We start from the raw sequence: 72,089 nt of genomic DNA on the forward strand, positions 1-72,089 counted from the left end.
TAGACTGGACCAACTAAACGCTAGGATGGACGACATTCAGGCAACTTTCCGGACGCCTAGGGTTGGTGCTTCCGGGGTCCCTAACACAATCGGTGTTAGTCAAGTTAGTCTCGATGACTGGATACCAGCGGCCCAGCCGCAATGAGCTAACTCATCTATTAGCACAAATTTGGGACGAGATGATAGTCCGGACAATCCCTTTCCTTTAACTGGTGTCAGTACAGAGGGGGAGGAAAGGACAGGATGCCCCGTTCCCTTTACTGTAGCAGTCACGAATCAAAGACCTACCCAACGAACGTACAATGGACCTGATGGGACTAATTCCTGTTTACCGGATTTAGAAGGTTGGCTTTTGGACACTGCTAATCTTTCTTTTGGTCAGCAAGGTACGCCAATTAGTACTGAGGTATTTAATACCAGAAGTACATGTTTAGCTGACAAGTTAAAATCATTTGACTCTAAACTACTTAAATTAAAAAAATTGCAATTGGAGTCTGCATACTTCAGACAATGTATTGCAGAGAAACTAATCCCTAAAGGGTTACGTAATAATTTTGTGCCATCTGCTTTAATTGTTGATCAAGCATTTTTTAATGATTTGGAATCTCTTTTTCAACAGCAAGGAATTCAGCTTCTAGAAATCATTGTTAAACATTATGTATTGCACATTGACTTGTTGATGGGTGAAATTAACAACTTAGACAATGATATCAAACTGGATTTGGACTTTGCCAGATATAAATTCGACTACGGTCGGATTTTATCTAGCATTGATACTTTATTGGTGAAGTTGAAAGCTGGTAAAAATAAAAAATTAGTGAGGGACAGGGAAGCTTATTCTAAAAATGTTGCATATCCTAAATTAAAGGGGCCTAATAATACATGTCCAGGCCACACCAGTGACAGTCAAGGTATAGAAGTGGAGGGAGACAGGGATGGTTTGGATGACATTATGGAAGAGAATAATGAAGGTTACACTAATACAGGACCACGACGGAGCAACCGAATAAAAGGTTTTGCTAGAAACAATGGCAGCTCTAGTAATTACCAACAGGGTTCTGGTACTAGTAACAAATCAGGTAACCAGCATTATGAAAAAAATTTTTTAGGCCAACGCAGAAACAAAACTTATATGAACAAGAGGAATAATTAAACTCAGTCACAAATACTAGTGACCCTCTTTTCTCTAAATTGGTTATTATACCATCTTGCCAAGATGAGCCACCCCGCCCACCCACTTCATTAGAATACCCTGTCATTCTTACAAATAAGAAAGGTGATTTTAAAATTTATAATTTTTCTGAAATTTTGCTTGACGAGCAACTAATAGAATTATTAGCTTTTGGCAATTCTTTTGTTCCAAGCAATATTGGAAGTATCTCTAAGGAAATTATAGAGTTAAAATCATATGTGAGGAAAATGAATTTAAAACTTGTTTTCAATCAACAAAATGAAACTGACAATCTGACCACTAATGGTGACAGTTTACCCAATATGAGGTTACCTAGTGGGTTTAACCCTCCACTACATAATATACTAGAATTATTTGAGAACATCTGCGAAATGGATTTTAGATTCCTTGCTGCTAATTGTAACAATAGGTTTAGTGCAGGGGACTTCAACATTTCTAAGGAACAACTGCTACTTCTTGAGGAGATATGTCGTTTACCTGTACGGTTACTAAAACCTGACAAGGGCGGTGGGCTTGTCTTATTTGACAATATAACATATAATGAGAAGATGGCCATGGTACTGGACACTGATGCGTATGTGAGATCATCCAGAAGTGAGGTCAGTGGTAGTATTCGAAGGATTAGGGGTTATTTTAGGGACCTGTTCTTGGCAGGAAAAATAGACATTAATTTGTATAATTACATCGATATAAATTGTCCGAAAATTCCTGTCATGTTCGGGATCCCTAAAATCCATAAAAGTATTAATAACCCCCCTATGAGAGCACTGATCGATGGTAGGTCCTCGATCATATATCCCTGTTCAAAACTTATCACAAACATACTAGACAAATACATGAAGGGGATCACTAGTATATGTAAAGATTCCTGGTCCTTCCTTGATAACATCAATGGCATCCTATATGATGATGATAACAACTTTTTAACCATTGATGTTATAGACCTGTACACCTCTATTCCACATCAGGAAGCGGTGGAGTGGACAGGGTCTATGCTCCAAGGTTTTGGGGCCTCTAAGTTGGAAGTTGACCTTGTAACGGAACTTTTGGATATTGTTTTAACATCTAATTACTTCATCTTTAATGGTGATTTCTTTCTTCAAAAATGTGGTGTAATCCTGGACGATATTTTTATTCTGTTCAGGGGCTCTGAACTAGAGGCCGCAGGTTTTGTTGGCACCATTAATTCAACTACTGAATTTTTAAAGTTCACATCAAAATTTTCAACTAGTGTTATTGATTATCTTGACGTTAAGTTAGAAAAGGACCTTGGTGGTCAACGACTAACGTCAACAGTGTTCAGAAAATCTACATACTGTAATGCATTTTTACACTTCTCCAGCTTTCACCCATATTAACAAAAAAGATCTATTGTTAAAGGACAACTGGTGAGGGCTGGAAGAATGTGTAGCACTATTGTTGATTTTGACAACGAATGTGAACTGTTAAGAGAAATGTTTAGCAACCGGGGGTACCCCGATCAATTGTTACGTGATTTGATTGGGGCGGCCACTAGAAAAAGGATTAGTGGCTTTTATAAGCCATTATTATACGAAAGGAATCCCACAAATAGTGACTCGATTGTTAACGGAACATCAATACGAAGTGATCTATACAGTAGTGAGGTAGGGACAGTTATACCTCTGTGTGAACAAGTTGATTACTCGTTGAGTTTTATTACTACATTCAGCAAAAACTCTAAGGGGATCTTGTCTATTATACGTAAAAACTGGCACCTTATATCCTCTAACTCTTGCTTGGTTGAAAAATTAGGTAGTAAACCAAGATTTATATTCAAGAGATCAAACAATCTTAAAGAACTCCTTCAGAGGGAGGTACCCCTAAGCTCATTTTACAAGAAAAAAGGCATGTTTAAATGTGGCTTTTGTAAATATTGTAATGAGGTTAGAGTAGGTGAGACATTTATGATCAGGGATAGGAAGTACCACATACGTTTCACTTTAAACTGTGAGAGTAAATCTATTATTTACATCGCCATGTGTAATTGCTGCCAGGCGTTTTACATCGGTAAAACGGATCGCCGTGTAAGGGACTGTATGTATGAACATCTTTACGCCATTAAAAACAAGTGCGACAATGCACTGGCAAAACATATAGGTTTAAACCCTGGTCACAGTTTCCAATTTATGGCCATTGACCATGTACCATTAAGGACTAGGGGAGGTCCCTTCTCATTGATTTTAGAAAACAGGGAGCTAGAATGGCAGTTACGCCTTGATGCATTTAGGGATCCAGGCTTGAACAGCAACTGTAACATAGCCCCTGTCTTAAAGCTAAAAAGTTACTTTAGGTAATTTATATTTAACCTACTGTCAGTGTCTTGTAGACATAGGGTAAATAATAGGGTAGACCCTTTAGTTTTTAGTGGGCGTACAGGAGCACATTGATTTATTAGAAGTTAAAACATCTATTATTAGGGATAGGGGGACATAGTAAGAAAGTCCTTTTATACTCTATAGAAGTGACCTGTTAATTATTGGTTCAACACTTTGTCATTTTGTTTTTTAATGACAGTATTATGTTGTATAACAGGTAATTTAACCCTCCTGCAAAGGTATTTATACATATACACACTGCAGGTATTCCCGGTAGTATAGTTGGCCCTATTAAATGTGAGACTTATTAATTTATAATTTATTATTTTTTATGTTAATTTTTATTTATCAGTATCTTTTAAAGTTTATTCTATACATGTGTTATATAAGGCTTGTACACTAGCTATTGTATTAACTAATATTGTGAACTGTAGCTTTATATTGCGTGTGATTACTGCCTTTTTAAAAGGTGATTGCTGCTCTGAGGAAATTTGAAGATGTCAATTCCTTTTTGTGCTGTTTTTAATGGAGTGTGTGTTTGAATTGTTCACTTTATCGCTGAAGAGGCTACGGATTGCCGTGGCGAAAACGTCTTGGTTTTAAAATAAACGCGTTAAGGTTTTTTCATCTTATTTTGTGTTTGGTTTTGCTGCCGACAAGGACCTCGCTTTGTGGATTTATTGGAAGAATTCTACACTTTACTGAAGACAACTGCATTGATGGAAATAAAAATCAAAGAACTACAAATTTATCCCTGGCCATTGGTACATAATCCTTGGAAGAAAGTTATATCTTTGTTGGACACTCTGCAATAATCAATATTGTATCTCTGATAACTGATCTGTTAATTCTATATTTAATAACATACAGTGTATATAATTGAAAGTCAGGCTATTGTAAATATTGTATATAGTTGTTTAAAATGATATTTAAAAATATGTAAATGTTATTTTAATTGAAAATAAAAAAAATATTAGAGAAAAAAAAAGAAATTGTTCCCTTTATTCTGGGTCTGTGTGATCTCAAAGATAGCATATATAGAGTTTAGAGTGTGAGACAAAACCCCTACATGAAGGTACAAAATGATTTGTAGTGTTTTATATTGTTTTTTATGTGTACTACTTTGAAGTATCATTGTTTGATGTTTCAGATTTTTCATTTCAGATGTTTTACATCTGGACTAAGGGAGATGTGATACTTCCTTACAGACCACCAGTACAGGTTTACTGCCCCCCCCCCCAGATTTTGATTGACAGTAACCTCCTGACGTATGCTGTGATCTATGCACAGAACCTCTCAATTGAGTAAAGAAACAAACATTATTTTTACAATTATGCAGGCTAGATTATTTATATAGTAAATGTTTGAATACAGCTATAGTTCAGTTTTGATTGATCAAAAACATTATTTTTTCACTTAATGTCATGAATTGTGTGCTGTTTTGATTTGTCTAGTAGAAAAGCATTATATCCATGATACATTATTAGTCCTGGCTTTTAATGTGAATACACAAACATTATTTGCAAAATTAAAGATGCTCAAAAACTGGTCCTCACATTCTCCCAACAATGCATTTATCTCATTGAAATAACTACTGTGCTACAGTTTAAGGCCTTTGGCTGCAAACACTAACTTTTGGTTCTGATATAAATGAAGAGAGCAAACATTAACACACTAATGTAGACAGCTCAAAAAGTAAGGATTAGCACTGACAGATGACTAGTGTTTGTTCAAAGCCCAGTTTGGTGGATTTGTTGCATTAATTTTCTTATCACAGGATGTTTAGTGTAACTTTAAAACAAATTGCAGTTGTCATGTGCATAGTATTCCAGTGTACACCATATGAAATACTGACCATGTAACACTACTGAGTCAGTGAACAGCAAAACTGATGATTCATGGTTTTGGTACAGACATGCATTGTTTTTTATGATAAAGCAAATCAAAATCTCTTTCCAGCATTGCTCCCTGGTTCATCAGGGTATCTGGTTAGTAACTTACACTTACCTACTGTACTCATACCTCTGAACCATCTAGATTTTCACAGAATGTCCAGATTTTTTACTCATATTTCTGGTCTGTTCCTCATAACATTTGTGATTTTCTGGATTTTTTCTGGCAAATCAGTGAGGATTGAATTCAATAAATAATGAAAGGCATTTGAGTTTCAGGCTTCATATCCTTCAAAAAATGCATGGTAACAGAACTTTTTTTCTAAGAACATTCCAAGTTTTTAAGAGCAATATTTAAAATTTGTTCCTAGTTTTGGGGCTTTGTCCCACCATTAGTTTTGGCTTTGTGCAGATTTTTGTGATAAGAGGTTGAGAGGTTTGACTGTGCTAATGCCAGGAATCACATAATTTAAAACAGGATTTTATAGTTACACCATATATAGTACTTATGAAGCACCATGTTCTCAGTCTAGAATATCCTTGCATCATTTTGGTGTCTTTGGTGATGCCTTAGGTTATAAGGTTATAGACATTTCAGACCTGTTTCCAGTGGAGTTCAGCCTCATGAATCAACACTGTAGTAGTATTTATTACATAAACTGTTAGTTTTGGACACATGTTCTTAGTGTCTGTCAGCAATTCCCATAAGAAGCTGCCAATATACTAATGAGTGTTGCCTTACTTTTCTTCTGTGACTCTTCATATATACAGCACTGGGCACCAGCCTTGTGACAACATGTTCTAATGAATCTCTGCCCATATCCTTCATTGATATAAAACACTAGTTTTTCATACACTTATCTGTTATGCATACTTATTTGCATTTGATCGCAAGGTGAATTTATACTATATACACTGATAATAATCAGAGACCCAGTTATAATCCTGCTTGTTATAACAAAGTATAAATGTAATCACCAACCTATAACAAGCTTATTGTAGTGTAGTTCATGTTTAAGATTCTTGTTATTAATGAGACTTTTGCTGTTACACCCAATGCTGTTAGCACAGAACTGCACTGGATGCCTTTTGACAGCTTTTTCAGCTGTAACATACTTCACTCAGCCACACAAGCCATAAAAGCGTGGCATAGCAAAGTGTAATACTGGCCTTTAATGGTGTTGTTTGATTAGATTTGCACTTTCCCTCTGGTTGCTGTTTAATGGGGCAGCACTGAAGTGTGTGACAGTTTTAAAGTTGCCACATATTTTGTGCTGCTACACTTGTTTTTAAATGTGTAATATAGTGATACAACTAAAACATATTTTACAAAGAATCACAACTGGATAGCTGAATATGCAGTAAATATTTATTAATGTATCCTCAAAGCAGATTCATGAAATACATCTCATGAATTTTGCTCTTGAGGTAAATTGCTTGAATGCATGTATCAAACTCATTAATAACTTGGTTATAGATAGGTTCATAGGTTCATAGATTAGTACTAGGCTAACTGCCCTTGTGAGCCATTTTAAGCCTAGCCAATTATCCCTTGTGAGACTCAAACCCTGCACCTTGCGTTTGTAAGCCAAGCACCTTAACCATTAGGCCACCCTCCCCCCTTTGATTGGTAACCCAGTCATAATCCTCATTATCACCTTAATAATTCATGTATGTATGGCATGATGACCCTTCTTGATCTGAGAGGATTAGAAGGTATAGATTGATGGTTGTGCTGTCTATCGTGTCTGAATGATTTAGTTTGAATGTTGTTTGTCTGGATGGTAGTTTACAGGGCTTCTAGAAAGAATGGTAGAGAGGAAATATCTATTACATTTGGGGAATATTGTGTCAGGCAACTGGGATTAGTTTAGGAAAAGGACATTTTTGATGCAGGTAGAATAAATGTTGATCTCTGATGTTTGACAGCGTTGCGTTGGTGGGCTTACAGTTGATAACAATGGGGAGACAGACTGCTTGGGCCAATGGGAGTCAAGAATTTAGGTGGATTAATTTATATAACATTGTAGCAACGTGGCCCTTTTAGTAAGTGGGAGTGGATTAGTGGTGCTAATTATGGGACAGTGATTCTGAAGTATGGAGTATGGATGAAAGTTTAATTAATCTATACATTTTATTAGAGATTTTTTTATCATAATATTATATTATGACAACTGGAAAGTGAAAATGGAGGGTCAGCATATTCTAACTTGGAAATGAGCACATTAGCACACTATTAGTGACAGAGCTACATGATCTGGAAGTAAGGACACATCAAATGAAAGGTTAGCATGAGCTGATTTAAAATGATTAATTACTATACTGCTATGGGTATGGAAATGAAGGTTACAACTGGGTCTCGGAGGATGTCCAAGTATCTGTAAGAGACTACTATTAAGATGGGATTACTATGCAGGACCTTTGCTTGCAAAGAAAGAGAACAGAATAGCCTTTGGGGGAAAATGAGGTGCTCTTTCACATGAGTCCAAAATCAAATATGAAAGAAGCTGTAAAGTAGGTACTTAATCATAGAGGTGTTCACCGAATATAAGTAGGAGGAAGTTTTATGCAGAAAAGATAATATTAAGATGAAAATGTTCTGATGGGAAAACATTACTAAATAAGTAAAAGAAAACAAGGCCTAAAACTGAACCTTCTGGGTACCACAGTGAAAAAAATCTGCATTAGAAGGGAAGTTTTTGGATTTGAAACAAATGCGTCATTTGGAGAGGTACTTAATCAACCATTATGAGGTTTTAGGTGAGCCACCAATATTTTCAAGGTTTTTTGCAAATGAGTATGACCAACAAGGTCAAAAGCCTCTTTTAGATCAATAAAGGCAATCAATGACCACAGCATCTAGCCTTTTTCCATATCTCTGAGAATATAGTCAGTCACTCAGAATGATGCAGTTGTAGCAATGTGAATCTGTGTAAATTCAAGAAAGGCAGGAGAAAATGTATTTTTCTTTGATACAAGAAGTACACTGATTTTCTCCAATTTAGGTTAAAAGGAAATGATTTGTTATGTATCTGAGTTGGTCTGGCAGAGATGGATTTGTGGGTTTAGTGAGAGGTACTATTACTACAAATTCATACCACCCAGAGGTTAATGCAGTGATTGGGCCAAGGTTAATAGGTGTAATTCTACAGAGTGTCTCAATGGTACTAGGTTGTAGATTAGTGTTTGTAAGAGTGAAGGAATGATAGACTAGGCTGAGGAAACAGTTACTACTGAAAGATAGAGAAAGCGGCATTTATAGCATTTTTGGAAATACTCATGCACCACCATTCAGAAAGCAACTCTAGGCAGTGTGTACTCTCACTGCAGACATTTCACATATCTGGAAATCATACCTTTTCAGTATTGGCTTTTCTGGTAAATGGTTCATCCTTCAATCAAAAAACAAATTGTGGGGATGAGCGAAGAGGGTCATGATTTAAGAATTGTAGCTGCGGTCTTTCATTAAGGGATCTTTTCAAAAAAATCAAGCTTGAAAAGTACACCCTGTGGCATACTTGGCATATAATTGGCTTTGTCCTTTGATAGTTAGAGGTAGTAAAGTGTTTTTGGTGTGAATTTGAAGGCTGAAGGTTTCTAGGGGTGGCTGTTGGATACATCCAGTGTTTGTGGGCATGAGTTAATAAAGAGTGGAGAGGTGTTTTACAAAAAGAAGCCTAGAGGTTCATACTGATCTGTATGGTTAAGGTAAGGCTTATAGTGAATTTGAAGATATGAGAAGAAGGAGTGAGACAGAAGCAGGTGTAGGGGTCAGGACTGAACAAGTTGGCTGAGAGAGAGAGAATTATTTAGTAGAGATAAAGACTGTGGTATTACTAAGGAAAACACTTTTATGTATATTTACCTGCGGTGGTGCAACAGTAGCGTTGTCGCCTCACAGCAAGAGGTTCTCCCGTTTGATTCTCGGCTGGAGCGCCTTCTGTGTGGAGTCTGCATGTCCTCCCCGCGGTCGAGTGGTGTTCAAAAGACATGCATGAATGGGCGTGCCTTCGTTGAAGGTTGGGTGTCGAGCTGGCACCCTGGCACCGTAAAAATCTACTGCCAATCATTAGCGGACCGGAGTTCTGCTGTGGTGACCCCTAACTGGGAAAATCCAAAAGAAGAAGAAGAAGAAGAAGAAGACAATAGACAAAATGTCATTAGAGGAGAATGAATAATAGACCAATTTATGATTACTAATTAGAAAGATAATATTTTTAAGCAAGGGATTTAATACATTTTCTGTCACCAAAGTGGATTTACAGTTTTTCACCAGTTGTTAAAGTAAAGATAGTAAAAGAATTAGTGGACACTTGTCACATCCTTCTTTATGTCACGTAGAAAGATAGAATACAAATTAATGAGTTATGTCAGGATGACCACTATATCTGTATTAGTAAGAAAGACAATCGTTTTGTGCAGGCAGGTTTGGGATTCATTTAGGAGAATCCCATCTACTACCACAGTAGTGGATTGCAAGAGTTCAACAACTATATCCTGATGATAAAATAATGATTGTGATTAAAGTTACATTTACCTGAGCATCCTTGCCACCACCAAGGAAGGCTTGTACAAATAAGGATATGTATTTGAAATGTGGGCTATAAAGCATCCATGGGAAAACTTGTGTTGATTTAGAATAATAAATATATATTTCAAATTTTGTATGTCTTGTATTACAAAATGCTTTACATAAAAGACATATACTGGAAAGGAAGACAAAAAAAGTCTTTGAAATTTATACTTCACAACTGAATAGAATGACTTGGGTAATAGGATGTGAATGTGCTGTAGCCATCAGGCCTAGGTTTGACTTTTATATCCTCTACTATGATAATATATAACTGCTAGCAAGTCATTTAAGTTCCAAGAGCTCTTAGATCTACACTAAAAAGATACCCCTGTCTACAGAATCTTATCATAGGATCATAGGATAATAGGAAGTTACTAGGCTATTGGCCCTGAGACCTTTATAAGCATAGCCAAGAATTTAGCTCATGCTTAGCCAAGTCAACACCCAGTGCCCCAGTCCAGCAGGGATACAGGTGGAATCTCAGGGGAGTATTTTCTGTTTCTCATCCAGTTGTCTAGGTTGCACTTAAAAAGGAATAATGACATAATCTGCTTGACATGGAGAGGGAGTCTCTTCCACAGATGGGGAGTGTCTGGTACATATATCTGTCCTGCCAACAAGTCCTATTGATGTAACAGACCAGGTTGAAGTCACATGTGTGGGTTACTTGGGTGGAGCTTGACTTGCAGATATGCAGCAGTCCCATCAAGGCGGTGTCTGAGATTGCTTTATATGGCAGACAGAGGTCACCTCTGAGGAGTCTGTTTGAAACTGAGAAGAGGGACAGGGCTTTTAGCCTGTCAGTGTAGGACAGATGTTTGAGGCTCTGGATTCTCCTGGTGAGGATTCTCTGTTGTTTCTCCAGCTTCTGCATGTGCTTTGCGCGGTACATGCCGAAAGGGGCATTGTACTCAATAATGGGCCTTATAAGGGAATAATATAGGGATATTATGACCTCCTTGTTCCTGGATGAGATACCCTTACTTATAAGGTGGGCCATGTAGAAAGCTTTCCGTACAATGGAAGCAACATGGTGGTCAAAAATCAGGTTGCTATCTACCTGGATGCCCAAATCCCTCACGACTGATTGTGTGCTTAGGATGTTATTAATGTGATAATTTGTGGGGATGTCACTCTCCCCAAAGGGGATGATGATGCATTTTTTGGTATTCAGCTTGAGGCCATGTTTCTGGCACTAGTCATTTGTTTGGAAGAGACCCTCTTGGAGGATGTCCACAACACAAGGGGAACTGATGACAGCGCCCAGATTGCAATCATCTGCAAACTTGGTCAGCCATAGCCCATTGGCTTTGGCCTGCACCTCAGAAAGTTATATTCCAAATAATAGAGGCCCCAAGACCTATCCCTGGGGTATGCCACTCATTACAGGTCTACTACTTGAGGTGGCTCCCCCTATTTTGACTTGGTGAGTTCCATCAATGAGCTAGTTTGCTACCATCTGTAACATAAAGATCGATGCCTAATTGAGAGAGTTTATCTATTTTTCCTGAATGGAAAATAGTGTCGAAGGCTTTGGCCAGGTCATGGTAGGCAGTGTGCACCATCTTCCCCTCGTCTATGGCTTTGGTGACTGTCTCAAAGAAGTTGACCAGGTTTAGCAGACATGACCTCCCCTTGACAAATTCAAACTGTGTCGGATAGAGTGTTTGGAGGTTGTCAATGTCCTTGTTAATGAGGTCCATGATAATCCATTCCATAGCCTTGCAGAGCATGCTAGTTAGGCTGATGGGCCTATAATTTCCCAGATTGGTGGATGCTCCACCTTTGCACAAAGGGATGGCAGTGGCAATCCGGCACTCAGCTGGGATGAAGCTGGTACTCAGGTTTTGGTTGAATAAGGCGCCTAATGGTGCTGCAAGTTCCTGCCTGTAGGATGCAGCCTGGGTCCCATGGAGGCTGTATTTTTTGCCTTTGAGAGGGCAGTGATGACCTGTTCCGTAGAGATAAGGGGAGGGTGGCAAGTACTGGGGATGTCTTGATTTACTGATGGGGGGGCAGTGGAGTAAAGTTTTCATTGAATCCGTCAGCCAGCAAGTTGGCTGTATCTATGGCATTTGTGTATGTGTTGTCCTTAACCACCAGTTCTGAGCAGATCTGGGTGCTACCTTTGAGACTTCGGACGTATGTGAAGAAGGCCTTATGATTGTCTCTAGCAGATGTGGCCAATTTGGACTCAAAGTTTGCTTTGGAGGATTTCACTAGTGCTCTTATTTGCTTGTTCAGGCTAAGGAGAGATTGCTTCCAATTGGTCACCTGCTCCTTCATGGTCCTGGACAGCAGTTTTTCCCTTTTGTTACAGAGTTTATTTATTGCAGATGTCCACCAGACAGGTTTACTCTTCCTTGCTGAGTATGATTTTGTCCTGTCAGGTATTCCTGAATCCATGCATCTATATAAATGCTCGTATAGTACTTTGGTGTAGATTTGGACATTGGTGCCAATTTCTGCAGAGGGGGAGGGCGCTGTGAAGCTGTTTATACCATCCCTCAGAGATTGTAATCAGCTTATGAGAAGTTTTTTTGTTTGACCCTTGCTAGAGGGGGGGTCGGGGGAGGTGGTAACTTCAAAAGTGACCACTTTATGGTCAGATCTTACCAGGGAGGATGGTAATGCAGGGATGCTGCAGTGGTTACTCATGTTGGTTAGTACCATGTCCAAGATATTATCACATCTTATGGGGGTATCAATTAGCTGTTCCAAGGCATTTGCATTAACAAAATTGAGGAATCTCTGGGCATTTGTGCTCTGGCATGAGTAGTTTTTCCAATCTATGTTTGGGTGGCTACAGTCACCCAGGATCAGGGTAAAGGGTTGAATCTTGATAGATTCAAAGAGGTCCAGATAGGCAGAGTGGGCATCTTGAGTCAAATTTGGGGCCTGTAGCTAGCTATGATTTGAATAGGGGTCTTGTCAATAGTTAACTGCACCTGGAGTGTCTCATGTGCGTCATACTGATGGACAAGCCTAGAGGTGTGTATGTCTTTAATATGTATTAAAAGTCCACCTCCTTTGGCTTTGCTGCTCACAGTTTGGAGTCTGAATGTATGATAGGATGAGTAACCCAGTAAGGGTGCTCTTTGCAGCTTTGAACCAGGTTTCTGTGACTGTGCAAATGTCAGAATCTTCCAGGGTTAAGAATGCTTGCAGTGAGTGTAGTTTCATGTTTAGACTCCTAGCATTTAGCAGCATGACCTTTAATTTGTGTTTTGTTGAAATTTTTATGTTGGTAGTTTTGACCTCATCACTTTTCCTAAAAAAGGCACTATAGGGGAGGCAAGGGCCTTTGCCAAAATCCTGAAGCCCAAGTGAGACAGATGCAGACCATCTCTGGCAAAGCATCATGGTCTGTTGATCATATTTTCCCAGGCTGTCATGTACTGGATCTCCCTGGAATGACATCAGAAACTAAGCCAATTGTTAAAGTCAATCATTTTCTGTTTGTACTGAGACATCATTCTGGGTGATGGTAGAATGTTGCTTAAGGCTAGGGACATACCTGCCTGGGGCACATATTCAGTGAGCTGAATCATGTCTCTCTTCATATAGTCCAGGGAGGTACATCTCAAGTCATTAACACCAACATGGACTATGATAGCAGTACCTGTTGTTGAGAGACTTGACTGCGTGTGTGATATGATGGATTTTGGCACCAGACAAACAACTAACCGTGACCTTCTCCTTATCCAGCCTGGTGAGAGACACATCTCTGTGTCTCACAATAGAGTCTCCTATGACTAATATGTTGGATTTATGGTTAAGCTTTAGTGGCTGTGAGACACAAGTGTGTGGGCTATGTGTGGTATGTGGTGTGGAGGGTTGTGGAGTTTGCATGTATTTTTGCCTCAGAGGTCTCCTTTGTTTGGGTATGGTTTTGTTGAGAACATCTGCATATATGGATGCATGTTGTGTGAGTATGGGTGGTGTTTGAGGTATAGTGATTGTGTTGACAACCTTCTCAGTGCTAGATATACTGGCTTGTGTGGGAGAGAGCACAGACTCTAGTTTCCAAATGTAATTGTATCTCTCTCACAAATTGTGTTATTAGGTGGTAGTAGTAGATGGTTGTTCATGTACATGAGGCAGCTGCCACACTGTCTCAGGATGCCCACATCAACCAGACTGGCAGGAGAAACTGTAGGAAATTGTCCATCCATATCTGTCAGAATCTGAGGGAGAGAGGCCAGGGAGAACTAAGGGGTAGACCTAGAGTCCAAGTGCTTAAACCAAAACTAAGAGGCTTAGAATAACACTTACAGTTTAAACAGGCCATAAACAAGCAGTAACAAATGCAACGGAAAAGATGCAATTAAATACTTTAGAAAACAAGCAGTAGAAAAAGAACGAAGAAGTAACAGAGGAGGAGGAGAAAGCACAAATACAGTAAAAGCAGGAAGCACAAATACAGTAAAAGCAGCTGAACAATTAATTTTTTTTAGTAAAGTGGAAAGGGAGAGAAGGAACAGAAGATAATTCAAGGTTAAGAAATTAAGGGGATTGGCCTACCCAAATGATGTCTCTGTATTAGGCAGAATGAGCTAATGAGACAGGACTGAGACGAGTGTCCCAGATCAAATTTATAGTGGGGGCGGGCACTGTAAAAAGCACCAAGTTTAAGAACACAACAACAACAGGGCAGAAGAGTGGGAAAAATATACTATATTCATGGTCATAAATAAATATAATAGACACCCACATGCAGCCAATAGCACGGACTGTGTTCTCATATTTTGCTGGAACACCACAAAGATAACTACTGTTAGTAAATCTCCTAGGGCCCTGTTTGACTGCACATACCCATTAACATGAGTTGTATAGAGCACTTTCATTTTATATTTACTCTGTATATGGACATAATTGCAGAGCAGTATCCAGCACTATGGCTGAATAACAGCATTCTAAGTAGGTGCTAAATTTCGGCACAGCTCTAACCAAAAAACATATGCTCTTCCAACTAACCATTTTAAGGCCATGCTCATCTAATGATTCATCTATTTCAAGCAAAAGGATGTTAACAGGACTGACACAAAAATGTTATATAACTTATGAGTAGCTGTGCTGTACCGTCCTTCAACATCAGCAGAGGACCACAGTTCCACAACGTATAACTACATATAGAAAAACATGACGCTATATATAAATAGTCACAAACAGTACTAGTGCCATAAGCAGCACATTTGCATTTAAAAATACAATTGATTCTTTCAAATCAAAAATGAAAGACTTTTTCAAGAAAGGATATGCATGTAGCTGTTACAAAGATATAGTTAAACATAAAAAATATAGACATTTAACAGAATACTGTCATGCATTGCAGATTATCATCATTATGTTTATGTAAATATGTATGCAAATAGTGTGATGGCATGTTATGTATTAATTTAGGCTGACTTTCCTTTAAATATGTCATTGTACCAGTAATATGTAGGTAAATGAGAATTTGTTTCTCTATAAACTTGTTCAACTTCAGCACCAGCACATGACTAGAAAAAAGCTTTCCTGTTACATATGGACATAAATTGCTTTACCTTTTAATTATGGTATTATGGCTTATAAGCTGTAAGCTAACATGAACTTGCTTATTTCACTTAAAATCACACACCTTCTATAACATGTTTCTCTGCTTGTACTCCTGGATCATATTTTATAGTCCAGTGCTCAACAAATGAGCCCAGCTTGTGGATGAAAAAAGTCAAATTTCCAGCACACCCATCCAGTAAATAAATAAAATAAAAACCCATTCTACATTCATAGGTACATTAAAGTATAGTTGCCTCCAGAAAGATTCTGTTTTTTATTGGGAATGAGTAATAAGCTTAAATGGATGAGATGGAAAAGGATGATTTCAGAAACCTAAAATACAGCAGATGCCAAAATGAATCAAATTATGTTTTCTTGTCCGCATGTCCTGTACAGAATAATGCACAGGAGCAGCGTTACACAGGTAAAATCTTCTCCTCCCTGATTATTTCTATGATGAGTAGAGCCATCCAGGTTTGCTCTAAAGAGCCTCGCTGTCACGGAAACTATTTGACTGCAAAATCCTTTTGCTCTCAGAAGTGGAAAAAGGTGCTCTTTTAGTCTCAGTAGGGTATACTGTCATTTTGAAGAGTTTGTTCTGGCATTTTTGGGCAGATGTTTAAGATTATGCACTACTAAACTATACTCTGCAGCAGTCCACAATTTGATTTAAGGCCTACATTTGCCTGCCAGATAAATCACTTAACTAGAAAAAGCTCCCAGGTCCCCAGTGAAAATGGACTGGGTGTCAAATGGGTTTACCCATTTAACATGTACATTATTTATAAGATGTATATACAGTTTAAGTGGATAAATACATTGTCAGTTGAGATAAACAGCATAGATTATGAAGAAAAGTATAATAAACAGTACAGTTTGAAGCTATTTGATAAATCAAGTAAACCATTCTTGACAAAAAATGAGTCTGGTAAATGCAGTTATTGCAGTTTTCAAGCTTAAAAAATATCCCTTTTGCTGGTTGCTTGCTGAAACTCCCTGGACCATAATTGCGATCTTTGAAATAGTAGGACTAAAATATGAATATGCAAACCATATACTAACTCCCTTTAAATAGTTTGACACATATTTTTACAAAATCCTCACTAAAGCACATTTAGTTCTGGTTCACATTTCATAGTTTGTAAGATAAGCATAACATTTTGATATATATATATATATATATATATATATATATATATATATATATATATATATATATATATATATATATATATAAAACGGATGCACAAAACAGGGGAATTACATAGTTATAAAATGCTTACATAATTTAGATTTATAAAGCTGGCAAGTGAAACAGATGAATTAAATGGATGCTACAAATAAATTTGGCAAAGCTCAAATGAGCAGATGGTTTAATGAGAGGAAAATGTGTCAAATGCAGGGACAGCGGATTACAATATTGAATGAAATAAGATCTCTTAGCAATGCAAAAAGATATAATTAATATGGAAGCTACTGTTTTACAACAAGAAAGCAATATCTGATGTTTGACTGACGTTATCTGCCTTTCTGGACTGCATCCCTCCTCTGCTTTGCAGTGTGTCACACTGGTCCCTAGAGAATCCTTTTAAAGAGATTGTCAATAAGTAATGAAGCCATAAACAGCATTTAATTTAGCAGGAATGTTGTCAGGTAAACAGAATCCTGCAGTGTGAATAGAAAAGCATACACTTGCTGTGCTGCATAGATAATTAGTAACCTCATTATAAATTCCAGTTGTTGGTTCTTAGCTGCAGTTGTGAAGTGATGCCAGTAAATTATGTTTCTATGTGTCCTGGCATCAGTCATTGTCGTTAACAGCAATTACTGCAAGAAATACATAATGGCATTCCATGAAACTGAAGTCCGTGACACTGAAGGGATACCATGTGAAATGTGTGCCTACTCAGACGGTGACTAACCAACTGAATAATAATACTGCCAGGATGACTTTCTATGTCACTGTCTGATATTAAGAGAGACATCAGGGCTTACATACAGCTTTTCTGTATTTTTTGCCATTGACATGAGTCTGAAATAGATCAGTGTAGAGTTTAAATGGTCCACTAGTGGCGTGCATCTTGGTTTTGCCATATTGATAGAATTTAACTTGTAAGTAATAAAGCATGTCCTTACACGCACTATTAGCCACTTAGTCTCACTTTGTTATAATGTAAACCTCTTTACAATCTAAGGGTATAAGCTGAAAAGTGTCCTCCAGAGGGGGCTGTAAAGTTTAAAGATAACACATGACTAGATAAATTGTCATGCTGAAAGTCATGAGATGTGTTTAGTCCTTCAAAGCGCAAACTTGGAATACAGCTAACACAAAACACACTCCCTATTTCTAGCCTTGTGATTTGTTGTTGGGGGAGCAACGTCTGCAGCATTCATCAGGCATGTTTTTTAACATTTCTTCTGCTGGGAAAGGATAAAGACAATGATGCTATAACTAAGAACAAAAACACTGTGGACTAGTCTTTGCAACATATTTCTGTTAGTAGCAAGCAGATGCCTCAGTCAAATATAACGAATAACAATGCAAAAAGCATGCTTTTGTCAATGATGAATGTTGACATGCAGTGAAAGTGAAACTGTAGAAATTGCGTTTAAGTATCTGTGGTCAAAGAGAAAGGATGAGTCAGTAATGAAACAGAAAAACACTTGACTGCACTCTCATACCCTATTCTACAATATGTGTCTGTGAGGAGATTTTAAATGGGGGGGGGGGTGACAGCCATTTGACAAAGTAGAGAAAACTAACTTTGTCAGAGCTATATTTCATCAGATGCTGTACATCCATGAGGTACCAGATGCAAAATTGCTTATGTCAGGCAAACCTTGTATGCATACTGAAATAACACAAATGCAGATATTAAAATATGACACTTTATTATACTACCTTTCTGCTCTCACTTATGCAGAACTTATCCATTCAAAAGTCAGTTGCAAGGACTGAAACCACACAGCTAAAAACTTTTTATTTCCACTGTCATTGATTCTTACTGTACTAACAAGATTGGAAAAATTAACAAACATCTTCAATGATAAGGTTCAGATGATGTCTTAACACTTTAATAAAGATGGAAGCGATTAACCATATTTTTACTGATTTCTTGTTTTTTGGTCCACTTTTTCATTTGACGGGTTGTTTTCTTTCTTGTTTGTTAATTTGTTTTGGTTTAGAGTTTTACTGATCTTGTGTTTTAAGATTGGAAAAATATAAAGATGAAAGACATGCAAACAGAAAACAGGTGAAAGCACTGAGTTGTCCCTTAAACTTTGTAACTTATAAAAACTTTTAGAATTTATAAAACAAATATTTTACAGTGGGCAATCTCATTCATCACTAATTCGCTATCTAATACCTTGAAAATGTATTTGATTTGCAGTACTGTTATATTATGATGAGAAAAACAGTTCTCTATTTAGATAGTGTGCACATAGAATCTTCAATGGGTCAGCTGTTTGGAGATGGCAAATGAAGAAGGAAAACATTTCTAGGGCAACAAAATACAAAATATATATATATTAATTTTCCTGCTATCTTTGATGGGCAGTTAAACTTCACTTTGATTTGGCCAGCACTGCAATTTAAATGTACTTTACATTGAGATGAGTATAATTGCACAGGGATTTATCAAAATTTTGTGGAAAACAATTCAAGACACTGTTGGTGAGGCAGTAGCAGAATCAATAAGAGGAATTTGGGTAACAGAAAATACACCCCTGGGATCACTTCATTGGCTCTGCTTGACAGAGGATCAGTTAATTAATCAATGGGGTGGCGAAAGCTAAAACACTCTGGCTAGGCTTATAAATGCCCTCGGGCAGATAGCCTAGTACCTGCCTATGAACCTATGAATTAAAGTAGCAAAGGCAAAAGTAGGACGTTGAAGAAGACATGGGGTTGTGAACATTAAAACAAATGAAAATTTTCAGTATATACATTAAACAAGCTGCAGGGGATTAGTCCATACTGAAAGAAGAAATAGAGAAGCACTAAAAAGACTGGGTAACCAGAGATAATGTATAAAAGCAGATGTCATCTAGCAGGCATTTCATGTAGATTTTTAGTTTAGAATGCTTAGACTGCAGTGGATTTTACGAATACTAATGCATACACTGATAGAGGGGTACCTGTTACAAATATTGTATAATAAAGATTGAAAGTAATTAGGAAAATATGATAAAAGTGGGTAGCAGTTTAGTGCATCTGAACAGAGAGAAACCAAGATGTGCCACAGGTGTAAGAAAACCTCTGATAGTAGGAATGTGTAAGCAATACAGCAATACCAGTCAGTTATACTGACTATTCTGATTCCCAGACAATTTACACAATGTTACCTTTTAACTTACTTACTTGTCTGTTAACTTTTATCTACTATTCAGCGAACTGTTAATCTTGTATATATTTTTGAAACTAATTGCCACTTATGTAATCACATTTATTCTCATTGCACATAGTCTCCTTTATGTTTTATGTTTATGTTTTATGTTTATGTTTATGCTATGATGGAGTTTTTCTCCCCTGACCTCTACTGAAATGGGCTCTTAATAGCACAGTGGACCATCCTGGTAAACAAAATGCAAATAAATAAATGAATAACAAAAATACATTTTGTTTCTTCTATAACTCTGCCACAAAGTAATTCCTTTCCACAGCCACATTTGTATGTAAATCAGGCAATGTAAGCAGTCTGTGCCTTAAACATATTCTGAAACAGATCATGGCTGAGGTTTTATGTTAAAATAACCCATCAATACTATTAACTGACGTTCCAGTGCTTGCTGATTATTAACTGATGTTCCAGTGCTTGCTGAAGGAGTAGACAATGTCCTTATTTATTTTTTGCATTTATATTGGACACTTAAGCCACACTTAAGCTTAACATGCAGTAATAAAGCTGCCTTGGTGACTGATGTCAGCACAGCTTTAAGAACTTCAAAGTGAATTTTTTTCTAATCTGTCAGAAACATTATTTTGTTGTTCATGGACTTTGCTCTTTACAATCCACATCTCTAAAGACAAGATGTCCTGTACATCAGTCAGCAAGGCTGAACAATGGACAACTGGTACTGGAGAGATGTATATGTTGAGGAGGACAGTACTGATAAACCCTAAGCTACCCCTTGGGAAATCAGTGTACTGACTTACCTGCTTACTACAATCCAACACAATGCGGGATCTTGAGTAAAAAACAACTGATAATAGTAACATGCCAAAAGACAAGACAAAGAGGAGTACTATGATACAAACAAGGAAAATTAATCAGAAAATACTAGAGGAAGAACAACAGCAGCTTTTTCATAGTATGAGAGATAAAGAAAAAATTCAAATCTCAAACAAATGCTGAAAGGTGCTCAAAGATCTATGTTTGATGTTGCTGAGAAAATTTAGAAAAGGTGTATAGATTATATAATATCATCAGACTTTAAAAATAAATCAGGCCAACAGCTGTTTCAACCTGCATTGCTATTAGGAACTGATGGCAATGAAAGAACAAGTAGAAACAACACTGAAAACTTTGGAACAAAGCAACAGACATTAACAGCTTTCTCATTCATGTATGACAGCAATCAGAGGCAGCCATTGTAATACTAACAAGGACATTTGAAGACAATATTGTGGCTGATTGGCTGAAAACGATCATTTGCCAATGTTGAAGAAAGATGATCAAACTGATCCCTGAAATTATGACACAGCAACTCTGATCACATATGCCATCAAGATTGTTCAATGCAAACTACAAAAATGCTTGGCAAGCAGGATTCAGGAAACAGACAGCAACAAAAGACATGCATGTGTGAGACTTATTCTTGAAAAGACAAAAAGAAATATTATAATGGTAAATATAAGTGTTTTATTTATTATAGAAAATATATCCTATCTGTAGCACCATCATGGCATTCAGGAAGACATTTTGGCTGCCTATTTTACCATTTTAATCTATAATGATTAGTTTGGGACATAGTTACTTGCTATTATTTCTAATTTCATGCCAGCAACAACATCTGCTCCTGGCATTAGGGTGGGACCCCCATGTTAGTGGGTGTTGGAGCAGCCCGCACATAAAACGTTGGTGTCTTTGTTTTCTAATGGTGTTAAGTAATTGACATTCGGAATAACTTTGCAGTAAACAAAGACACGATGTTATAAGTTGTACCCAATACATGAGTAGAAACATGTAGGTTGTGCCAGTAGTGTTGAGCAGACTGGAGAGAATTTGTGGGTAGTTTACTAATCACCAAAGGAGTCATAACAGGTTTGCTTTTGTGATTAGTTCTGTGTCGCTGATTTCAGTAGCCAGTGGTTAGTGCAGATGATGCTGTGGGATTTATTATGTGACTATCCACGGTTGTTTTTATTGACAAATACTTATATAATCATATATATATATATATATATATATATATATATATATATATATATACACACATATATATATATATATATATATATATATATATATATATATATATATCTATGGATCCATATCAGATCCACGAAACCACACTTCCCTGACAACTAAATCACCGGGACTACATCCCTGATACCACACATCCCCGAAACGTTAAGTATAAGTATTACGTAATGGAATGTATTCCTGTTTCTGCAATACAACTAAAAAACAAAAAGTAACATGTGTAAAGTAGGGGGGCAAGCCCCCCTGCACCCCCCATGTGGGGGGCTGCAGCCCCTACACCCCCCTACTTAAATATACCAACTCCAAGATCACACCACATTGCAGAAATGGGAATACATCCCGTTCCGCACTACTCACCATTGTCAGTGATCTCCTCCATTGCCGATGTGGTCTCAGTGGTTTTGTTGATCTGGCAGGTTCCCATATATATATATATATATATATATATATATATATATATATATATATATATGAGCCCATAAAGTGGAATCCTGAGAAGAGTGAAAGATCGGAAGCGCAAAATTCAAAACCTCGAATACTGGAGGTTTTGAATTTTGCGCTTCTGAGGTTTTGCTGTGGTTATGGATTTAGGTAAGTGTGTGTGTGTTAAGGGTTTTGGGTAGGGGCTGTGGTGTATGTCAGTGTTTTTTTGTTGCTGTGATGTGTGTGTGTGAGGAGAATGTAGCTTGTGTGGTGGTGTTTTGTGTGTGTTTGTATGTAGTGTGACCTCGGAGTGAGAATATTTAAGTAGGAGGGTGTGGGGGTGCAGGGGGGCTTGCCTCCCTGCTTTTATGTAGTAGAGAGTTTGTGTTTGTGTGTGGGGAGGAAGGTTTGTGTGTGTGTGTGTGTGTGTGTGTGTGTGTGTGTGTGTGTGTGTGTGTGTGTGTGTGTGTGTGTGTGTGTGTGTGTGTGTGTGTGTGTGTGTGTGTGTGTGTGTGTTGGGTGGAGTAGAAGCGCAAAATTCAAAATCTCTGGTGTGTGAGATTTTGAATTTCACGGTTCTGAGTTTTTGTGGTTTTAAATTAAAACTTTATAGCTTCGAAGTACTGAATTTTGACATTTCAGTATTTTGAGGATATAAAGTGAATCTCTCTCTCTCTCTCTCTATATATATATATATATATATATATATATATATATATATATATATATATATATGACCACTTATCTGTGTACACATGTGTTATATATTTGTACACACACACACACACACACACACACACACACACACACACACACACACACACACACACACATACATGCATATATGGATCCACAATGAAATATCTAACCACAAATGCATTGAACACTAACCCTAAACAACATAAAATAAGAAACAAGCAAAAAAATACAATAATTTTGATCTCTATATCCAAAACCATAGTCCTACATTCCTCTCCAAGGTGTCCTAATAGTGGTAATTGTCACATAATTATTTGAAGCTGTTGTGTTAGGGTTAAAGTTAGCACATATTAGGTGCCCAAAGCAAATTCTGCCTGTTTATATCCAACTTCTGCTGATTCTCCTCTGTGTTTCCACTCAGAATTATTTCTGGATTCTTTATTTCTGGTTGATTTGAGTACCACATGGTGAAGAGAGACTGATAATTAGTTTGGGACTTAAGGACTGCCACGTATCTTTATCCAGTCTCAAACTATAAAGAATAAAAAACACCAGAACACATTAGAAATAAAATGTACCTCTGACTTGCCCGACAACCAGTTCAACCTCTGAGTTTGCATATCTTTAAGTCCAGTCCTGATACACATACAAGAGATCAATGGAAACTGCATGAAAAGTAAAATCAAGGCAAAGTATCTCCATATATACAGAAATGTAAGATTTTAAAATGAGAAACACAATCACTATTTTAATGTTGTAGTACTGACATGCCCACAAATTCTGTATCAAACTGAATTCCAAAGATGGACCATCCTCTATAAAGAGAAAACTTCCACAAAAGATGCACATGATTGCTGAGTATAGTGGTCACATTCGCTTCCAATGAGGTTTGAGATCATATCCTGATAAGTGCACGTCTATGTGTATTTTTAAATAAGAATGATTTAAACCAACTACTCCTGAACTATGTTATACACATATTAAATATAATCTGTACCTTGATGTGTAGTATTGTTCCTATAAAGCAGGGAATCTACTAAAAATGTATATGTATAACACATACTGAATAAGAATGCCAACTATTATAAGAAACATGATTTAAATCATATATGTTTCATTACAACTATTTATTTTTACTAATGATGAATTTCTTGGTGTTTCATATAACTGTCATAGGAAATTATTAAAAAAATTACATTTTAAAAGTATTTTTTCATGTGGTGTTGCCCCCAGTACATTTGTTGTGGTGGTATTGTCCCATACCCTTAAACTCTATATATTTCCCTTTTCTTCACGTTGAAGTAATCTCAGACACGGTATGTTCATAGATTAGGAATATACGGATGAAACCTCACACTCAAGACTTTCCTGGGGAGGGGGGGGTAAGATTTGCTGTATCACATACTTTATGTTAAACTGTAATGGTGCAATGAGCAGTGAGAATTATATGGCCAGTAAGGTGTATTTGGAATAGTCAATTGCAGTAAGTCAGTGAAAACACATTTTATTAACCTGTTGTAAAATATTTATAGTCAACAATAACACAGAAATGCTTAATCTGCTCTCAAATTTCCAATTACTTTCTTTTAATGGCACTGCTTTCAAGATATTAAGCTTCCCATGTGGCTTCTTCTGGTTAAGAGTGGTTGCTGTTAAGTGCCAACATGCACATTGAAGAAAATATACATGCTTTCACTGTCCTTTAAATATATTTTTGAGAGCAGTTTGGGACTGTCTGTTCTTACACAGATCTGTTTCCTTGTCCTTTGTCTAGGTTTTTTAGGAATCACCAACTTTTATTTAATTCTACATTTGTTTGCTTGCTTGTTTTCCTAATTCTTTTTCCGTAGCAAATACATGGAGTTATATATTTGTATTATTAGCATAAACACATAACAGTGGTGTTCAGAAAGGATGAAAGGAGTAGCAGTTTGTTTTATGCAATAGTTTACAGATGCAAGACAATATGCAGTTACTGCTAAGAATCATCTGCACAGATGTTAAGTGGTTTAATAATTTGTATAATGAGGGCTTAACACGTGAATTTAATAAATGCACCCTTGACATTGGGCCATACTCGTCTTGCTGTACATGCTAAATTATGTATTAATGCAGTTATGTGAGTGGCAAGTAATGACTACTTCAGAACTGATCTGTCATAAAAAATTCTATAATTAAACAAGACATTTAAGTCTATTTACATTAAAGGGGAATAGTGGCTTATTTAAGTTCCTTATTTATTACATTTTATATCTTCTTACTGTGTCCTATACAGTGTACTGGCATTAAATCAGATAGGTTTAAAATTCCAGAAAACTTAACCAATAATAAAATAAAGAACTAAAAATCACAGATTTGCACACCTTTCTAAATCTGCATCTTCTTATATATATATTTTCAAACCACGTAAATCCAAGTGTCTCGTTGAACAGCATCCTGGGAACACTGAGTTAAAAGAAATGCTTTATTTACAAATTACTGAATTAATATATTTAATGTTTATATATATATATATATATATATATATATATATATATATATATATATATATATATATTCTGCAAGGTAGCCATTGATCCATCTTTGTTTATGTTAGTATCAAGTATAGCAGAATAATACCTCCCAAGAAATATCAGAAGGGCATCCTGTGATGTATTTTTTACCAAGTAAATTGGATGCTGCTACTACATAGTTATCAGCCATGGCTGACATCTAAAAGCAAATAATAAAAGAATATGTAGAATGGCAGTATGATATGACACAAACAGTATGTAGTGTGACTATCCCCCGGATTCATGAAGCCCGGCGCAAGGCCGGTGTAAGGCTTGCGCCGGCCGTGCAGCGTATAACTGGCGTAGCAGCACCACATGCATAGTAATGAGTGTGCGCTGCAACCACAACCACGTGCATAGGGCACGTGCGCGAGTCCAGGGAGCCTAACTAGGTTGCGCTCGTAGGCGTGGCCAAGTCGGCAGGCGATGAGTAACCTAAAGTGCTGACTCTTACAGGCCGCCTGCAATAGTAAATGCACCTACCAGTGTCCGTGGATAATGAAACGTATGCAAAGTATGCAACATAGTACCCGTCCACACAAAACGGAGAACCAAACATAAATGCACGAAGTACAAAATGTTCCCATGCATGGAACAAAGGATACTTGGAATACTGTGTCCGTCATGTAATGCACTGTCAGCAGTCATACCCAGTGGAGGTGTACTGCATCATGTCAGTGCGTCGCAAATACACATGACTAGCCCCACGGGCATGGTTACCAGCAGTCCCACAGTGGTAGTGATAGTACACAGCTGGGCAGTCATGGCCATATAACAACCATAAAGAAACTAGACATCCCAAACACACACAAACATGTGTATAGTAAAATGTGCTAGACACAGCAACGTAACCATCACATACACATAGGATGGCGTATGCCGACTCGGAATATCCAGAAGCAGAACCCATGCATGCAAATGTAATACACAACAACCCCTTCATAGCACGTAACCCATACCCATGTCCGAATGTCCACCTAATCCAGCTAGCAGCCTTGCACAGCTGCACACCTACACAGAGCAGGTATACCCCATATGTAGTAGGAAGTATTGTCCTAGGCAGTGACAGGCGTGCAAATATGTACCCCACATATGTCAACATCCCATCCCAGGTACTGAAATCCAAATGGCTGCATGTGAATGTGTCAGCAGAATGTGTACATCCCGCGTGTGGTTACTGACCTGTCGAAACCCCATAGGTGTTCACACGCCACGGTGTCCATAACTGTACACATCTGGACAAAGCAGTATGTGCAGTCACGGTACTGATGATTAGCTATGCAGACATGCCAAACACAATACACAGGGCAGAACAGCCGTCCACTGAGCAGGGCACCCCAGCAGGGTTGCCACATGCACAGATTGTCAAGGTGGGACATCACTCGTAGATATGTGTGGATCTGTATGGTAAAACACCCACGGCCAATGCAAAGGATAGAATAACACGTATATGCCAGAATGAACGGTGATTGCATAGCATGTGAATAGCTTAAGCTATCCAATATAATAGTCATGTGTACCAGATACAAAATGCCTGTAACATGCAAGTAGTAATGAAGGTAAGAAATACACTACTGTGTTAATATCACAGGACATATGGCATGTGTCAAGTGTCCACGCAGGACACAAATGTCCATAATGGGGCCTCCCCTGCAAAGAGGAACAAGTGCCAACCCCACCCCCCACTGAAGTATCGGCAGTATAAATACAACCCAATGACACACCAACACCACCGTCCAAACCATGACAGCAACAAAAGCTGGACAAAGACTAACACGATGCGTACACAAATAGGGACACATGTAATCGGTGCTCTCACAACCTTCAACAGGCCACCGAATAATAGTATGTACATACGCATGAAATGCTGCGAAGGATGTGTGGTAGTCCCCAGTATCACAGAGGTACACATATACACTGTAACCAACCGTCACATATGTTCACTGTAACACAGCATACCTGCAGGTAATACATAGTTCAGTCATGTGCTACATAAATATTCACGTATGAATGATGACAGGGGATAGACAATTGTGAATGGGAACAACGCACAACATGGAATATGTATGATAACCGGCACCATCCACATCATTGTATGCCAACAGCATAAGCTATTGTCGGTTGTCCAAACACTCGTGTCTGTAAACACGGATTGAATATTATAGCAATAACCCACGCCTGGGTGTGGGTAATGCTGGATATACCCACGGTTTGCGTGGTGCGGTCCCGAGGGTGAAGCCCAAGGGACCAAACAAAGGCAACCGTGGGTAAATACAGCATTACCTACACCCAGAAGTGGGTTATTGCTATTATACCATGACATAATTTAAGAAAATAAACTATTAATTCCCTTACATAATGGCATAGTATAATGCCTGTCTGCTGCCCATCCGCAGATGTCTGGCATCCGCAGCAGTGCTGATGTACTGCGCGAGATGTCCATTGCTAATGTCAAAACTGTCTCGCTATGTTAAACCCAGTTAACATAGCAAAACACTACAAAAAAGCAACGGAGAGCTTGCTGTCCCCGTTGCTTTGTTTTACAACCTGTCTCGCTATGTTAAATGTGTGTAGCATAGCGAGACTGCCTCAAAGTAAGCAACGGACATCTCCGTGGCTTATTTAAAGCTGTCACGCTATGTTAAACCCATGTAACATAGCAAGACAGGTCTTAAATACCGAGGTATACGTATACAGACCGTTTTCCATTACTATAACTCAATTTACAATGGGCACGCTGGCCAATCAGCGTGCACGGTTTGGAATAATGGGGGGGTTATGGTATAATAAACATGGACAAACCGTGCCCATGTGCCTCGTCTGACATTCGTACATGGTCAGGGTAGTTCTGTACACTAGGCAGACAAGACCAAACCCAGAGCACCACAGGAACACCCTGACAATCAAAGACCTGTATGCGTTGGGGCTATAAGCCTCTGTGATCTGAATATCCCTGCGGTTACGCCATATGCATCCTGGGTCAAGAGCATTAGGGAATAGGGAATGTGTAACATGTAGTACCACACTTTTCCCAGCAGGAGAATGGATGCCTATGACGTGAGTGCGGGGGGATATGTTAATGTAGCTATGTACCATGGGTATGCATATAAATGAGACAGAACACCAAATGTGTAGTGGTCACAGCAACTGGCCAACGTGCATGCAGTCCCGTTTGAATTATGACTATAGAACATATAAATGTGAACGTGTAATTAATGCGTCTGTGCCGCAAAGACAGTTACATATGTAAAGGTGAAAGTGTGTTCCGCATACGTCCGTTAACCGGATCAGAGATATGTTAGTGGAACTGTCACAACTAATACAGGCCACATAAGCACACAGACTCAGTAAACATATGTAACCCAGAATACGGATATGCATGTGCGCCTGCGCGTAACCCACAATAAGGAAATGCAAGTGCGCCTGTACGTGTGTGATCCGCTCACAGCAGAGTAACTTAATGCTGTTTCCCCCACATTAGTTTTACATGTCTCAAAACTGTCAGCCTCTGAAAGTATGGAACCGGACAATGCCATGCAAAGCACTGGTACAAATAGTGAGAAACACATGATATGTGCTAAGACAAACATAGAAAGTGGATAGAATAATGGGTGTGTTAGTAGCAGGGATTGACGAAGGGTATGCATTTGTAACCTGACCTACTTGTCAGAAGGTGCCACCGTAAGTCTCACAGGAAAAGCCAGCAAATTGCCAGATAGACACAGGTCAATGTAAAACACACCTAAGATAAAGGGTCAACCATCCGTACACTCTGCCAGTATCTGTACAGTGGAAAGGTATGGTATGGTTATAGATGTGTGTACACAGGTAATCCACAGACATTAACAAAGCAAGGTATGAAACGAGGAGTTTACATGTATATATGTACACACAACGGACCTATGTCCCGTATATATGACACATGGATATAAATATGCCAAGTAATAGATAATATGGGTAGTCAAACAGACATCCACGAATGGGGAACATACAGCAGCAGTCAAAATCACTGGCCAGAAAGTGACAGTCCAGCAAGTTCTACACTTTAAACATGCACACTGGTGTCCATTGTAGGACTCCAAAAATTTATCCATTCGCAGCACCTGCTACAATTGATGCAAAAGAAGTGACACCCGCAAATACGAATCAGCTATACATGCACTAAAAGCAAGTTCAAGGGTGATGACACGTGTCCATGAAATGCAGGACATATGAACAGATATCCCTAGAGTGGGGAGTGCATGTAAGTGCGTCCACATCTCAGTACCGCACACATTAACCATGTGTAATGTGTACCGTAGAGGGTTGCAGGCATGGGAACCTGGGTATGCAGAAATGGGCCTAGGTGTTGTTTGGCAGAGAATCCGTAGGCCTGCCCCGTGGGAGGGATGTGGGTATAGCACATGCCTTTATCCCCACTAATGGTGCAAAGCATCCACTGGATAATGCGGAAAGCAGGTTGGAAATATGTACAGCCCTATATCAGTGTCCTGTAGGCGATTCCCATGGATGGACATGTGTACGACCAAGATGGTACCCATAACTGGAAAACTGTCAGAATAACACAGCTGCAGTAAGGCATAGTACAGGAAGACTATATTATAAATACCCCAGACAAAGTCAGACCATTGTGCGAATACTGGCGTAGCCATGAATATGGATGTTATGAATGTCACTACCTATGCAATGGAAAGAGTGGTCACCATCACCTACCACACAGTCCATAATGCCTAGGCAGCAATTAGCTAGGAAGGCACATCACTATGTGAAACGTAACAAGGGCAAAGGCCGAACGTCAGGGCGTATACACATAATGACAACAGGTCAAGGGTATGAAGGAGCTAACCTGTCCAAAATACATGTACTGAACTGGTGATACTAGGTGGACAGGTGAGAAGAAAGACAGCAGGACAAATGTGCAAACATGTATAAGTCATACCCCGGAAAATGTGAATGACAACGTATACCCCGCGAAGGTCAATGTGGAAGGTAATTAGACACAAAGGTAAAGTGTCCCCCAGGGTGTCATGATGTGTCAACATAATAATTACCAGGCCCCCATAGTTGTACATGAGCCCCGCCACTGACGGAAAGCGCAAATACGATGCACACATATGGTACATGAAAGAACAATTAGTGTGGATAAGCAGATGTAGACCTGTGTGAGGAATGCAACTGTCTGCGTGGGTGTGTCGTGCAAATACAAAGTAATGTCACGTGGTCTGTCATGCCGCCATACACTGTGTGTGTATTGTAGTCAGACAGTAGGTATGTTGTATCAGACACATACTCTGCAACTGCACAGATGTACGCAGACTGTGTAGAAGTATGCCCCATATGTTTGCCGTGTTCCACGTAACAGTCCGACACCCTCATGATAACTGACGACAGGAAACAATGACAAACATGTGAGGAAGACACCAAATCAGACAGAAATGCCATACGCATGCATAACATATCACTGTGCCCACTATCAATGTTTCTAAGAGCAACATGTCATGACTGGCCCTGAGTGTCCCACTATCACATAAGGCCTTGTCCAGATATACACTCCTTGAGGTGGAGTGTTATGAACAGACACAGATACATGTGTGTGGAAACATTATTATCCACTGCAAGAAGATGACATGTGCTGCAGTAGGAGGGGCAGTACTGTCCGCAGGTATGTGCTGAAATGCACATTAAACAGCAGTCTACATGAATTACCTATATTGGTGACACCTGCACAGATGATTATAGTGGGACATACACACGACCATGCACACAGCTCAGATAGATATACACACACCATAAACAGGCAATGATACACAAAGTCTATGGCGTGTACGAGTACAGTGACAGTACAGCAAGGATAGCTGTCTGCCAAGATATACAGCAGATGTCTGTAGGGCGTGTAACACCTCCCGGAACACGGATGTTGCATGAACAATGTTTGGATTTGCATCGTACCACATTGCTATGTGTAAGCTGTGCAAATATGCGATACATGGGACAGACAGCTGTCCATGCAAGAGCAGCGCTATGGGCATAAAATATGTATATATATATATATATATATATATATATATATACATCGAGAGAGATACAGACAGACACATGTGGCAAGGCCGGTAGTGGAACCTACACATCACTACCCTATCACACCACAGCAGGATGCACGTAGAGGACACGCTACGGAGGTCGCTAACCACAGCAGATGCACAGGCAGTCCACTAGCTGCGTCTCAACATCCGCAAACACAGAGATGTCAGCAGGATATATGTGTGTTGCGAAGTGTCTAAAACCATAACCTATGAACCCATGCGGCTGGGAGCATAGACACACACACACACACATCTGGCAGGCATGGGAATTGACCTTAAACCTACCTACCATATCGCACGACAGTATGACACAATTACAGAACGTGCTACTCAGAGTACTGAACACAGCACTGTCAGAGGCATACGTCTAGGTGGGTGACATCATCTGCAAAGGAATAGACGCCGATAGCAAATGTATGTGTTGTGAGGTGTCTAAAAGCATCACTGTCTCCAGAGGCAGCTGGAAACACACACACTTGGAAGGGCCGGGAGTTGAACCTACACCTACCTACAGGAACATACTACAGCAAGATGCATTTACAGAACTTGCTACCGAGATTACTAAGCACAGCACTGTCAGAGGCATACTTCTAGGTGGGTGACATCATCCGCAAAGGACTAGACGCTGATAGCAAATGTATGTGTTGTGAAGCGTCTAAAAGCATTACTGTTTCCAGAGGCAGCTGGAAACACACACACACACACACACACACACACACACACACTGGGAAGGGCTGGGAGTTGAACCTACACCTATCTACACGAACACACTACAGCATGATGCATTTCCAGAACACGCTACCGAGATTACTGAGCACAGCACTGTCAGAGGCATACTTCTAGGTGGGTGACATCATCCGCAAAGGACTAGACGCTGATAGCAAATGTATGTGTTGTGAAGCGTCTAAAAGCATTACTGTCTCCAGAGGCAGCTAGAAACACACACACACACACACACACACACACACACACTGGAAAGGGCTGGGAGTTGAACCTACACCACCACACTACAGCATGATGCATTTACAGAACGCGCTACCGAGATTACTGAGCACAGCACTGTCAGAGGCATACTTCTAGGTGGGTGACATCATCCGCAAAGGAATAGACGCTGATAGCAAATGTATGTGTTGTGAAGCGTCTAAAAGCATTACTGTCTCCAGAGGCAGCTGGAAACACACACACACACACACACTGGGAAGGGCTGGGAGTTGAACCTACACCTATCTACATGAACACACTACAGCATGATGCATTTACAGAACGCGCTACCGAGATTACTGAGCACAGCACTGTCAGAGGCATACTTCTAGGTGGGTGACATCATCCGCAAAGGAATAGACGCTGATAGCAAATGTATGTGTTGTGAAGCATCTAAAAGCATTACTCTATCCAGAGGCAGCTGGAAACACACACACACACACACACACACACTGGGAAGGGCTGGGAGTTGAACCTACACCTACCTACATGAACACACTACAGCATGATGCATTTACAGAACACGCTACCGAGATTACTGAGCACAGCACTGTCAGAGGCATACTTCTAGGTGGGTGACATCATCCGCAAAGGAATAGACGCTGATAGCAAATGTATGTGTTGTGAAGCGTCTAAAAGCATTACTGTCTCCAGAGACAGCTGGAAACAGACACACACACACTGGGAAGGGCTGGGAGTTGAACCTACACCTACTTACATGAACACCCTACAGCATGATGCATTTACAGAACGCGCTACCGAGATTACTGAGCACAGCACTGTCAGAGGCATACTTCTAGGTGTGTGACATCATCCGCAAAGGAATAGACGCTGATAGCAAATGTATGTGTTGTGAAGCATCTAAAAGCATTACTGTCCCCAGAGGCGGCTGGAAACACACACACCACACACACACACTGGGAAGGGCTGGGAGTTGAACCTACACCTAACTACATGAACACACTACAGCATGATGCATTTACAGAACGCGCTACCGAGATTACTGAGCACAGCACTGTCAAGAGGCATACTCCTAGGTGGGTGATATCATCTGCAAAGGCAAGGATGCTGATAGGGGATGAATACAGAGTGAGCAGTCACACAGCATGTTACTATCCCAAGGTGGACGTACAGTAACACGGCAGTGCTGCACTCGGGAATACTAAGTATCTATGGAGCACTACATCACGGAATGGATACGGGATGCACCACAGACAGTACACCCTTTGAGAGAGCAACCAGTGTGTATGATGTAGGCATCCACTGTGGCATAGCAACTACATATAATTTGCCTGGATGGCCACCATGGCTATGCAGGATGTCATTGGCCATGGCTAGACGCCTAGTATCAGACGTCGGTGCCGAATGTACTGTGTGTCCATGCATGGCGTACTGGGCATGCTCACACACTTAGCATTTGCAATGTGCAAACATGCATACACATGGAGTGTAATCATGAAAGGGCAGAGTGCGGAATGTACTGTGTGTCCACCTACACAACAGCAAACCGGGCATGCTCACACATTTAGCGGTTGCAAAGGGGAAACATACATGCACACGGGGTATAATCACAGAAGGGCGCAGTGTGCACTGTACTGTGTGTTCATCTACACAACTGCTTACTGGGCATGCTCGCACACTTAGCATTTGCAAAGTGCAAACATGCATACACATGGAGTGTAATCATGAAAGGGCAGAGTGCGGAACATACTGTGTGTCCACCTACACAACAGCAAACCGGGCATGCTCACACACTTAGCGGTTGCAAAGGGGAAACATACATGCACACGGGGTATACTCACAGAAAGGCACAGTGTGCACTGTACTGTGTGCCCATCTATACAACTGCTTACTGGGCATGCTCACACACTTAGCATTTGCAAAGTGCAAACATGCATACACGTGGAGTGTAATCATGAAAGGGCAGAGTGTGGAACGTACTGTGTGTCCACCTACACAACAGCAAACCGGGCATGCTCACACACTTAGCGGTTGCAAAGGGGAAACATACATGCACACGGGGTATAATCACAGAAGGGCGCAGTGTGCACTGTACTGTGTGTCCATCTACACAACTGCTTACTGGGCATGCTCACACACTTAGCATTTGCAAAGTGCAAACATGCATACACATGGAGTGTAATCATGAAAGGGCAGAGTGTGGAACGTACTGTGTGTCCACCTACACAACAGCAAACCGGGCATGCTCACACACTTAGCGGTTGCAAAGGGGAAACATACATGCACATGGGGTATAATCACAGAAGGGCGCAGTGTGCACTGTACTGTGTGTCCATCTACACAACTGCTTACTGGGCATGCTCACACACTTAGCATTTGCTACACGCCGTCCAGCATGCAGACGGAGTGTACACACTGCAGGTCACAGTAAGGTAAACCTGTCCACATGCACAGGGTGGTCACACATGCAGTTACTCGTACACACACAGATGACATCACAGGCGTCACGGGTGCAGGTCAAACATGTACACACTGCAGTGAACACTGTAGCTGCCATGCCAGCACCATGTCATCGGTGCAGCAGTAAGCCTCACGGTCCAACAACAGCATGTGACATATGTCCACAGGTCTGTATAGCAGTGTACACCAGTTGTGCAGAGTACACATGTACTAACAATGATCCAACATGTGCGATGTAGTCCACCCATATCAGTATACATGGACAGGTCGGCTCCACACATACCACGGCCCTAACTCAGCTGTGACACATGACTGCTGCTGTACCAAAGTGAACCAATGTCCGGATATGTCATACATGTGATTGTCTGGATGTGTGCATGGACTGCACACATGACACATACAAAGCCTGTGATGTACCACATGCATAACACTGGCGTACATGGTGCTACACACACGAATGGAAGGTGGACCCATGTCTGTGGAATTCTCCCACTACAGGGTGTAGCGGTGTTGACTGGAACACATACCCTTGTATTGTTTGCCTGTGACAGCTGTGATACCATACCACAGTCCATGTTTTATGTATGTCAACACACATGTCAAAACGTAGCAATGCATACACACATGGCAACAGGAGACACATGTGACACATGTACTGTGCATGGAGCAGCCATGCATGAGCAGTGGCCGATGTCCATAATATAGTTGCAACACCCTACCACATGCATACCCATCATAGGGGCCGTTATATGGTGGCATAGAAACAGCACGTATGGAGATATGTGTGTACATCATGTGTTTAAACACCTGTCTACATGCATGTGTGCAGGTGGTTGCTCACAGGTGTGTCACACACCATCCTACCCTGCCATGTGCATACAGTATGCTATGTCGCTGTTACATGACAGTGCTGACATAATGCATACCCAGCGGTCAGGTGTCATCGACTGTATGTCACATGGCAACTGTAACACCTACCACCTCCCAAGTGCATATATCGGCACATCTGCCAGATACAGTGTTGGTACACATAATGCACTACATACCGCTGCATGCCTGCACACGTATCATATGGCGGGTGTGGTATTGCCAGCACTGACATGTGTGCATGAATGTGTGCCCATGTATGCCACATATCGGGGTGAATATGTCCCACATGCTACACATCCCTGTACACCATAGTAGTGATCTGTACATACCTCAGTGTGGGGTGCATGGATTTGGATGGTGCAGTACATGCAACACGTTGTCTCTCCATGTATACATTTGTGGTCACCACAATGTGTGTGTGTTGACATGTTTGTATGTCTGCTGCTTGGTGTGAGGGTGTATGCAAATATACTGTTGTGAATGGACACTAACCACACAGGGTGACCATCCCGTACTGGTGCTGCATTACACAACCCTGTCGATGCCTTAGGTGTGAGCCATACTGGCCACCTGTGCAAGTCCGCCCCCTGTGACATGGCGTGTGGGTGCATAGTATTGTGAGGGTGCTGACCACACAGGCAGGTGTCCCCATCTGCACACTATGGGGTGTGCATCATAGTGGTGTACACCCCGTGATTGCGACCATATTCCTGTACTGTTACAGGGTCCTACTGCTGCACAGTGTGCCCCACAGCTGACAGGTGACACCTGAAGTCAGTGGCCAGCACGCTGTGTACGACACCTGCACCATGTCACCATACCTGTAGTGTGTCCTGCTATGTATGTGACGTCTCTGTCCACTGTAGCCTGTGACATGGACCACATGCGTCAGGTGCAGTATATGTGCGGACATGTGTGTCATGTAGGTGTCCAGGCAGGTTGCGGGTACATGTAGTATGCTGCTATTGCCAGATGTGCCTGTGAGTAATCCACAGCTACACGTGGGGGACCGATAACAGTGCTCCCTGTAGGCACATGCGAGTACACCATAGGAGGGATTCAGGTTATCAGAACCAACATGGTGCTACACATGTAACCATCACACATACCGTGAACACATCACAATGTATGCTGCACCTGCACTACATGGTATGTCTGCTGCATGTTGACAGTACACAACCCACATCACATACGCATCTGTCAGTTTTCATACACAACCACTGCAACATACACATCCCACGCTATGCATACACAGGTATCACATACACCTCTCACTATCCTGTCCACCCTGTGCATCAGAATATATTTGCATAACCCTGCACCGATGGTGTGGATGACAGGGATGCGGGAGAGGCTTCATCATATGCACAGGGTGATATGTTTGCCAGGGGCATAGGCTGCACCAATGGATAACATCATGTGTGTGTGTAAGGGCTGGTGAGTTTACTGGACATGTCTGTGCAGAATGCATGTGGATGTGGTGGAGCCCTACAGTTGTGTCTGCTGTGTGTGGGTATGTGTGTACACAGTTCAGCCATATGTGATGCCTACACGGGGTATAATTGACAGCCCCAGACTGTACAGTGCAGGTTGTACAGCTCACTGTGTCCATCCGCAGCCACGTGACCTGTGCCTGCCTGGGGTTGCACGGGCACTACCAGGTGGAGGTATAGAGTGGCTACTGTCTGATGACACATGTCCACTGGAACCGTGTCCACGATGGGACCGGCCAGGGCCACATCCACATGGCCTGCTGTGTCCTGGTGTGGACAGTGCAGCACCAGCTGCACTGCTACTGCTACCGGCACTATGTGAGTGGGCATGAGAGGTGGCATGCACATGTCAACCTACACTAGGTGGTGTTGCTGGCCTACGCCCACGTGTCCTATGCCTCACCCCTACCAGGTGTTCCAGCACAGACAGCTCACGCTCGTGGATTGCCATGCCTCGGTCGAGGATTCCAACCATTTCACCTAATCGCCTATCCAGTACATTAGCAATCTGCTGTTGAGCATTCGCCAATGACTGGATGTTGTCATTTAGGGTATGGATTGCAGCCCTCTGCAGCCTCTGCCCTTCTTGGTTCTGCCATTCTGCACGTGCCTGTGCCGCCATTACAGTCTGGAACATGCATCTGGTGATACCAGCTGCTGTGCCCTGTACTGCAGGTGCATGTCTGCCAGAGGTCCTCCTACAAGCAGCACCAGCCACACGCCTGTGTGGCACATCACCAGTCATTACACTGGCAACATGGTGTGTAGTCACACCTTCTGTAGCCACCACACATTCCTGTTCAATGCCAACAGACGCTGACTGTCCTTCCTCTATGGGCAATGGTGATGTGGTATGTGTTGGCATCAGAACCGTGTGCGGGGATGAGGGGGACATAGGTGGGATGGTAACCAATGGCACAGATTCTGCCCCTGACAACCCTGCCTGTACCTCATGCATATCGTCATCACTGCTAGTATCTGTGGGGACACTAACATCAGATGGACCGCAGGAGGGTAACGCACCTACACCACCTGTAAATGCAAAGACATACTGTAAGGTACATTACACACAGACACACACACAGACAGACACACACACACACAGACACACAGACACACACAGACACACACACACAGACACACACACAGACACACACATGGACACACACACAGACACACCATGCATGTGATATTTCAGATGGCATGCAGCATTCCTGCACTACAGCACAGGGAATGCGGCTCAGACATTAATAGTGTTAGTATACATACCACCCTGGGGTGCACACTGCATCAAGCAGGTGTCATATCAGTAGGCATGCAGTACACACAATCATGGTAGTTTGCATGCATCACCGTGATACGCCATGCGGCCAAAAACAGGTTAACAGTACACATGGCTGACGTTACCTTGACATGTAATCGGCTGATATGTGCAGTAACATGTATACATGTGTGACACAATGGTGTCCCGCCACATGCACCGCATCATAATGGGCTTCACAGTGCAGTGTTGTGTGTACAGCCTACAGATAGAATGCATGTTTAGCAAATATGTATGTGCAGGTGTGGTTAGTGTGAGCCGTGTACATAGCTATACAGTGTGGAGTACAGGCACTGTGCCACTGCATGGCAACATGACGCATGTATGTTGCTGTGCAATGCATAACATGGACGCATTGCATTGCCATGACTGCAACACAGTCATGCTGTTCCACAGCACGTATATGGTAGACATCGGTGACACCTCCGGTGGCTGCAGACAGGCATTCCAGTTGTCCGGTGTAACACATCAAATGTACAGGTGGTCCACTACGGCTATGATTGCACTATGTGTGGACAATGTGCAACGGGGTCTATCCACATCAGACGTACTGTGTGGCAACATGCCTGTGGCTATCACCCATGGCCATGTGTGAACGGGTCTTGGACAATTGTGTGTGATGGGCATCTTGTACACATGTCTGTGGTGTCCCATGTGACATACACCCATACATGTCAGAGGTGTCACAATCCACAGGGCTATGCAGACAACAGTGTGGATGTTTGTTATGTTGGGTGTAGGTCATGTGATGGTGTGACAATATTGCAGACAGAACACCACAAGCTTGGGACATGTCGGGTGGCGTGTCACAATGTGTGCACACAATGCAGGGGCATATGTCACATTGGTGACACCTGTGTGCTGCCCAGATCACTGCTCACTGTGTGGTACTGTGTGCATACCAATGTTGTTCCAATGCATACTGCATATGCATCCATTGTAGAACACCTCCACCATTGTATGCATAGCTGACCACACATATCACATTGACAGGTACTGTGGTTTCATGCCGGTGTATAATAACGGTTGTATCTACTGCACACGGGTGGCATGTGTGTGTCTGGTGGTGCAATCTGTATAACGTGACTGGAATAAAACCCAGGTGTGCATGTTATACCTGGCCACATGGCAAATAACTCTACACTGTAACATGCCTGATACTGACAACAGTCTCACCTGCGATGGACCCATGTCTGTGCGACATACCAGAGGTACCTGTATAGGGGTGACACAACAGTATAAACATTATCCATGACTGTATGACAGCCACAGTTCGCACTGTGCATGTGACATCATGTACCTGTGTGATAGCATATGGTATGCACACATCTGCATACACAACGTAGCATACTGTAGTATGTGGCTTGTGTGCCCATATACCTGGCATGTGTTGTTACTTTACATGATGTACAGTGACACCTGCAACTACGGTGGATATCATACTCATATGCAGGACTGACTTACCAGGCAACTCCAGGCTCATTGGTTGGGAGACACCCACCTCCACGATGGCGGCTAGTGTTTCTGCATGCTGTTCCCTGGGTGTCCCCAGACTGGCCAGTAGCTCCTCTGTGTGTGTGAGTGGGGGCTGGGTTGGTGGCCCACCACATGTTCCACCTTGTTCTCTGGCGATTGCAGTGGCACGCTGTTTCGCATGCCGTATGAGGTCCGTGCAGTGTCGGCATACCTGCTGGTAGGTGCAGTTGTTGCCACCCATGTCATTCACCCTCCTGCGTATATCCTGCCACAGGTCATCCCGCTGCTGCGCTTGCTGTGGCACATGGCTGAACAGCACGTCATAGTTGTCATGGAGCAATGGTATGATTACATCATCCTCCTGGCAGCTGAAGGCTGGGAGTCGTGAACGTGGCATTATCTGTAAGACATAATGATGGTGACAGGTCACATTCACACTGATGTACTGGCATACCGCTGAACATACATTGCTATGACATGCACAACATCTGCACAGTAATCTCTGAGACGTATCATGACACTGACACAGCTGACGTGTTGCTGTCACACCTGTCACACCGTTATGCAGTGGATATCATATCATATCTCTGTGTCAACTCATCACACTGTACATACTCCATGTAGATTGTAACTTGCTGTGGACATGTGTACCTGCCTGCACCTGTGTTCTTACCAATCTGCACTTGGCCCGATGTGTCCACAGTACTACTGTTCACCTGGATGCTGTGTATATGTCACATAGCATCACAGACACAGCCGTTATGGACGTCAGCAGTGGCACTGCACACATACACATGGACACCTGTACATGCATGTGTTTTGCCATATACATCTACTCAGCACTGTACGGGTGTTGAACATCCTGCCACGGCTCGCCTGTATTGCACATGTGATACACATGGGACAATGTCTAGTCATATGACATTTGCAGGGATGGTCAAACATAGCATGTGCGCGCACGTTTTACACGCTGTCACACAGCAATTGTGACACCATAAGGTGCATCAGTGCCACATTACTGATCCAGTCAGTTGATAGTGCATGTGCCATGTGGCCATCGCACCATGTATGACTGTGATGGCACGTGCAGCCTTGATGGACAGGGTTGCATGGTATGGCAGGGTATATCACATATATGGCACAGGGATGTGTCCAGCCTGTGGAATACCAGTATTGGGACAGTGGCTGTCCATTCCATATGTCATTTATATGGGTATATGGACATGTCGCATGTTCATCATCATGGTGTGGACAATGTCCTCCTGCAAGGTAGGCAGCATGCTGCATGATGGGGGTGTGTATGGTGCATGCTGGTATCGCACATCCATGCATGAACATTACCCCTGACAGGTGCTATGTGCTGTAATATTGTTCAACACCGTGCTGTATATGCCCACATGGTGATAGCCCGCGCACATGGATGGTACCCCGACCTGATATGGGTACCTCATATGTCTACATCCAGTGCCTGCTGTCACCACCATGTTGGCGGGTGCACCGCACAGCACCATCCCTTCCACAGTGACCATGGTGTTGAGCACAGCCTAGGTATTCTTTTATGGGGACGGGGATGTTCACATAGTGGTGGCAATGCTGGTATCATCCATCAGACCATACACTTATGACACACACCTCACATACACAGCACATTCAGTATGTTGTTCACAACACTGACACAGCTATACTGCTAGGCCAGGTCCATTCCCAGCCGTACATACACAGATGCATAACATGTCTCTCTGTGGCATGGGCTACAATGACGGTGGGGTTCAACACATACCGTGTTCGACTGTAGTTGGCGCTGATGTTCTGTGCACATGTCAACACATTAACCCTGTTCTACTGTAGCCAGTGGTGATGTGCTGTGCACATGTCAATGCTGCACATTGTGTTGATGTCTGTCTGTCAACAGGCCACTGGTGGAACACGCAAGGGTATTTGTAATCAAATATACATGCTGCCCTGTACAGCTGTACTGCTAACATCTCAGATGCTAATGTGTCATGGACATGCACACCTTACCCGGAAAGGTGATAGTGCATTGCCACCCGTACTCATCACCTCTTGTGGGTTGCTATTATCCAACACCCTATTTGTATTGTATGTTCAAGCTATGCACCTGTGCAGGACATGTGAGCATGTAATGCGCTACTGCGTACCTTTGCACCCATTGCACAACATGTCACACAGGTACACTGGCAGTCATACACTTCACAGCTTGCTGAAGGTACGACAGGTGTTGTACACACTTAACACATATCCTGTGGGACATGGTCGTATGTACAGGCATGTCCAACCGTCACGTACCAGTGCTACCCCTATATGACGGATATGTCGTACATGTGGCAATACAACAACTGTCACATGTACTCGTGCAATTCCCCCCTACCAACGTACAGCAGTACTGCCTGTGGGAGATGTGCTTCTGCATCCATGCTGTGCCCATAGCTGTCAGTTGTACATCATTACGTGCAACGTACCTCATTTGGTGTTCTAACGGGTGCATGTTCATCACGGCTCCACATTGGAAGGGTCTGTCACACAGTCATTGTTGTACACAGTTTACATGCCAGCCATGGCTTACTAGATGGGAATCATTGTAATTCATTGGGATATCATATTTATACATTGGAGCAGCGTATTCCAGCCATCATATACCCTTCCTAGATGACACTGTTAGTCAGCCAGTAGTAGGTGTTCTATGATCTGCACATTAGTCACACAGTACGAGGGCTACTGTTACCCATTCTGGGGACTGGGTGCTGACAGCTGTGGATGGGGGTGATGCTGTCGACAACCATGACTGCACCTGCCGGTCATGTCTGGATGAGTAACATTCACAACACACACCTACCATCACATAGTACCACATCATCTACAATAATGGACATTCCTGCAAGAACAATGTATGCAATATGTCTGTATGACCACTGTAGGCACCACTGGTGGCCCCCAGCATGGCAGCCAACATCACCAGTGTATATCCCGCAGACGCATGGGTTACACCATTCACAACACACCAGTCACGGATGACTCTGTTGTGAATCACAATGCAGTTCCACACATCATGTTACACAAGGCATCATGCACTGAGATGTTGCGGATGGGTGAACACCTCTGCAACTCAACATACGCACACATGACACATCACCTGGTACAATATATCTCTTATACATCATGTTATTGTGACTGCCCTGTGATGGCAATACACAGACTATGTGTACTGGGACATGCAATGGCTCACCGGTGTTATAGCCGTCTGGGTGTGTGTCTAGCCATGGTGTACAGTCGGCAGTGGTCTGGACACAGGAACAGTGTACATTGACCTACTGTGTCACTGCAACAGTTGCCTATGTTCCTACTGTTATTGTACAGGCATGTGGTATCTGACCGCTATGACAGTCCAGGTCAAACACAATGCTGTGGCACTCATGACCTGCAGCCATCGGCCTGGGGTGTAGAGCACACATGTACATCTTCACATGCTATACTGCCTCTCTGGCAGTTTCACATAACTGTCACCGGCAGGGCTGTAACTGGCAGGCATGGCATGGGGTCATGTGGAACAATGCTTGCATCTTCCACTGTGATGCACACAAGTGAGGCACACACACTATTGCACCACTCACATATCTCTGCGGTGACTGGGACCTGCCTCCATGCTCTGCGCAGCACACCTGCGATTACGGATTGTACGCGGACCGTACCTTCCAGGCACATACCTGGACTGGAACACCCACAGATGAGGGGTTCACACATCATACAGTGTTTTGCACACATCCTGGATAGTTGCTTAACACAATGCATCATAGGTGCTCCATGTGCAGATAACCATGTTTGTGACCGCTATACACATTGTAACACGCGACAGAGTCGACAGTGTACACCACAGGTTACATACCGTCTGTGTTGTTATAGTGTATGTTGGGCCTCAGACAGCTACTACTGCTGTGTGCTGACAGTAACCCACACTTCCCTGGGATAGACACCCATGTACCTACACATGCTTGAGTCATGCACTCCGCTCAGCTGGATGAAACAATACACAACACATACCATACCTACACTACCCTTAGCATGAACACTACCTCCATGTGACTGGTGTGACACACCTGGGGTTATCCCCTCTTTGGTGGATTCAACACATATGCTACACGGCCTTGCTAGCCACACCCTGGAAACACACCCATCACAGCATACACGGCACATGTGTACTACAACAACTGCTACAGACGTCTGCTGACACCAGTTGTTAACATCATGACACCCAAGCAGATGGACACTGCACATACATATGCTGACACATACCACAGTGCGCTTCAGTAGCATGTACACAATTGCAGGAATCATGCTATTCCACACAGAGACATGGCGGTACCGACCAGTTCACAGACGCCACTGTGGTGATCATGTTCCATGCACATATGATGTACAACCACATGTACAGGCTGTTGCACAGTGGTGTACATTCACATGTGTGGGGTGCATCACTTGTCAGCCATGGTGGGTCCTCGAGGTCCATCATCACATACTCCAAGGCTAGCTACCTAAACATAACTGCCACACATTGCGGTGTGGGGCCTCAGGCATTGTGGTGGTATGTCAGTATTCTTTGGCAACATCCACATCTGATGTCACATACAATAGTCACCCAAGCATTGCAGACCGAGCTAATGTTGGCAACGTGCCAGGCGATGGCGTACTTACCGACAATACACCCTCTCACTCACTACAGGGTCGCAATCCGTACATGGACATCGTAGTGTCCCTGTGGTCACATACACAGTACTGACATGCACACAATATGTCCTGGGACACTGGCCCAATGTCACCTTCCAATGTCCCTGGCTGTAATGTCCCACCAACCTGTTCAGTATATGTCTCCGCACTAGGCCACTATATTCACTGCTAGCCTTTTGTCGGACATTGTGGACCCTGACTGCCGCACAACGGCATTTATCGCACTACACATGGGTGGCACTGCATTGCATGAGTGGGACTATAGTCATACACCCATGACTGGACCATTCTGCATGGCAATGGGGCACATCCTCAGGAACGTGATTCCCACACACATTGATGGCCTCCAGTCCTTTCCTAGCACCTGTGTTGGGTTTGTGTATGCCACAGCAAGGCACATACACATGCTGGCCACCTGTCATACAGTTGCATGGGCAGTTGAGGATGGTACGGAGGCCGACACATCATACGTTGTCATCACATTGCCTTTCAGCACCATTCCACATTCTGGTATTAACAACATACACATCCACCTGCACATCATACCCTGTGTCTCAGGATGTTATGCTATGTGGCTCATGGACAGTACACACAGTGGTGCCAGCATACCATAGTACCTACTACATGTCAGGTACATATTGCATTACACAGTCCTCAGTCATAGGGCCACTCATGTTCACTATATGCTTACATACAGAACATGCTGTCACAGAGTACTGTCCATGCCTAGATTTCCCACACCTACATACCAAGTGCCATTATTGCTCCACCAGCTCATACCGATACCAACCATACAGGTGTCAGTGTGGCAGATACTTCATATGAGTATCATGGCATCAGGATGCATGACACATGGTGCATGCACATCACCTTTGCATAACAACATTCACCCACTGACTATCACATGGATAGTGGTCCCGTACATACATATTACATTGTACATGGTTGCAGTACACACATATGCCACACACAGTCCTGTGGTTACCGTATTCCACTGTGGCATGGATATCCTTCTGTAAGGCCACACCTATCTGTACTGTGTGTGATGCTGGTACATAGGTAGCCATTGTACCTGTGAACTACACACATCTAAAAAGAATAAAGCTAGTGCTTAGCCAAATTCCAGTTCAGCAAAGAAATAAATCAGCAAACCAAAAACGTCACTGGGAACTGCTGCTGTACAAATGCTGTAAAATGTTTATTAAAACACAAAATAAATCAAAAAGTATCAAAGTGAGCGCTTTCGGGCTAGGCCCTTCTTCAGACAATGTGCTTCTCACAAACATCACATTTTAAAATAAACATACACCAATCACTCTTCAGTAAAAAAAACCACCCTGTTTTGATTGTTAGCTGAAACTAACAAGTCATCATTAAAAACACATTGCCACTACTCTTACTTAATAAAAAGTTAGTTTCAGCTAACAATCAAAACAGGGTGGGGTTATTTACTGAAGAGTGATTGGTGTATGTTTATTTTAAAATGTGATGTTTGTGAGAAGCACTTTGTCTGAAGAAGGGCCTAGCCAGCCATCACTTTGATACTTTTTGATTTATTTTGTGTTTTAATAAACATTTTACAGCATTTGTACAGCAGCAGTTCCCAGTGACGTTTTTGGTTTGCTGAACTACACACATCTACACACAGTCAAGGGTACAATACCACATTTATGGTGTACCTTCAACAACAGCTACAGCTTTACATGGCACAACATTGACATGCCACGATGTTTACTGGGCTCAGACAGTTTACATATGCGGCTGACATATGGACAACACATCTGTACACATCTGCATGCCACATACTCAGGGTGTCTTCTGCTCTGACACGGCCCATGTCCTCCACATTAGTGATGCATATACTCCTCATACATGACATCTGCGGTGGGCAGTGTGAACGAAATGCTCCTGGATATGTGCACACATGCCACACTGCATGGGCTGGGCTTCTGTGTTACTTCCACGGACACAACACACACCATGCTGTTGAACATAGGTCCTGTGTACATCCCGCAGGGACACACAGCAGCACTGTTCCTGTGATACCTCCCTTGCTGTTTGAGTGACACGTAGTCCTGGTACCACCACAGCAGCGGTACTGTGTAGAGGTGCAGTTGACACCTGCCTCTGCTGTTCACAGGACACTACCATGGAGAGGTGACACTACTGTGTACACTACACATGTGCTTACACATGGACCTGCCAGACTGCACTGTTGACCACTGTGCACCTGTGCAGCTACTACACGTCCTTTGGGCATGGTTACTTGGTGTCCCTTCCATTTAGACTAGCTATCATGCTACTACTCTGTCCCATACCTACAGGCCATATGTATCCTGTTATTGTACATACCAATAGGTGATACCTGTGTTATGCATGATATGCCTGTGATACTGTGTTTGATATCTGTCATATCTACCTAGACAACTTTACATTACACATATTTCACATAGTATCCCCTAATGCAGGGCATACTTGCACGTCGGCCACACCTTACATATGACATCAACGGTATATGCTCATACACATGCGTGCTGTGACAGTATACATACATGTACTATCCCCTGCTATGGCACTTCCTTGTTGGACATCCACTGCCAGCAGCAGCATGTGGTATGGCATTGTTCTCTTTAATGCCCTCCTGTGGCATCCCTTGTGGTGTCTCCGCTGTGTACATGATGTCCCACTGCTGTACAAATGGTGTCTACAAGTGTTGGTATGCTCAGCAAGATATCACTACATAACTACCTTTCACCACTTTCTGCATTACGGACAAGTGTAATTAATTACAACCACCATTCACATACAGTACAGCTTATTAATACAGATCTTGCGTTACACAACCTTACATATCGTGTGTTCTACACGCCTTGTTGGTGTTTCGTTCCGTGTATCATTTTTCCGTTTCCTTTCATTTTCGGTAGTACAATGCTGTTTCGGTATGCGCATACAGTTTGAATATCCTGAGAGTCATCCTTATATACGTCGATACCTGCAACATGTGGATTCATCCCACCAATTGCTGTTCCTCAGTGAGTAATTACGTGCATATCACCTGTGCATCTACTCCATTCAGCAATTACGCGTCAATACTGGGGTATAATTGGATTCTCCACCTGGGCGTTGGCTATTTGCCCTACCTTCGTGGAGATGGTCTGTATTGTGTTATGTTATGTGTAACTGCAACTGCTATGCATAGCGACAAGTATATTTTGAAGTCATGTCACCCGTGGATTGTGTGTGACAGGTGTAGTATTTGGTTCGACATGTGGGTGTACCTGTCCTGCCGACGAATGATAATGGAGTATTGCATTCATAACTGTAACATGGCTGTTGTATTCCTTTATACAATGCATGCAAGTATGCATCCGCCTTTAATTGTGTCTCCCACGCGATATGTTGTGGTTATGCAGATGTCATTGACTGACTGTATGTTTGTGCTGCTATTATGGTTTGTATTCCTTTAATATCTACGGTGGGGTATATCGGTGGTTGTACGTGACGGGTCGGGTTGTGGGCCTTGCATCTCTACATAGACAGTATAGTTGTCTGTGTGCTCCATCCCTACTTGGAGAGGTAACAGTTAATAGTCTTTTGTTATGGGAGTGTAGGTTGGGCTGTTGTTAATTGGCTCCGATATCGTCTGCAGGTGGCCTTACTGCATGTATACCCCCGTAATGTCTGTGGTATATCAGCGGCTATGTGTACGTGAGTAATTACGTGCATATCACCTGTGCATCTACTCCATTCGGTAATTACGCGTCGATACTGGGGTATAATTGGATTCTCCGCCTGGGCGTTGGATATTTGCCCTACCTTCGTGGAGATGCTCTGTATTGTCTTATGTTATGTGTAACTGCATCTGCTATGCATAGGGACAAGTATATTCTGCATTCAAGTCACCCGTGGATTGTGTGTGACAGGTGTAGTATTTGGTTCAACATGTGGGTGTACCTGTCCTTCCGACGAATGATAACGGAGTATTGCATTCGAAACTGTAACATGGCTATTGTTTGCATTTATACAACGCATGCAATTATGCATCCGCCTTTAATTGTGTCTCCCACGCGATATGTTGTGGTTATGCAGATGTCATTGACTGACTGTATGTTTGTGCTGCTATTACGGTTTGTATTCCTTTATTATCTACAGTGGGGGATATTGGTGGTTGTACATCACGGATACGGTTTGTGGGCTTTGCATCTCTACATAACCAGTATAGTTGTCTGTGTGCTCCATCCCTACTTGGAGAGTTAACAGTTAATAGTCTTTTGTTATGGGATTGTAGGTTGGGCTGTTGTCATGTGGTGTCGGTATCGCCTGCAGGTGAGCTTGATGCATGTATACCTCCGTAACATCTGTGGTATATCAGCGGTTATGTGTACGTGACAACTATCCCTTGTCATTCTGTCCCAGATATTTGCAGTCATTGTGGTCCTGTTGTTGGGATAGCCTGTTTGCCAGTGGTTGCCACATAATCAGATGGGAATTGATTGTTTGACACTTGTAGAACACACAGCGGTGTTTACGGGCCAACACGTGGCCACGGTCAGTACTGGGGTAGCACATACATATTTCCGCGATACATACCTATTGCTGTGTGACTTTGCCAACGTATCATATTGCATGTAACATATCAGTGTCGTACATACAGGCATGACTATTACATACGTCCTTTCCATTTCTTATGGAAAATATTCCTGTGCTACCATCTGGGACATATTCACTTTGTATCGTTCTATGTCACGACACACCTAGCCAGGGTGGGGCTGTCACTACTACTCTGGGACTAGTAGTGAACATATGCCTGAGGCTAGTTTACCGTGTGCCTACACCTAATATTCTGCTCTGCCTCTAACTTGGCACCAACATACACATGTTGCAGACACACACACATTACACTCAACACAGCGACGCACACAGCACGCTCAGCGCACACGTACACATACTACGGCACTCACGGGGACGGTTGCACACAGTACCTATGTGGACCGCAACACCGGCAGTGGTATCTACCTCTCCCTTCATATCATCATACTATTGCACGCGCATGTACTGTTACAGTACTGTGTTCTGGCGGTCTTTCAGCCTCGCGGTTATGCATATCGGTATGTTACACATTCCATGGTTGGCGGTATCCTCTTATTTTGAACCTCCCGGATGTTCAGATTGTTGTTGCACTATGTATACTATGTACAGATATCGCGGGATACATCTCAGTCACCTTATATCCCTCTAATTCCCTGTCTTATCTGTATTATATATATGTATATGTGTACATATTTATCTATATATATATAATATATATATATACATATATATATATATATATATATATATATATATATATATATATATATATATATATATATTTATATGTATACATCTTGCGGCGAACATGGCAGGCACACAGCAACGCCATATGCTGTAGGACTCACGTACTGTTCAGGTGTTGGCGTTACATGTTCCACTGGCTGTTGGGTTTACAGTGTTTGGGGGCTGCCTATGTTGGAGTCACACATAAGGCCACCCATACATTACACTTTACAGGTGGTCATGTTTGTGTGCCGTCCATTTCACTGTGTGTGCAGGTGGGGAGGTGTCAGTCCATGGGGCCTACGCTGTCAGAGTATGTGCTATACGTTCCCTCTTTGCTAAGGTGTAGGCATATTGGGTATGCCTCCGTCTGCCTACTGGGGCTGGCACAGTGTGTTCCTGGTCTGGAACCCTCTGTGCCTGGACTGGCCTTGGCAATTGTGGTGGGCTTTGTGGCCCTTCACCATTATGTCCCTGCAGCAGCTGCTTCCGCAGGATCATATTATGTAGCATGGCACATACTATGAATATGTGGGCACATGTGCCTGGAGAGTACTGCAAGGCTCTACCAGATGTATCCAAGCACCGGAACCGTGATTTCAGCATCCTGAACACACGCTCTATGATTATTCTGGTTTGTGTGTGTGCCTCATTATGGCGTTCTTGCATGTGTGTGTGTGTGTGCATTTCTGATGGGAGTCATCATCCACGGCTCCAGTGCATAGCCAGCATCCCCCATGAGATGGCCTTGTGGGATGTCCCCCCTGACAAATACCTGATACAGCTGTGAGGCATGCCAGATATGGGAGTCATGGTAACTTCCAGGGCTGCCAGCACACACATCCATGATAATGCCCTGGGCATTGCACACGACCTGGCAATTGATGGAGTGGAATCCCTTGCGGTTTATGTAGTGTCTACCCTGCTCGCCAGGTGGTGACTTGATTTGTATGTGCGTACAGTCTATCGCACCCAGTACCTCCAGGTATTGTGCCACACGGTGGAAGTGGTGCATATTGCTAGCCAAATCCTCCTGAGATCTGGGGAAGTATATATGCTCATTGGCATGTGGTAACATGGCATCCAGGAACTGGTGTAGTACCCTGGATGCTGATGCCTGTGAGATGCCCATTATATCTCCAGTTGGCCTTTGAAAGGTACCTGTGGCCAGTATTCGCAAGCTTACACATACCTTTGTGTCCACTGGGATGGGTTCCCCTCTGTTGTTTCTTGTTCTCAGGCGTGGCCAGCACAGCTCCGCTATTTGCTGTAACATGTCCCTGTCCACCCTGTAACGCTCTACTATCTCCAGGTCACGTAGCCCCTGGTAGGTTACCCTTGGTCTGAACACTCTCCTTCTCCTCCGAGGCCTGCGGTGGTTGTCGGCATCCTCCTCCACACCACCGTCTGTCTCTAACACATGCTGATGGATCACAGCTACGGCAGCACCCAACATGTACATTTTAAAAGTTCCCCGTGTGTTTACACCTATGGTGCGGCGTTTGGGAATACAGGGCTGTGTGTTGTGTGCATTCACACTTTATACTATTGTGCTGTGCACACCGATGATGTCATAGGGTGTTTTTGTACAGCCGTATCTAAGGGTTATCTTCCGTGTTTTACCGATGGAACTACAATGGTGTTGCCTTTGGTGTTGCATTACTCTTGCCTGCCATGGATTACCTTTTGACCTTCCCTTACTATTTCTGCATGTTGCACCTACCATTTTCTGGCATGCATCCTGCAGAGCACTGCCATTTGTACTTTCATGGACATGGCATATCATGCGTTTTGTGTGCTACTGCCGTTGTGCTGCCTGTCTGCTTTGCTCTGCTGTGTCAGGTCTTCTATCTTTGTAATCTGATACCTCCCCTACTTTCTTTGCATTCATATGCCTCCACTATCCCGTTTTGCAGGTTTCTGCATGCAGAGTTGTCAGCTGCCGCCGATTGGCCTTCGTGGGTTGATTAGTGTTGATTGCTCATTAGTACTCCAATTACACTTCTTCCGCATTTCCTTATATTCTTCACATCACCTTCCTGTTTCCGATATTATTTGTGGGGCGTGCATCACATGACTAGGTTCCGGGAATGTTGTCATCCTCGTACACATGCACTTTTGCGCGCATTGTGTGCTCTCAGCTAAACTATTACCCCACACCCCGGTCCTGCAGCTTTGATTTGCGATGTACAGCCCAGGTTTGCTGTGCTCCAATGTGCTTACTGCTACGGTGGCACACCCCTCTGCAGATGTCATGTATTCCCTCTGAGCCACTCCTCGGTGTATTACCGCTGCGCCGTTTGGTACAACCTTACTCCGGCGGGGAATTTGTGATTCAGTATTATCTGCCTCATTTGCATGGCATTGACTACTAATTCATAGTTACCACGCCGAAGACTGCCGCGAGTCCTTGGCAACCCTTGCACTGTGGTTGTGGCGTTCCATGCATACCATGGTGTATTATGCTGTGAACCTGATGTCTATTACGATGCTGTTTTATAACATTGTTATATTATTTCATTATGTTGCACCTTCCGCACACATGTTCTGCGGTTCTGATGTGAGTTACTGTGGACATGCCATTTAAGTTATTTACGTGTTGTGCATGTTTTCTTTTGCCATTGTCTGTGTATTTCACCATTGGCATATGTTAACAGTGTGATACCTAGGTCTGACACTCTTCCATTACTCCGATGTTATGTTTGTGGAAATGTAAACCGTTTTTTTTTTGGTTTACATTGCCGTGGGCTTATGCTACGCCTGCACCACTTCGTGAATCGCTATATGCCTTCATTTGCATGGTGACACACCGCACATAGGGTGTTTCGCATACCTACGCCGGGGGCTGCGCAGATCTGGTGTATGCCGGTAGTGCACGTGGAATTGAATCGTACCTGAATCGCTCGGCGGCCATATTTGGCGTTATAATGCCTACGCTATGCGTGCGCCTGGCGCAAGGTTCATGAATCCCGGGGTATGTTTTAAACTGATATGAAATGTTAACTAAGTCATAATTACTGTTCAGTGAGCCAGTGTAAGAATTAGGAAACAGTACTTGCAGATAATAAGTGCTACTATTTCCGCGGTGGTGCAGCGGTAGCATCATTGCCTCACAGCAAGAGGTTCTCGCATTCAATTCTCGGCTTGGGTTGGGAGTGCCTTCTGTGTGGAGTCTGCATGTCCTTCCCACAGTTGAGTGGGCATTTGAAAGACATGCGTTGAATGGGCATGCCTTCGTTGAAGGTTGGGCATTGGGCTGGCAACTCGACACCATAAAAACCAACTGCCAATCATTAGCAGACCGGAGTTCCGCTATGGCAACCCCTAACCGGGAAAAGCTGAAAGACAAACAACAACTTGCAGAAAATAAGTACAGAAACAATAAGGCCTTTGTAGGATTGAACATTTTTGATAAAGGCAAACAAATATAGTCAGAGAGTATTGATTTAATTACTGTGGAGGAGGCATAAACACTAATATGTAGTGACTATATTTTACCTCTCTCTGAGCTTCACTGCACTCCATTTGGGAGGTGCTTAAGCAGTAGGGCATACCAATGAGTCTGGTAGTTACAGAGTATTATCAGTGTTACTCAAAATTATTTTAAAAAGAGCTATGTGTTTCTTGCCACTAAGCAATGAATCTGATTTGGCTATTTATTTATAATATTACCTTGTGAAATTCTTATAAGAGTTCAGTTTGAAGCAGCAACTTGTATTGTGAAAATACAACCCACCCACCCCCCTGCATGTTAAACAAACTTCCTTTATATCTTTTTCTAATGTGCATAAAGAGGCAGCTGTCCCTCGCACCCTCAAAGTCAGTTTGGGTTTCACCCGAAGAAACAATTGTTTGGACGTTTTTTTTACAGTGACGAAAGGTGTTGTGGAGTAATGATAGGGTTAGGCTATTTTACTAAATGCTCATCAGTAAAAATACTGAATTATATTTACAAGGTAATGTCAGATGCTCAAGTTGGTTAGATATGGCCTTTTAGACATTTATTTTATTTAATGTGTATTTTTGTTGCCTTGTCATTAGGCAGCAAAGAACTGGGGATTCATTTCCTGCTTTTTGGCCTCGAAAGACAGATGTTCTGTATTAGCCAGAAATATTCTATTTATTTCTCAGGTACTAACTGATTTCCTTGCTAAAGCTGTGATGCCCACTTCATGTGCCCAAAGTCAGGCATGCACCTCCTCTGACTGTACTGCCCTGCCTTGTGGGGGCTGGTTTCACATCTCTTCTCTGTTTACCACCCCTTCTGGCTCTTGCTCACTTTGCTACATTTATAACATATCCTGTGTCACATTAATCTATATTGAAAGATATAAGCATCTTATGATACAGGCAAATGTAAGTGAAGAACTTTAAAAGAATACCATATGAAATTATTGCAACAAATTCAAAGTCTGGAGACTCATGCAGAGAATTCTCCTTTGGTAACAAACAACTGCAAAAAGCACCAAGCTGAAAACAGCAAAAGATTGAAAAAAAAAAAAACAGGATCCAAACACTTGCACAAAGTTTAATAAAACCTCTAGCGCCTCGGCAATAGCCTTCCAAGGAGAATACAAAAATAGAATCTAATGCTCAAGTTTAAATACTAAAATCAATTAAACAATTAAACAATTTCAAAGTCACATGACATATGACTAAATTAAAACTTTCCAATTACATTCTGCATTAATGCCACCAGGGGCCAGTGTACCATATTTCAATATAAACATTGTTTGTTTATACAAAAGTTTTTTCTTAATGTCAATACCATATTTATTAATAGGAATATGTTCTAAAACTGTTTCCATTGTAACATTACTTAAAATACATAGCAAGAGGGCTTTCAGGTTTACCATTTTTGATATCCCTAATATGCTCCTGAACTCTTAGCTTGAAAGTCCTCTTGCTTTCACCTATGTAAAACATGCCACAAGGGCATTTGAGTGCATAAATAGCACCTTCTGTGTTACAAGAAAATATAGCATTTGCCTGAAAATGCACTCCATTAATATATTTAAATGTCCTGCTAATATACTGGCATGTAGTACACTTGGCACAAGAAAAAGTACCTAGTAAAGTAGGATTAATACTTATCCTAGAGTCAGGCATTGAAAACCCAGTGTGGACTAATATGTCTTTTATGCTCCTACCCTTTCAGTAAGAAAACATTGGAACTTTATGTAAAATAGTTACAAAATCTTTAAACTTGAATAAAAAGCCCCAGTAATATTGAATCATTTTTTTCAATTCATCCGACAAAAGGTCATAAGTAATAACCACATATATCTTTCTAAGGTTGTCACTTAACTTATCAGGTCTAATAATTTCTTTGTTCTGCCCTTTGGTTGGCTGATCACAGATATTCTTTTTAACTTTATCCAATGAGGCATGAAGTATTAATCCTACTTTAGTAGGTACTTTTTCTTGTGGCAAGTGTATTACATGCCAGTATGTTAGCAGGACATTTAAATATATTAATGGAGTGCATTTTCAGGCAAATGCTATATTTTCTTGTAACACAAAATGTGCTATTTATGCACTCAAATGCCCTTGTGGCATGTTTTATATAGGTGAAAGCAAGAGGGCTTTCATGCTAACAGTTCAGGAGCATATTAGGGATATCAAAAATGGTAAACCTGAAAGCCCTCTTGCTATGCATTTTAAGGAATGTCACAATTGAAATCCAATGGGTCTGTTAAGTACAGTTTTAGAACATATTCTTATTAATAAATATGGTCTTGACATTAAGAAAAAACTTTTGTATAAAGAAACAATGTTTTTATTGAAATATGGTACACTGGCCCCTGGTGGCATTAATGCAGAATGTAATTGGAAAGTTTTAATTTAGTTATATGTCTTGTGACTTTGAAATTGTTTAACTGATTTTAGTATTTAAACTTGAGCATTAGATTCTATTTTGTATTCTCCTTGGAAGGCTATTGCCGAGGCACTAGAGGTTTTATTAAACTTTTGTGCAAGTGTTTGGATCCTGGATTTTTTCAGCAATTCTCCTTTGGTACACTAGTGCTTGTGTCATGTTATTAGCCCCAAAATAATTTCTGATAAAATATCTCATATACATCAAAATAAGTGCAGCCACAATTTCTCCCACTACAACACAAGGTGATAACAAAGACCCACTACTGTTAAGGTGTGGTGTAAGCACAGCTTAACAGTTACCTTAGCTCTATGATAAGCATTTTCTAATACCAGTTAATGTTTTTTTACCTTCTCAACTTCAAAACACATTTTCATAATAAATATATAAAATATAGTGGAAAGTATCATAAACTACAACTTGCCACTGACATCAACCTAAATTACCTAACCATTTCTTACTTCTCTACATTTACCAAAGCATACTGCTTAAAGTTGCAACTTTCAGTCTTAACCACTCATAAAACAGGCTCTTAAACTCCCCATAATAAAGGTAGGTGGCAGAAATAATAAACAGGATTTAACGCAACAGGGCTCTTTAATGAAAAAAGTATACCAGGGATAACTGAAACATGGTTCAAGGGTTATTACTCAAAACTGCACTATAAAACATTCATTTGCAAAAGACCAGAGTCAAGGATAGTGGGAAGTGTTTTACCTTAGTGAAAAAAAAACAATATTTACTGTACCTTACTAAAACACAGCCATAGTCTTCATGAGAGTGAACCAAACAGATTATCAGTAAAGCTTCTATAAGGATGCTGCACATTTAATAACTGCATTACCAAATTTCCTTCCTCTGCTCCACTTATGGTCTGACAGTTAAGATAGAGGAGTATGGTTATGAGCTGGTAAGAAACTGTTTCCTCCACTCTGGGGTTTGATTTTCTCAGTGTCCATTTGCCTACATTGTGACTGCGGGTAAATCGTTTAACCAGACAGTGCTCTGGGGAAATCAGGCTTGTCTACTAAATACTCTTCTTATGTACATGCCTACTAACTAACTGATAATTGTTTTTTTTTTTTTTTTTTTTTGCAACAGTATTTAATTCCTGTTACAAGGACTGTTATGGAAAGGAATTTATTCTTACTTGATTAGAAACATAAGCAACATTTTAGGCGGGCATTATCAGCATACAACACACATTTTAATGGGTCTACAAGACCAAATCTAAAAACTGGTTCTCATACCTTATTTGATGCAGTCATAAATACTATTTCTGATAGGTAAATGGTCATTATAATTCATGCATCCACAAATATTAAGTGATCACAGACCAGGAAATGCTTGTTTTCACTGAAGGGCAGAAGTATTTCAGAATCTGAAGAAAATCTAATACTGAATGAACTTTGCAACTCAGACTGGGATATAGCCTTGTATTAACAGAATCTGGCAAGTCAAACACTTCACTACATAATACCTTAAACCTTCTTTTAAGGAAGCTGAGGGGAAATATGTAAACAACTCAAGGACCTGCAAGTGTTTCAGCTGCATGTCTTCTGAATTACCCTGACTTTATATCACAAAATCCACCTAGCTGTAGACATGACATGTTTTGCCCTTTTATAGGTTCATCAGTACAGCATAAGTGGATGGTGTGGTCATTATCTGAAAACAGTTAGCTTTAAACACAGCCTTACATCCATAACGTTGTGTCAACCAAATTTCCCACTAATGACAAAAAGCAAGTGTAAAGGTAACATAGAAAAAACTTATAGGCAAAAACATCAAAATGACCCCGTCAAGTCAAAGAAAACATTTGACAGAGTAAGCTGGGACTTTATGAGCAGGGTAATGGAAGCATTTGTATTTCCTGAAAAAAAATTATAAGGCTGATTAGGAGGATATATGAGGGATTGGAGGTGAAAATTAAAGTGGGTGGGGTCCTCTCTAATAATTTGTACTTGAGCAGAGGGACCAGGCAAGGGTGTCCTCCTTCCCTATGTTATTTACATTATATTTAGAACCCCCTTGCAAAGAAAACAAGAGACTCAGAAATTCAAGGATATAATTGGTATGGCAGTCAAGAAAAGTTAGCTCTATCTGCAGATGATATTATTATATACCTGACAAAATCAGAAAGAGACATTAAAGTGTTGTGGAACATTTTGAGACATTTCCAAATCATTTCAGGATACAAAATTAATGGATGTAAAATAACGGCAATGTGGTAAATTATGCACCCACACACAAATTGGTTTAGCAATATCTGTATTTATAGGGACATGATAAAATGAAGTATTTAGGAGTATGGATTAAAAATTATTCTGGTGTGGCAGATAAGGATATGTGGGAAGAGACTAAGCAAAAGATAATACAAAACCTGAGAAAATGGAAGCTTTATTATATGGATATGGATAGTAAGATACAAGCAGTCAAAATATTTTTAGTCACTTTAATCTTATACACAGGTCAGGCATGTTTTTATCAACCAGAGGAGAAATTGTGGATAGTAATTAACAAAGAGTTGAAGGACTTTATCTGGGAGGGGAAGATGGCAAGAGTCAAGTGGTAAAAGCTGATTCTTCCAGCAGAACAGGGTAGATCTGGATTACTCAATTTGAAGGGGTATTTCAGAACAACACGGTTAAGGTTCCTATACATATCACAAGCAGAAAACTATAATTCAAAGTGGAAAGGAATTATGTTGAAACAGGGGGGAAGCTCAAGAAACAATGATAGACTGGGATTTTGGATGCAGGCCTTTAAGGAGAATAACAATAATCATACAGAACATTATACCCATAAAGTAGCAGAAAGTATTCAAAGAACTAAGCCAACATAGGAGTAGAGAAAGGAGATTCTGCCAATAGTGATGACTGCAATTAGGAATATAGACAATAGGCAAGTGGGTGCTGGAATTTATTGGAGAAAACTGGCAAAAAAAACAATGTATTGGGAGCAAATAACTAGAGAGGAAAAGGTACTAGAATGGGAAGAGGCCAAGAATTTATTTGTACTGCAGTTTAGGGATTGTCTTCCCTATCAAGGATTGCTATCTGAGTATAAGCAAAGAGAAAGAAATGGGGGAGGGGGAGCTAAACAAAAGACCAGCACTTGTAGAGTTTTTAGTAGAATCTAGAACAGAAGTTGCCATTAAAAAAGGAATAATTAGTACAGCATATAAACTACTGCATGATAACTATAAGAACCAATCAGAGGAGGTTAGAAAGGATTGGAAAGAGAGACTTGGTAAGCAATTCTCAAAGAAACAATGGGATGATATATGTATGTCTTCCAAGTATGCAACAAAATATAAAAGATTTGGGATTTTTGCTTGGAAATGTTTTCATAGATATTTATATACCCAAGTAGATTCCGGAGAATTTTGTCTAAGGTAGACAGCAAATGTTGGAGGTGTGATGGGGAAGAAAGAGGCAAATGGGAACATATTTTCTGGGAGTGCAGTGAGTTGGTAGACTTTAAGGATTCCCTGTGGGATGCACTGTTGGAGACACTAGGTGTGCAGATTGTTGTGATGAGGGAGATGATTTTTCTGAGCTATGATACAGAATTGGAATTGCTTATACATGGTAAGGCCTTGGTGTATCTAATTATGGTGGCTGCCAACAAATCAATTACTAGAAAATGGAAACCAAAATCTAAATCAACTATATTAGAAGTAGTGAATATAGTAACAGAGATAAAACAACTGGAATTAAGATCTTTAGAAAAGGGTAGGAGCAAACTTCATAAGAAAACATGGGAATTGTGGGAACAATACATACAGGGGAGGAATGAGATTTAAAAGAAGGCAGGTCTTACATGAGCTATATAATGTTTGACTGAAAATTATTGGGTAGATTATAAGTGATGTATAATGTCTACATCTGGGAGTGTGTCAGTATGGTTTGTGATGTAAAATGCTTGTATCTAGGATTGTGTTGGTGTGGTTTGCTTTCATTTATATAAATGTATGATTGCTCATGTCATAGGTAATAGTTTAATAAGATGTTTCTTGTTTAAAAAAGGGGGCAGGAACTGAATAATTTATGCAATGTTGCTTAGGTTATATGATGTATAGCAATATGTGTGAAGTATAATGTTTGTTAATGTGTTTATACAGTTTGATTACATTTGTATAAATGTAAATTTGCCTATGCCACAAATGATAATTCAATAAAGGTGTGTTTAAAAAAAAGACTCCATCAAGCAAGATACTTCACTGTGTAATACAGTGACTAGTGGGGCTTGGGGTTCGGCTTTATTGCCCTGAATATAAACTTATGGCAGGAAAACAATGTCTTAGTGCTACATGAAAGAAAATACTCTGTACACAACAATTGATTGAATGGATTACAGTGTCACCTACATAGTAAAAAGGTCTATTTAAGATACTAGATAAGCTGCCAGCTATAGATAGTTAAGTGTACAAGTCATATAATTGTTTAGCAAGTCAGATGTGAACAGATAAATGCCCTTGCCAAATAATGATGTGCGACAGCACAAAATTGCCAAGCAGTTCTGAAGGATACAGCACTGCACTGTCATATTGCCATCAACGTCTTCTTACTCAAGACTCATGGTTATTGTCGGACTTGTAGCATGTGATTGGAATGGAGATGAGTTAGGTTAGTAATCTCTGACACATACTTAGCTCCATTAGCACCGTTATGCAATTACTATGTGAAAGGTAATACCCCTAGCTGTTCTAGTAAACTGGGAAAACCTGTAACATGTCTGGAGATGTGATAACTGCCTCTTCATTTTATTTGTCTCATTATGCCCTGCATTACTTACTGAAAGCGATGGGGCAGATGTGATGGCAGGAGTAGTGGGGGATTCCTTAAATGCATGATTGTGCCAAGAATGAGACTAATAAGGGGAGTGGGATTCTTGACATGTTCCATGTGCTAACAATAGATGGGTTACTTATGAGAATATGTCACATTTAGCACTGATGTGATGTGTTAACTTATTGTTACTAGCAGGGACAGGGTAGTTCAGGGAGGAATCATTTGCATTTTATGTATAATACTATTCTAGGTGTCACCCATCTCCAAGTAGTAGGAGTCATGTGGTTGGGAGCAGGCCTTATGGTCACTAGTCTTATGGGGTGGTCTACAATCCCCTGGCAAAGCACTTATCTTCTCTATCACCATCTCTGTATGCAAAATTCCTGTGCTGTATGCATCTTCACAATGGCAGCACATGCTCACTAGGTCCATGCTTGGTAGATACTACATCCAGTGCTCCCACTAGGTATCATCCAAGTGGTGAGTCAGTGCCATTTCCTGTCCTAGAGATTGGCAAACCGTCAATGGCTGTCAGCTCTCACCCTGATCTGGTCAGCTTCTATAGATACCAGAGCTGCTATCTGAACCCAGGTTATATGCACCTTATTCCTCTTATCCATTTTCCACTCAGAAATAAATGTACACTACAAGACTCACAAAAATGCAACTGCTATTTCTCCAGTCATATAACTTAACCTGTTCCTATCCTTCTCCCCTCTACATACCTTGATCTGAACCTATTTTTCATTGTGATTCCTTCTGCATGCTAACTCTGATTCCCACTCTGCATATAATACACACACACACACACACACACACACACACACACACACACACACACACACACACACACACACACACACACACATATTTTTGTCATTCACTCTGTATATAATGTCATGTATCTATTGCCTATATAATCCCAAGCAAACTCTGACATTCAATCTGCGTATAATATCTATATATAATTATAATAATATAATATAATTATATATAATATATTATAATCATAATTATATATAATTATAATATAAAAAATAAATAAAATATTTTTATAATTATTATATAAAATTAAGTTAAATTAAAGATGTTAAGATTTGCAATGGGGGTGACGAGGGTGGACAGGATTAGGAATAAGTATATTAGAGGGTCAGCCCAGGTTGGATGGTTTGGAGACAAAGCCAGAGAGGCGAGATTATGTTGGTTTGGACATGTGCTGAGGAGGGATGCTCGGTATACTGGGAAAAGGATGCTAAGGATGAAGCTGCCAGGTAAGAGGAAAAGAGGAAGGCCTAAGTTAAGGTTTATGGATGTGGTGAGAGAAGACATGCAGGTGGCTGGTGTGATAGAGGAAGATGCAGAGGACAGGAAGAAATGGAAACAGATGATCCGCTGTGGCGACCCCTAATGGGAACAGCCAAAAGAGAAAGAAGAAGAAGATATATAATAACAATTTTATATAATTATTTATATATATATATATATATATATATATATATATATATATATGTGTGTGTGTGTGTGTGTGTGTATGTATGCATATATATATATATATATATATGTGTGTGTGTGTGTGTGTGTGTGTGTGTGTGTGTGTATGTGTGTGTGTGTGTGTGTGTGTATATATATATATATATATATATATATATATATATATATATATATATATATATATATATACACACATATATTGCATTTTGTCCTTTACTCCATGCATACCATCATGTCATGCATCTATTCTGTTTATCCTGGACTGACTCTGAAATAGGTCCAGTGGGATCAGTGCTTTCTCCTGGTTAACAGATTCAAAATAAAAATAAAATGTATCATAGTCAGAGCATTATCCATTTATGCCAAGGAGCTGACCTCATTTTATTTATTTATTTATGTTTGGGTAGGGACTATCCAAATCTGAAATAATAAATTTATGACCTGTGCAAGTCTGCTCTCTGCAGTAGTGGGATAAAGCCCCAACTATGACACAGGTGACTTGAGTTCATTTAAGAGCTGCCTGTTAGATCTGGCAGAAGATGAGGAATGAGTCATTGTTATTGTCATCTTTCCTGGGGCAAAGGATGAGCATGTTTGTGTGTGTGTGAGTGTGTGTGTGTGTGTGTGTGTGTGTGTGTGTGTGTGTGTGTGTGTGTGTGTGTGTGTGTATATACGTGTGTGTGGGGGGAGCAGGCTAGACCACTGATCTAGCTCTGGTGAAGACAACATCAGATAATGGTAGTGGGGTTGTGTGAGTCTGTGGTTCTGAGGGGTGTACCCATACTTGGGCCCAGGGTGAGTTTATCTCCAGTAACCCCACCTCACAGCTCACCTCAGTCTAGGGCACGATGCCAGCACATAGGGCACAGGACAACAACCAATCAAGTTTAGCCTGTCTTTGTGAGCAGCAGTGGCAGATTCCAGCCTTCCTCAGATCCTGCGAGAGACCCATCATCATGAGTCTATGTGGAGGGGCTGGTGACCCTGGTATGGAGAGGTTAAATGCCCATATGAAGCATTGAATGCTTTACCCACAGATTAGCGTGAGTTGGTATTTAGAGTTATCAGGCTGTAGAATGGTAAAAAAAGGGACCTGTACAAATAATTTCATTTTGACCAGTGATTTCAAATAACTCCCTTAGCTGCTAAACTTCAAAAAGCAACCATATGTTTAGAAAGTATTTTCTTTTCTTTTTTTTTTTGAAAAAGCATGCTGCAATAACTTATTTTGTATGCATGTTGTTCTGGTTCCTATATCTAATGCAGTACACTTTGTAGCACATGAACATAAGAAGTGATGTTCACAAAATAGTGCTTTCTGTTCTATTAATGATTAAATTGTACTAAAAATTCTCCAAGCTCATAGGAGAATGAATGACCAGGAACTGTGAACAGCAAAAAAGACAGGCAGAAAATCAATCACATCTTTTTGTAATAACATCATTAAAGATTAAATGAATGCATTGAAGGGTTACTGTCAAAATGGGATTGTTAGGATGAAAATGAACTATTACTGTTTGTTTTGTTACAGAAAAATACTAAAAGGTAATCTTCTCTGTGACTTTCTTTCTGCACTGTGGCTTGTGTGCCGGAAAAGAACATATTTATCATGATTTAAATCTGACACTTTAACACTTCTCTTCATCAGAAATATTTTCCTGCACAACTCAGTCCACATTCAGTTTTATATATAACACAACATCATCTACAGTATGCTATATGTTTCTCAGCTTTTGTATCAAACTTTAAATATCACATAATACAAAATTTCAGGTAATCATTTTTATTCCATTTATCTATTGACGGTTGATAACTAGGTAGGTGGCTGGTCCATGGACCCTTTCCAACCATGACCAAGGCACACTGGCAATTAAGAAAAATACATAATCAGAGGCAAGATTCAGACATAGATGGCATTTGTACCTAATTAAAATAATCATACATCAAAAGCATACAATTAGCAACATGTACATAGCAGAAAAATGGCATATTAAGAGAAAATATATTCTTACTAAAATGCATTTTTATCTAATTGAGCAGTATATACAATTTCACACGCACAGAGAGATTTTACTCAATTTGAGAAGGATGCCACAATTAGAAAAACATGCATAACTGAAAAGATAGCATAACAAGAAGAATTTTTTTAATTAAATGGTATGTTCAATTTGAAAACAATATATAAAATTATATACATATATACGTGCAAAGAGATTAAAGTTCACTTGGACAAGATTACCCATCCCTGTAGTCTACACGTGGTTTATTTTATTAGGATTGAGTGGAGATTGATTATTTATTCATCAAGGGCATAGCTAAATTTATTCAAAGTATCTCAGAGTGTGTATAAGTGCTTACAGTGTGTGCTTATTACTGTGGATGTATTTCGAAGAGTTATTTGTGTGCAAAGTGCAACTATTTTGTGAAGTGCAGTCAAAGTAAAGCCATTTCGAAAAGTTTCTTGTGCTGGGTGTGTCTATTCTCAAAGTGCTGCTGTTACAGAGTGTTTCTTGCACTGTAGAGAATTGCCTAGAAAGATACCGCCATTTTGGGGAAGTTTCAGTGTGTTGTGTACAGTTTATTCGCAAAGTGCTATTACTTCGAAATGTTATTCACTCTTTGCTTCTTCTGCCCAGTTTATTCACATGGTACAGTTATTTGAAGTGCTTCTTAAAATGATGACAAATGACTTTATCAATACAATAGGTTCAAAAGTATTACACTTCTCTAGAAACTTATTTTGCAAAGTCCAGTTACACAGAGGCTTGATTGTGCAGTTATTTGATGTGTTTCTTATACTGATAAGAGGTTATTTCATGCAATACAGTAAGTTCAAGAATATTACCGCACCCGAGAGATACTTATTTTTACAAAGTGCAGTTATAAAGAGGCTCGTTGTGCTACTGAGCAAAGTTACAAGCACTGGCATAAAATTTCTGGCATATGCATATGGGGTCTATATTACCTAATCAAAACAGCTAAATATCGAATTCCGTTTCATCGACCACTAAATATTGACCTACCATTTACCAAACAGCCAATTAACCAATTTTTTTCCTAGGGAAAAAAATCGCTTGGCCATTGTTGTGAATTTGCCGTTTTCCCCACTGTAGTGCAGTCTCGGAGTTGGTATATTTAGTTAGGGTGTGTGGGGGGCACAGCCCCCTACTTTGTAATGTCTGAAGTGGTGTGTCATTTCTGGATGGACTATTGATTTTTTCCCTAGTAAAAAAAAATTGATGAATTGGCCATTCGCGTAAATGATAGTTCAATATGTAGTGGTTGATGAAACAGTGTTTGATATTTAGCCATTTCATTTAGGTGATATAGACCCTGTGTATGTGCTTGTGCTTATTTGCAAGACCCTTCACTCGTATGTGTTGATGTGGCAGACAGATTTTGAAAGCCCTTACCACTTTTATTTGATCAGAATATTGTAGAGAATTAGAGAATATTTGAGCAAGAGTACAATATTTTTATACAAGCAGCTTATTCAGATAAAGATGCTTGCACCAAGGCCTTCATTTTGCTAAACTTAGCTGGGTCAGAGGCCATAGAAAGAGAGCTATCATTTGTGCATGCACCAGCAGTGTATAAAGGAGAAGGTGAAAACCATCGTATTGTTATTCAGGCTGAGTCAAGGGAAGACCTCTAATGTTTGAAGTGTAAGTTCAGAGAAATGTATAACCCCCCCAGACAAATATTACATTAGAGGACCATTTGTTTTACACAAGAGATGAGAAACCAGGGGAAACATTTGCAGCTTATACAACTGATCTGAGAAACAAGGCTAAAACGTGTCAGTTTGGTAACTTATAAGATGAATAGATAAAAGACAGACTCATGTGTGATATTAATAGTGCTGCTGTGACTTGCTTCATGATAGTGATTTAATATTGAGTAAAACCATAGAGATTTGCCAAATCCATGAAGTGACAGGAAAACAGACAAGTATGCCTGCAAGTGACAAGAGCATGGTTTCAGCAGGCTCTAGAGCAAATGTAGACAGCATGCAACACATAGCAAACAGAAATAGGCCTACTAAGCACATGGCAGCCAGAATCACTGCTGTCTCATTAAGGAAACCACATAGTTTTCCAGCCAGTTCTAAAACCAGTTCAGTTAAAGGAGCATGCTCAGTACAGTACAAGCATGAATCAGCAAAACCCAAGTCCAGCTTTATTATTAACTGTCACAATTGTTTTGCAAATCACGAGTCTAAAATAGAAAAATGCTTAGCATTTGGTAAGCAATTTCACAAGTGTAAAAATGGAACCATTTCCAAAAAAGTTTGCAAATCAGGTAAAGTTCATGCAGTGGTAAAGAAAAGTCACTCAGAAAAGTAGGTTGTTCAAGTAGAGACACAGCAGTCAATTTTCTATGTGGATGGTGTATCAGTAATTGGTGAAACAGTTGATGCAGTGAATTTATTGACAAAAAGCGAAGTGTTCCGTATAGTCTGGATCAATGGTAAATCCACAGAGTTTAAAATAGACATAGGTTCAAAGTGTAATGTTATATCAGCAGACACATCTGCTAAAGTGAGAACTAATGAGCAACTCAATGTGGCCAGTAGTGCAAAATGTGCTGCTTATGGAGGTGAAGAGATTCAAACCGAAGGCTCAGCGATACTTTCATGTTATTTGGCCAAGAACTGTTACAACTTGTTATTCTAAGTAGTCAGAAGAACAGTACAGTCTTTGTTGAGTCTTAAAGATAGTTTGAGAATGAATCTGCTTTCTTTTACCAAGAAGTTCATCACATAAGTGCATCTCCTAATTCTAATTTTTCTGAAGCCATTCTCTCAGAATATGCTGATGTTTTCGATGACAGACTGGGCAAACTTCCAGTAGTGTATTCCTTGAAGTTAGACCTGGAGGTCACTCCAGTAGTCAGACCAGCAAGAAGAGTTTCAATAGTGATGCAGGACAAAGTTAAGGCTCAGTTGGACAAAATGGTGCAGCAAGGTGTGATTTGAATGGGTGTTGTCTATGGCAGCAGCTCACAGAAAAGGCTCAGACAAAATCAGATAATGTATTGACCCAAGAGATTTGAACAAAGCATTGAAAAGGCCATATCATTCAATGAGCACAGTCGAAGAGGCCACAGCCCTAATACCAAATGCCACTGTTTTTTTTCAGTCTTGGATGCAAAGAGTTCATTTTGGCAAGTGGTGCTTGATCACAAATCCTCATTACTAACCACTTTTGGTACTCCATTTTGGAAAATACAGATTTCTATGGATACCATTTGGAATAAATTCTGCAAGTGAAGTCTTCCAGCATGCAATGGAACAAATGTTTTGGGTTATCCTTGTTCCATTACAGTAGATGATTTATTGGTTGGAGCTAATGGTGAAGCAGAGCATGACAGAAACCTAAAAACGTTCTAGACAGAGCATGTGAAGTGAACCTGAAGCTCAGTCCTCTGAAGTGCAAACTCAGACTCCCAGAAGTTACATATGTAGGTCATTTGTTTGCCAGTACCAGCTTGAGACTAGATCTGACTAAGCAAGCAGACATTCTTGAGATGTCAGCACCAGACAATATTCAAGCTCTACAATGTTTCTTAGGCATGCTCAACTATTTAGGCAGGTTTATACCAGACTTCAGTGAGTTAACAGCACCTTTAAGAGAGCTAACATGCAAAAATGTTGCATGGTCATGGTTAAAACAGCAACAGAAGGCATTTGAAGAGCTCAAGCAGAAACTTGCCACCCCACCTACGTTAAGATACTATAATGTGAACAAACCTGTTACTCTTTCCTGTGATTCTTCATAATTTGTCTAGGCACAGTTATACTTCAAGAGGGCAGACCAGTTCTCTATGCATCTAGAACACTTATCCAAACTGAGATGCAATATGCTCAAATTGAGAAGGAGCTTTTGGCAGTAGTATTTGCATGTTCCAAGTTTCATGATTATATTTATGGCTGAGCAGTTCAGATTTCAGACTGATCACCAGCCTCTAGGTTACTATTCTAAAGAAGCCTATGCATCCAGCTCCAGAGAAATTAGAAAGAATGATGCTCAAATTCCAAAAGTACAACTTCAAAATGGTCTATACGAAAAGTAAACTACTCTACCTGGCTGATACTTATCCAAATCACTCAGGAGTACAACAGAACAGCTGGACACAGAGAACTTTGACTTTGATATGGTGGCAGTGCGTAATTTTTCTACCGCTAGGCTTGATGAGTTGAGAAATCACACTAAGACTGATCCGATTTTGCAAAAGTTCAATCATTACCTTAATATTGGATGGCCATCAAAGCAATCTAGTGTACCACTTGAAGTGCAAACTTATTTTCCCTACAGAGATGAAATGTTGATGGTAGATGGCATTATTTTCAAAGGTCGTAAAATTGTTGTTCCTGCTTCCTTACAACATGAGTACATCCAGATTTTGCATCATGGTCACCCAGGTTCCACTTCCACTAAGAGGTGAGTGAGATAATTAGTATTTTGGCCTTCATTACTAAAAGACATTGATAAAGTACTTTTTTCTTGTTCAGTATGCAATAGTACTAGATCACACTTGCAAAGAGAACCACTTCAGCTACATCCAGTTCCTGAATTACCTTGGTCAGCAGTAGCCACTGATATCTTTGAGTGTAACAACCATTACTGCTTGGTATTGGTAGACTCTTATTCAAATTGGTTTGAGATTGATGTACTACCTAATCTAACATCTACTACTGTTATGACTAAGCTGAACATCATTTCCCAGTCCATGGTAGTCCGCACAAAGTTATTTCTGACAATGGTACTCAATTTACTAGCCAGTAGTTTCAGAAATTTGCAAAAAAATGTGACTTTCTACACATTACCAGCAGCGCTGAGTATCCTCAGTCTAATAGCCTGGCTGAGCAAGCTGTGCAGAGTGTGAAACAGCTACTTGAAAGGTGAAGACAAGACAATTCAGACATTTTCTTAAATCTGCTTAACCTTAGGAATGTACCACGTGATGATGTTCTCATATCTCCAACTCAGCAACTTCTTTCCAGGCAAACAAGAACTACCACTCTACTAAAGCCTAAAGCCAGGAATAATAAGACCATCAAGGCTCAGTTATTTAAGAAACATTAAAGTCCAGAGGTCATTGTACGACAAGTCAAACAGACGTTTTTCTCCATTAAGGGAAGGAGAAACAGTCAGACTTCAAACAGCAAAAGGTTTTGATCACATGGGGCAAGTTATTGGTAAATGTCCTGAACCGAGATCCTACCTTATAGACTTGGAAGGTACGCAGTACAGGCAAAACCTTCAACATCTGTTACCTCTACCAGAATCATCATCACAACATTGTCATACTGACTTAGACTCCAAATCTCAGAGAGAGACAACTATTGTTTCCATCCCAGAGGGTGTTCCTACCTCTGATTCCATTCCTGAAGATGTTCCAAATAAATCACAGATCGAACATTTTTCAGAGACAGCTCCGGTAGTTAAACCCAATTCCCAATTTTATGTCACATGTTATGGACGAGTATCTAAGCCCAGTGTAAAATATGCAGCAGCATGGACTTAACTGTGTATATGTGTATTATATCTTGTATATATGCATGACTAATAATTGTCTGCATGCCAAAAAAAGTTTCATAACTTTGCATGTTTTGTTTTTTCAAGAGCAAGGATGTAAATCAGAGAGCACGTGCCGTGTGCTGTGCCTTTAAGAAGCACATCAAAGACTGAGCATGCACGTATAAATATCAAACACATGCCATTCCTAGAGCCATATTGAGAATGCAGCCAGGGAGTAAGCATGCATGATTACAGCAGTTAGTTTGTATATAAGTTACTTAAGTTAAAATCAGTAAACGTCTATCATAGGTTCATAGATAGGTATTAGGCTATCAGCCCAAGGGTCTAAGTAAGCCTAGCCAACAAAGTTCCCTGGCTTACACCAACCCAAGAAAGTTAATTTCCTGTGCCCCTGTCAAGCAGAGCCGCAGAAGTGATCCCCAGGGTGTATTTCCTATTTCCCATCCACTCATCAAGATTTTTCTTGAAGAGTGGTAATGAGGAACTTTGCTTGACATAGATGGGTAGCGTGTTCCATAGTATAGGAAGTCTCTGGGATAAGAATCTATCCCTCCAGCATGTCCTGTTTATTGTGGTGACAAGGTTTAGGTCCTTAGAGCATGTAGCTTGGAGGGACTGGGATTTCTTTAGGTGTAGCATGTCCAACAGCTCTGGGTTTAACATAGCTTTATATGTTAGGCAGAGATCTCCTCGGAGTAGGTGATATGCTACAGAGTAAAGCTGGAGTTTTTTGACACAGTCAGAGTAGGGCATCTGTTTGAGGCCAGTAATCCTCTTTGTGAGGTACTTCTGTGGCCTTTCCAGCTGCTGCAGATGTCTTGTGAGGTACATTCCAAAAGGGGCATTGCACTCTATAATGAGTCTAATGAGTGACAAGTAGAGGGGAACAATGACCTCTTTTTTCCTGGATGAGAACCCTTTTGTGATGAGGTATGCCACATAGAAGGATTTCCGGACTACTGTGACGATGTGATTATTAAAGGAGAAACTACTGTCCACCTGGGTCCCAAGGTCTCTTATCACACATTTGGCGTTAAGTAGACTGCCGTTCATGGGTACAGAGTTTTTATCAAAGGGGATGACAATGCACTTTTTGGCATTGAGCTTCAGGCCATGCCTCTGACACCAGGCATCTGTCTCAGTGAGGCCCTTCTGTAGGATGTCCACATCATTTGGGGACTCGACTATGGCTCCTAGTTTGCAGTCATCTGTGAACTTTGCTAGCCAGAAGCCTTCTGTGTTACCCTGTACTTCAGAGAAGTAGATACCAAACAGGAGAGGTCCTAGGACTAAACCCTGTGGTACTCCACTTGTCACTGGTTTGAAGTCATATTTGGAGTCTGGAACTTTTACAGTGTGGGTTCTGTCAGTGAGCTAGTTGGCAACCCATCTTGTGACACAGGGATTTATACCTAGTTTAGTGAGTTTAGCTATAATTCCAGAATGGGGGATGGTGTCGAAAGCCCTGGCGAGGTCAAGATAGGCTGTGTGAAAGACCTTACCCTCATCTACGGCTTTGGTGACTGCCTCAAAGAAGTTGATCAGGTTCAAAAGGCATGATCTGCCTTTCACAAACCCGAACTGGGTGGGGTCCAGAGTTTGGAGATTACTGATGTCTTTGTTTATGAGTTCCATGATGATACGTTCCATGGCCTTGCAGACCAGGCTCATCAGGCTAATAGGGCGATAGTTCCCAGGATTACTGGTGACTCCCCCTTTATGGAGTGGGATAACTGTTGCTGTGTGCCATTCAGTGGGCACAAAGCCTGATGTGAGACTATGATTGAACATGGTGCTTAGGTGGGGAGCCAGTTCGTTCTGAAGTCCATGTAAAACGCAGCCTGGGATGTTGTCCAGTCCCATGGATGCTGTGTTTTTTGGTTTTAGAGAGCGCAGCTTTTACCTGCATAGATGTGATTACAGGGACTCTGCATTCTTCCTCTATAGATATGGGCCCTTTAGGGGGTGAGAAGTGGGTAAAGTTAGCACTGAACCTATCTGCTAGGATGTTGTCAATATCAGTTGGTTCTGTAATTTTCGTGCTGT

The sequence above is a fragment of the Protopterus annectens genome, chromosome 2.part0 (assembly GCF_019279795.1).
Source record: "Protopterus annectens isolate FY-2018-M chromosome 2.part0, PAN1.0, whole genome shotgun sequence".
NCBI lineage: Eukaryota > Metazoa > Chordata > Ceratodontiformes > Protopteridae > Protopterus > Protopterus annectens.